Source organism: Crassostrea angulata, chromosome 2 (genome assembly GCF_025612915.1).
Source record: "Crassostrea angulata isolate pt1a10 chromosome 2, ASM2561291v2, whole genome shotgun sequence".
NCBI lineage: Eukaryota > Metazoa > Mollusca > Bivalvia > Ostreida > Ostreidae > Magallana > Magallana angulata.
In genome coordinates, this window is record NC_069112.1 from 36305192 (window position 1) to 36361000 (window position 55809).

Below are 55809 nucleotides of genomic sequence, written 5' to 3' on the forward strand. Positions count from 1 at the left end.
GTCTGGCCAGCGCTGTCGATTTCAAAATAAGTTGGGAAGTCAGTGTGTTTTTGCAAGCTGATAAGAGAATTTCGCGTGAAAAAAGTGTAAAAACAATTGACAGAATGTACATATTTTCTTTTAAAAGCTCTGCCGCGGTATATTATTTTAAATTTAGCTTTAAAGAGATATAACAGCAAATTCTCTTCATCTTGGATATTTCACCTTTTAAACATTGTTAAGATAAAAGAATAGAAGTCGTGCATATACTGAACGATTGAATCTTTTTACAGCAAAAAAGCTCGCAATTGCGTGTTAAATATTTTTCCGAAATTCTAAATTTATATCTCTAAAATTTTGTTTACACCACAAGTATTAACTGTATAAATTCGTAATATTTTCATCACTTGCAGAAAGTCACGATGAAATGTTTACAGTTGATGCGCTAAGCTGTTGATCAAAAGGCTGAGCTAGTAATACTTACTTTTTGGACCGCCTGAAATGATTAATTTTGAGCAAAATGAGTTTTAGCGTCTCTTATATATAAATATTTCATCTCCATAACTTTTTGAAACGCTTTTTTTTCACTCTCTACAATCGAATCGTACATTCTGCAAAAGAAAAAGAACAACAACTTTGCGAGATTGAGATCATGCATGTATTACCTACATGTAACATTAGGGGTTCTAAGCAAAAACGATTTTTTTAAAATGAAAAAAGTTCACTATTGAAAAGTTTTTATTGATTATATATCATAAATTTTAGTATACAGTAAAACTCGGTTATAGCGAAGTTCTAGGGACCAGTGGATTTACTTCGTTATATCCGTAATTCGTTATATCCGTATAACGAATTTGCAAAAATAACTATAACGAATTCACTATATACATGTATTCTTTTAAAAGATTACATTTTTTTGCTAATTGAGGCTTAAAAAATATGCATTACTTTGATACTTTTAACAATCGGATTGTGAATTGAAAAATTTATACGAAATTAAATTCATTCAAAATATTATCTAAAATGGTAGTGAAAACTTTTTAAACTGTAAAAAATTCGTTATTAAAATTTTAAATTTCGTTATTATTCACCTCTACGGGACTCAAAACCATTTCCGTAAATTCGTTTTATCCGAATTCGTTATAACCGTAAAATTTTGCAAAAATTTGTTAAGAATTTTACCGGGGACTCAAAAAACTTCGCTATATCTGAAATTTCGCTATATCCGTGTTCGTACCAAACGAGTTTTACTGTTTACTGTATATTGTGAATCATAAGGTATAGTACTAACTAACAAAATAATTTTTTTGTTTGTAATTTGTTTTGCATATTCCATAAAAGAGCATGAATATGTTAGCAAAGTAGTTTCTGCCCTGTAGTATTTAGTATTGCAAACTCTTAATTGATACTCTAAACCTTCTATACCTTAAAATTTGAAGAAGAAAAAACTATTATTATTTTGGGGAGTTGATTTTTATTAACTCTCCTGTGCAGTTATTTTGGCAAACCGGAAGTGAAACTGTGTTTGGACCTAACCACAGATCATCGCCGCTGACAAGACCTTGTTCTCGAAAATAATCGATAAATTCGATGAAATGCATTCTGAAGCATTAAATATTATTATAGTTAAATATTGCTTGGATCCATATAATTTTCTAGAAATATTTACATTACTGATACATAAATTGATGGAATTTATTCTATCTTAAAATATTACACAACATGATTCATGTGATGTTTTCCTAGAATTCTTAAAATTGTCGGAAAAGCCCGAAAATATGCGTTATTCAATTACGGATAAGAAACTACTTGGCATGCGAAATTACATATCGTTGATTTTAAGATAAATATCAATCGATAAAAATCAACTCCCGTCGGTACTTCAATACTTGGAAGTATTATATTAATCTCCTCCGCAATGATGCCTCCGTCTCTCAGTACTTTCAGTACTTTGATTTTAGTACAGGGTCTACTTATATTATACCACACTGTCCAGATATTTTGTATTATTACTCCAGGATGCTAATTTTATCTTGCATTTTTTTGTTCAGATGAGCGGTGTGGCCCATGGGCCTATTGTTAAATACACTGATTTTCATATCTTTAGTGCATTAAAGTTTACTGTGTTAAACTCACCATACACTTCCACCTCACAAAGTTCAACGTAGGCAAACTTAGAATAGTAACTAGGATATTCAACATCCGGTCTGCGTTCATTGTAGTAAATGACGTAGCGTCCGTGAACAGGGCATGTTATGTTCTGATCTTCGTATGGTGTTCCTGTTTTATTTTGTTTCTCATGAAAACACAGATAACCGTCCTCTTTAGAAGTTGTGTTCGAAATATACAGGAAAAAGCCTGCCATCCGCGATGAGTAAATCGTTGGACCTGATTAAATATAGATTAAATATTTATAGTGAAGATAGATAGATAGATGTTGCTATAATTCCTAATACAAGCAGAATGCTATATGTTTTCAAGGAAATGAAGGTATTTCCATCTGATTGTTTTTTATAAAAAGAATTTCTTAAAGGGATAAAAATATTTTTTTACATTTATTTTTAGAAATAAATATATAAAGATATAGTTGAAAACTTTTTATTTGACACATAACTTTGACCTGTAGGTCATTTCGATCGGCTTTTGCAGACACTTTGATCCCAAGTGGTATGAATCCCTATTATATATGGTTCAAAAGATGTGTTTCAAAATTTAGAGATCTAAACGGAAGGCCCTGATAATTAATAGAAAAAAGAATAACCAAAACAAATTCCATTGGAAACGGAGGACTTTCACAAATTTTATTTGTTTTCCGCAGGAAAATATAAATGCGTAATTTACCTAAACAATTGGGAAGTCAAAAAGTCTTTTATAAGGGGTTGACAGACCAAACACGGTCATTAATAGTCAGTCTTACTTTGTTTATTATCCGTCCTGTAGTAGATATCAACATGGCTTATGCTTAGCACACTCCCGAGGTCAACATACCAAAATGCTGTCTGTGCGTTGTCAGCTGAGACTGCACATTGACCTCCTGTTCCACGGTTGTTGTACAAACCATCCACTGCATTCTCCTTTCCAACGTCTTTATTTTTGTCATCCAATGAAGGCTCTAACTCAGTTCGTTTATTTAATGCTAAATTACCTTTAAAGAAATGTATAAGTATTAACAATAGATCTCAAAATAAACTTAATATTTTGCAATGTGCCTTACACGAGTATGTGTGCTTAAAAAAAATAGCAAACCATCAATTTCACTGGGATATATATTGTATTTAATCAATCTATCGAAATAATAAAATTACGTAAAAAGTGTAATATTACTTATTTAACTGTACAATTACATGTAGTGATTTGACGTTTACACAACAAATTGCAAAACAATCACGATAATATATTAATCACAAATCATCTATAAATTTGTAACGGTTCAAATTAAAAAAAAAATGAAACCTAGAAATAAACAAAATTCTTTAAACAATAAGCAGCCATATGTCTTTATAATAACAATATCGAAAGACATTGTGTTTTATTAATAGTGATACTAGGTTGTTTTAATATATCACCTCAACTTAAAGGATTAGCTAATAGTTTATTCTTAAAAGCATCTAAAAAATTAATTTATGAAACCAATTCAGTCTTGTTGGAAGTTAGAAGATCAATCACAATATCTTCTGAATTAAAATAAAACAATTGTTTTAATAAATAAGCAAAAATTAGCATAATTGACATTCTTATAAATTTTGTATGTACCGATTTGAAATTTACTTTTTTTAGGTTCTGTCATCCACAAAAACACTATACACAATCTTTTAAAATAGGATGATTTGGTGAATGAAACATTGTTTGTTAGAAGATTTGAAACTTATTTTGTACCCTTTTTGTGAAAGGTAATTAAATCTAATACAAATACGTATAAAAATCGTTCCTCTACATTGCACCATACGAAATTTAACTTCATATGTGTTCTTTTCATAACGACTGTATTTCTTGCATCACCAATGAACCTAAATTTCCGCCATGATTCGTGTAATAAAACAAAGCTCATGATAAGTGCAGGTGTCAATGCATGCGTAGAGCTATTGTTTGCATGATTCATTTACAAAGACCAAAAGTAATTTTTTTCAGTTCTCTTACAGCGTAAAATTAAAATCACTGCTACCGATTGGTAATTTGTGAGAACGTGTGAAATTTCAAAACGTGGACTTAAAACAAATTACAATATACAAGGTTTATGTAGCATATCTTCATCACCTTCATATGACAATTTTTTAATGGCGGGAAGCTAATAAAAACAAGGTCATAAACAGTTTCGATTGAAGTCATCATTTTGTAAGTTCTAAAGTGGATACAGCGATCTTGTCAGCAAAATCAATTTTTCACTAGGTAGAATGCTGACATACCTTTTTTTTTACACTTATTGTTAGGCCATTAATTATCACCGAATTGTCTACGGATTTTTTCGTTTCAAAATTATGACAAAGAGCACACGGTGGGTGTGACCGGTATGCAGAGGATGGTCTCGTTTTTGTAGTGGTCTGTGTTTAAATTTGTTCGGATCTTGTTATGTAGTTTTCCTTTAGATTTTGATGTTGAACGCTGTTTTTTTAATCACCAAATTTCATATAATACACCAATTTGGCAGGAAAAAAACTTAACTTGACGTAAAATAGACGATTAAGCATTAAAATAGTACGGAATAATAAAGTAATCAAAGTATTTTAAAACTTGTTTATTTAAGTTTGAATCAAACATACTTATGTTTATTATCAAACTGTCGCCTCGATATGGTTGTTATATCTGGTCTAGTGTATCGTAGAGAAGCGGGGTTTTTTTTGCGAAAATGATATATGTTTGTTGTTTATGTGTAAATAAGTATTATCGGTGAAATAACAGACGATAGGTTTTAAACGTTTTTGTTAAATTACTATATGGGTACATCAATTCACTATTTTTTTTTTTACAATCGGTGGAACAACAATAAAAGGCGTATGAGCAAAGTAGTTCCTTTACCTTAAATAGAAAATTAAAAATGTTAACTTGAAATAAATAAATGCCATTGATTGATACACACCCTTTTGAGTATTAGAGAACGTACAAAGTCTTTTACTTTCATTTTTTTTTTCACAGACAACTGAGGTTGGAAAACAAGAACCTGACATCTTATCAAAAATGTTTTACATGAGAGAGGCAATTTGATGATCTCTTATTTAAGGGGTACCTCACAGCTGAACGACAATAAAAGCCGAAATTATGAACCTATATGTTAACATAACCGCCTACGAAAAATGTATTAGTATACTACATCCATTTTAAATGATATCTAAATGTTTTACCTTAACAATTTTATTCAACAACACTTACCAAAATGATTGCCATGAACATACCAGATCCAAAAGTACAAAAGTTGAATTATGGCAGTCCATTTTTCTTTTGTAAACAATCTCATCTTTTTATATAAAATACAACAGGTGTAAGTCGTTGTATATTACGATGCCAGAAATTCGCGATCTGTTATAAAATAACAAAGATATACAAAAATGTGTTTTTCATTTTGCCAAAAAATGACTAAGCTCAAAAGCTAGTATTTTTTTCATAATTATAGGAAATCACAATCCTAGCAATATGCACACCTCTGATATATGTACAATTGATCTGCAAAAGAACAACTTCCTATCTTGAGAACTGTAGAAGTTATCCGTACAATGAGGGTACCCTATATGCAATATTTTGCCAAAAAATGACTAAGTTCAAAAGCTGGTATTTTTTCGATAAATTATCGGAAATCAAAATCCTAACAATATGCACACCTCTGATATATGTACAATTGATCTGCAAAAGAACAATTTCCTAATGAGGGTACCCTTTTGGCAGCCAACCGCCCGCCCGCCATTTTCACCATTTTAATAACCGGATTTTTCCGTTGGAAAACCCGGTTAAAAACTCATATCTATCCTATCCGGTTCCCCGGGAAAGGGCATTGTTTTGGCAAAAATTGTATCTTCTTTTTAAAATTATGTTCTTTGAACTCTATCAACATGTGTATGTGAACAGTTTAAATCAAATTGATTGAAAAAAAAAAAACATGACGGATAATCAAGCGATCTAAAAATGAAGATTAAAAGAAATGTAATTTAACGTTGGTTCTTTCCATACGAAAGATTAAATCCAACATTTGTTGTATGAAAATATTTTTACATCAGAATGTGCTTTATGAGACAGTTTAAGTTTTGTTTTTTCTATACAGTTCATTGATTACTCAACAGTATAATCTCAGTACCATATATAACAAGAGGCCCATGGGCCACATCGCTCACCTGAGGAACAATAGGTATGATAAAATCAGCTTAATGGAGTCATAATACAAACTATCTGGACAATGTACAATAATACATGTAGATCCTGTATAAATAAAATCCATTTCCCCCTGGATATTCTGAGGTCTATAATCATTAGTCCCTTTTCTAACAGGATGATTTTATAGTCATATCATATGTTGAGTATTGCAGTTCTCAAAAAGATCCTTAACAATAGCTTATATATGGGATATAAACGTACATCCAACTCTGAACCTTCTCGTGAAGCCAACGAATTGTCCTGGGGCCAAAGTCTTAACAATTATAAAGAATCATCTGGCTGATTAGTTTCTGAAAGGAAGATTTTTAAAGATTTACTCTATATAATCATATGTTAAACTTCGACCCCCCATTGTGGCCCCATCCTACCCCCGGGGGTCATGATTTTCACAACTTTGAATTTACTCTACCTGAGGATGCATCCACACAAGTGTCAGCTTTCCTGGCCGATTAGTTTCTGAGAAGAAGATTTTTAAAGATTTACTTTATATATTCATATGTTAAACTTCGACCCCCCCATTGGGGCCCCACCCTATCCCCGGGGGTCATGATTTTCACAACTTTGAATCTACACTACCTGAGGATGCTTCCACACAAGTGTCAGCTTTCCTGGCTGATTATTTTCTGAGAAGAAGATTTTTAAAGATTTACTCTATATATTCATTTGTTAAACTGCGACCCCCTATTGAGGCCCCACCCTCAGGTGAGCTAAAAAGATTTAAGTTTACAATACAATACGTTGTTAAAGTTGGTTTCTGGAAGAACAGACTTTGAAAATTTTCTTAATAAATATTGACAATTTTTTTACTTTTTTAATCTTTAGTTTTTAAGATCTGTGTACAAACATAGAATTGTGAGCAAATTTCTGTATCTTGCTTACAATTCGAAGTTTAACACTTAAATATATATGGTTAGTTAATAGAAATTGTAAACAATTAAACACAAGAAACATGCACTACATGTATAACAAATAAAGAACACAATTTATTTTTTCGAAACGAATCATATATATACATGTTTCCGTCAGCGATATCAAACTCTGTTTAAACTGAATAAACTCGAGAAAATGTCGAGCATCTCAACAAAACCTATTGCATTAATCTACCATTACGCAAAAGATAATGCCGAACCGATAGAATGAATTGTATTTCAGTACCCCATACATCAGATTTTGCTTAATTTGCGCAGGTAAACAGTTAACTGTTTGATTTACCGAAGTATCTGTTTGATTTGATACGTAAAAATCACGAAATACAGACGACAGTTTCCAGGTTACAAAGCGTAAATAATGAAAACGAAACGAAAATCCGAACAAGCTAACACCAACACCCTTGTTTGATCCTTGTTGGCACAATTAGAAAATTAATTAATAAACAATAAAAACAGAGGGAAATGCACTTTAGTACGTTGTTAATGCATCAGATTTTATCATATTCGCAGGTAAACATTTACCGAAGTCTATGTTCCAAATACAAGGCGATTGTTTCCCAAGTTAAAAAGCAAAATGAAACGAAAAAATCAAAACAAGCTAAAACCACCCTCACAAGTGAAAATTACAACGCGTTGAAATATTTAACCTCAATTTACTTCACAATTATCGGCACCAATGTTATTTCCATGTTTCATAGATTATATTTGCACGTGAACTGTTGCACAACAGACTGCCAGCTTCAAACAAAGAACCTCGTTTTCGAGATGCGGTAGACTGGCGATGCCTGTCATAAGACCAGTCTATTGCAATGAATTGCCTGTCTACGATATATGGAATAACGAGCCATTCTTTATTAGTATTTTCGCAATTATCTCAAATTTGGAACAGAAATCGCCTATAATTTTTGCAATTTATATTTTCCTTTCCCTAAGGATGATTTATGCTAAATTACGTTAAGATTAACTCGGTAGTTCTTGAGAAGAAGATTTTTTAAAATGCACCCCCCTTTTTCTACAGTTTCAAGGTTTTCTCCGCTTTGAATACAGATCGGACTTTTATTTCTGCAATTTATATTCGCCCTCCCATAAGGATGCCTTGTGCCAAATTTGGTTGAAATTGGATCAGCGGTTTTAGAGAAGAAGTTCAAAATGTAAAAAGTTTACAGACGGACAGACGGACAGACGGACGGACGACGGACAAAATGTGATCAGAATAGCTCACTTGAGCTTTCAGCTCAGGTGAGCTAAAAACTCGAAAGTTTTAACATGTTGAACAGTTGAATACAAATATCAATCTCTTTAAATTATTGTTCTTGGTCATGCATGCTAAGTAATAAATCAGTTCAAAACAAATAATTTGGGGGGTTTAACCGTGCCTCTCTATATATCTAGATGCATTCTGAGACCTAGGTAACCACTTGATAGCAGAGTCGCTGGGTATTTGGGGCTCTGGTGATAACTAATGATATACATCTTGAAATACGGGACAGGAGACGATGTATATTTAAGATGTTTATTGGCTTATGTCCGTCGCGAAAGTGATATTAAATATAATCATAATAAAAAAAAATATAAAACAACGGTACACTGCAAAATCAAATGAATGTGCATAATAATGCAACAGATTCATGTTAATGTGTTGAATAAACATCATTATATAAACACGCAATTCATTACTCGGGTACAATAACATGTCTACTATACATCTATACTACTATATTAAAATAATGGACTAAAATTATTTTAGCTTTAATACCGATAAATCGGAAGAGTACTGTCTTTTGTTTGATATATTTTAAACATCATTGGTATTTGAAGAATACCAATTTGTTGACAGTGCATGAACTATGAAAAATCCCGAGAATTTCAAATGTCAACATGATGTTGAAATATGTTGAATTATGCAATTATAGAATTAAACCTTTCGAAGAAAGGTATTTACAGTTTCAAAATGGTTTGTTTTGAACAATTTGACTATTATTTTCCATGCAACTTAATTAATTTTCTCCAAAATCGTTTTGGAGTGATACTGCAATTGTCTGCTACATTACGGTTATATGTGAGGCATTTTGACTGTGATGAAGGCACTTCCCGAGATACATTGTATTACAACTCAGCAGAGTGTAGTGAAATTAATAGTATTTTTGTAGGCTTGAAGTTTGGTTATGCAAATGTCAACAATATAGCAATATTTGTAAATGCCCGACATCATATGCAATGTCAACCCGTGCACGCACGGGTCAAAGTCTAGTCTTTATTATAAAGATAAATAATCACATTCAAAGTGTGTAATTACATTCTAATGAGGAAAATTAGCCTTTAATATATTTGTTTGGCTAGAGAAGGACTTGAAAGAAACAGGCCAAGAATAGATAACTCACATTTGATTGTTTACAACTGAAGAATGACAGTGATTTCCGGTTTCACACAGAAAGGGGGGGGGGGGTTGGCTTACAGAGAGCAACAATACAAATCTCTCACTTCCGGTTATATCCAAAAAGAGGGAGCTTACAAAGATGACAAACATCATTGTAAAATCTAACCTTTCATATACAAACACAGACTATGTTTAACGAGGCCGGGTCTAATTAGTTCTGCCCTAGATTTTTTAATGAAATTTTTTACCTGAATTTCTACTGATGTAATTATTATTTTAAGATTAAAAAATAAGACATTTACCACACCGTTTGTTTAGGGGGTCATCTCAAAGTTTGTTAATCTTTAACATAGGACCATGGGATTTCGCTTGAAATGTATCAATTTTGCACATTTTTTTAAACTTCTGCCCTAGGGATTTCTTTTTCTGTTCTACATAATAAAGTAATTGCTAAAAGGCATCACATGGTCAAATAAAAAAAACCTTTTACCTCCTGGTTTGTTCCAGGGGTCTTATCAAAGTTGATTTTTGTATGCCCAATTTCCGAGTTTTGTCAGATAATGGCTATTTTTTATTTGATAAAGGCGGAAAAGGTGATCTTTATAGTATTATTAAAGCATTCAGACATATCTAAGTAATAAAAAAATATATAACATCACATATTAAGGGTCATTAATATAAAATACATGGTTACTGTCTTGAAATATATGAATTAAGCGATATTTAGGCGTGTTAAGAAAACGTGACAGAGGGTTAGGCCTGCTGAACCCTCTTCACTTTTTCGACCCGAGCCCAAATATAGCTTCTACTTCGAGACAGTTATGTTTATTCCACAATATAACATTAATTTTACGCATTAAACGAGCCTTTTGAACACATTTCGCTGAATGTCTGCAGTTGAAACTATCACGCCATGGCGTCAACCAAGCAAAAAGATGACGTCACAATACAAATGAAACGCTGCGCGAAAGCGTGCGTACTCGTTCTGTACTCCGCCTCGTTAAGGTAGCTCGCGGGTTTACCTCCTTCGCGGGCATGTTAAGGCTTCCCGATTGATTTTACAGCGATGTGTAGAAAGTCACTTGTCTGTACTTCATACGATATGACGTCATAATTAACTTTGACGTCACGATCTGCATTCCTGTAGATAGTTCTCAGGGAATGTATCTTAACCCTTTCAACGCCAAAGCGACAAAAATGTCGTCACTTCTCGTTATGCCAAAGCGACGTAAATGTCGGTTTTTATACTTATCTAGAATTTATCCGAAAAAGTTCCAAATAAACAAATGGTAAATAAAAGGTTTGTGGTATATTATAAATTGTATGTATGATATAACTAAAATTGACGTCATTTTACCCTAAATTGACGTCAAAATATGACGTCATTTTAATGCGCTAACAATTTTCAATGGCGAGCAATTCTGATTCTGGGTCTGACGTTAACGCATCCGACGAAGACGTTTCCGACTTAGAAAGTGAAGAAGAAGCTGCCTTTTTCAGAGGCCCATGGTTTAGTGTAGTTGACCCCCAGACATTCCAGCTGCCGGAGCCAGATTTTACAGAAAACGCTGGGCCCGTCAACTTTGGTCCTGGTATGGCAATTCTGGATTTTTGTGTGAAATTCTTGCATGCCGATGATGATAATGATATAATAGATATTCTAGTAAGAGAAACAAATCGTTATGCGGACCAGAAAATCGCCCCTAAAAGCAGACCTCCAAGAATATTGGGGCCACATTCACGATTTCGCAACTGGGTTCCTGTGACATCTGACGAAATGCTTGCATTTATTGGAATAGTGTTGAGCATGGGGATTGTTAAAAAGCCGACATTTGAGTCGTACTGGGAATCGAACCCCCGTGCGTGGTCTTTTGAAACGCCACACTTTGGGAAAGTTATGTCAAGAAATCGTTTCCAGGCCATCCTGCAGTTTCTGCATTGCAGTGACAATTTATATGTTCCAGAGCCCGGCGAAGAGGGATATGATCCCCTACACAAGATATCACCTGTCATAAACATACTAAATGAGACATTTGGTAAAAACAACAGGTAAATTGTACACTTATAAATGAAACTCAGATCACACAATCAATAAATTGATAACTTATTAGAATATTGAATGTACCGGTAATGCTAAATTCAGCGTGAAAGCGATAATATTTATGAAAGTTTTCGGTAAGGGTAATTTTACGCGTATATATTACACGCACTTTTATAGTAAAAATATCAGTTTGTTACTACATGTATCATTCACTTTAATATGTTTATATGTAAATATATTTGCAATTGCACATATCTGTTTATATAAATCACAATAATTGCAGTCAGATATTCTTTATGAATTTCAAAGTAAATTTGAAACAAAGTTCATAGTTATTTTCAAATTCTTGAACAGCTTAAACAAGATTTAACCCCCTCCCCCCCCCCCCCTGCATTGGTATTTCAAACCTCCCGAGTAGTTGTTTACGTGTAAAACTGTGTAAGCTTATGAGAAAAGAATCAAGAAACTGTTTTCAAGTTAGCTTAGAATGAATTTGGTTCCTTTTTAAATATATCCCATTGATATATTTGAATATACCCCATTGAGCTATTTAAGTTTATCCTATTGAGCTAAACACGGTTAAAACAATTATTCATTGTTATAAAAAAAATTCAATCAATTCGACCAAACCCTGAACAATTTTAGCAAATGCACAAAAGACATTGGAATTACAGAAAAAACTCAAATTTAAACTTATTAGAAAGTTAAAGTTAGAACAAATACAATGCAGCAAGATTGTCACAGGATTATCTATTTTTGCGTCTAGAGAATCTCTTTATTTCGAAACAGGGTGGGAAACGATAGTAAAAAGAAAATTTTTAGGCTGAAAACCATGTATAAAATTGATAGAAACCTTTTATCCAATTGTGTAATGGACATTTTCCTAAATAAACGTGTTAATGCATCCAATTATACTACAAGAAATTCACAAAACTATAGTTTACTAAAATGTCGATTACAATTATATTAATTCAAAGTGCGAAATTTTTAAAAGAGCGTTGTAACATGGCATTGTTCTTGTCAGATGTAAATTTTTATCAGGCGCTTACAAAAGCAAGTGCACGCAGCAAACTGACCAATGAGGATTTCGGCACATATTTTTTTAATGCTCTCGCTAATAACTAAATTAAAAAAAAAACCTCATAAGCCGTTAAAAATTGATACATGTATATAAAGTATTTAGTTAGATTCATAAAATTATACCCGAGTTTCTCATATGTATTTCGCGTATCATGCAGGCATGGGTTTTGTCAAATACAACACACATACTTTAAACTTCAATAAAGACAAGACCTTTGGAAATTAAAACTATGTGTAAACGAGAAAAAAGTATTCCCATTTCTATTTTATCAAATGCTTAAACCCAGCGATATGTTGTTTATTCCAACTCATTAAAAACCAAGAGCACCCCCCCCCCCCCCAAGAAAACCCTCAGAGCGCTCGCTTAAAAATACTTCCCCGAGCAAAATGTTGCTGCTTTTATAATTATTTTATCATCATTTTAAATTCTTGAATACTGCACTGCAAACACATGCACTTCGTACTCGTGCAATGAATTACAAAGTCCTTAAAAAAACAAAACAATGTATCATGCTTTGGATAATTGTCAGAAATTAATATGTATAGTCAATACTAGTTAAGCCTTGGTCACTTTTTTGTTAATATTACCTGATTTAATTATTATGTTCTTTCAAGTCTAAATAAAGATGTCTGTGTCGACGCACGCATGGTTGGCTTTAAAGGCAGGCATCAGTTAAAGCAGTATATTTCCAACAAGAAAGCCCACCGATGGGGCATAAAGCTCTGGGTGTTGTCAGACTCTATCACCGGGTACACGCACCACATCAATGTTTACAAAGGAAGAAGGAATGAACGCCGTAGTCCGAATGGACAAGTATGTTGTCCTTTAATGCGCACTTTTGTTAAAACATTTTGGTTATATCTTAATTATTTCAATATAATGCACAAGTATTTGTAGCTAATGTTAATTCCAGAAATGATATGAAACGCACCCTGCTAATGGTAATAAGGAATTTTCCCTAGGGTTATCAGGCAGTGATGGATCTGATGGAACCTCACTTTTACAAGGATCACCACGTCACTTATGACAGCTTTTTCACAAGCCCTGCTCTCGTCTACGACCTTCTGGATAAGGGGACTCACAGTACCGGCACTGTCATAAAAACTCGAAAGGGGATGCCTTCCAGTTTCAAAACCACACCAATTCAGAAGGGAGAGATTCGCATGAAAACACGGGGTGGAGTCATAGCAATTCTTTGGGCAGACAGAAGAGTAGTTTCATTTCTGACTACAACCGGTTCCCTACGGTACGTACATGTTGTATTTAGATTTGATTCACCACGCCGTCGTTTGACGATTAAATACGCCCCCTCCCCTTTCTCTGCAATATCTATAATTCTAATGAAAAATATTATCTGCAACGGATTTGTACAGACAACAAATGGCAAAGGACGAGACATCTCTATACCAGCAGTTGTTGAAAAATACAACCACACAATGGGAGGAGTCGATCTGGGGGACCAATTATTTCTACAGTTTGAACCCCAGTTCAAAAGTCTAAAAATGTCGAGAAAGCTCCTCTTTCACAGTCTTGTCACAGCAGCGGGTATTGTATGATTTCATGTTTTCATTAAAAATTAAACTGTTTTAGTGTTGATGGTACACGAAGAATCGCAAACATATAGGTTAACTTATTTAAGATTCAGAAATGAAGGTAATTGTAAAAAACCCATCATGATTCGAACTCATGACTTCTACAGAATCATAGTTCGAGCTCTGGGGCCCGTTTCACAGGTGCGACTTTTTACGTTGCAGCTCGACGTCGCGTTTTACTGCATTACTTAACGTTGACGTCACTGTATGGCAAGATGACGTTACATACGTTACCATCGGCGTTGAACGGGTTAACGTTAAAAGTGAATATTGTCAAGCCAGTAGAAAACCGCTTCCTTTACATAGATGCTGCCGTTAATGCTACACGTACAGAATCCATTCATATTAAAAACCAGTATCAAATCATCGGCAGTTTTAAAGCTTCTTTTTAAGTGAAAAAAACTATTTATAAACTAATGGTTTTGAGATTCTCCATTCTACGTGTTAACAACTGAAGAAATTTTAATGCATGTAAAAGCCAGCTTGGCGCAGGTGAAAGATCAACACAATTTTAGAATAACTTACGTAAAATTGGTAGAGAATATAAGTACCAATGTGAATTGTGCTTGGGAAACTTACGGATTTACTCCAATTTTTTGTAAATTGCATTTGATTAGTAAATATATGCATCATTTTTATGATTTTGTGGAATGTTTCGCCAATATCTTCCATAAACGAAACATCTAGTTCAAGCCCAAGCAAGAACTTCAAATTATATGACAAAACAAAGTATTTTTCTTATAAATATTTATGATTTAATGACATTAATCACCTGTGCCGATGCGATTTAAATAGATCATTTGCAATATTAGGACTCGTCCGTCACGTGATTACAAAATACATATGGCGTCACAAAAATGCATCAAAAATACACTCGACAATCCATCATTTACGGGGGTATCGCGTCATTTTTCATCAACGAATAAGACAAATCCGGAGAATAAAACAAAGCAGCAGCATGTTTCAGTTACCTCAAAACCTTCTAGATCACTGTGTAAAATATCAAAAGTATCCATGCAGGTTATGCCCTTGCGAAAATGCGTTGAAGATGATGTACATGTATTTTCCTTAACTTAACCCCCTTTTCAAACGCAATGCAGATCTAGATTTTGGCTAAGGGAAATAACTCTGCAGATATAGTCTTGTGGGAAATTTGATACATTACGAGCATTTTGCGATATTTTCCCTTGGTTGTATTGCTGGAGGCAAAATTGTAACTCAAGTAGAAATAAATATCATGCATTTATAAATTTCAAGTGACAGCGTGGGTCAGTAATTCATCAAAAGAAAAAAAATATGAGAGATAACTACGACATGCATTTACCTCTTTATATTCCATGCGCGGATCCAGAAAGTTTTTCCGGGGGGAGGGGGGGGGGTGGGTACGACAGTTATTTGAGTTTGGCAGGAAAGGGGTTGTCCAAGTAATAATTTTGTAATGTAATTTAAAAAAAATTGAATTTTGCAGGGGGGATCTGGATCCCCCTAGCTGACCCCCCCCCCCCCCCAAAAAAAAAAAAGATCCGTGCATGTATTCAGCGATAATCAAAGCCGTGCATTTTTTCATTTTATTTTTTACCTAAATCAATAATTGGTGTATGAAATATATTTTAAAACACATTCTTTCTCAAAATTACTGTTTATTTTTTTGAAAGTATTCCTCAACATTGCTGTTAATTTTTAAGAAAGGACAAGCACAAAACTCTTACCCCCACCCCCTTCTTATTGAACAAATACTCAAAGAACAATACATGAACAATGTAAATTCCTAGATTTTGAGTGCTGATCACAACAACAAATACATAGATTTTCAAACATTTATTATTCATTTTTCAAGGGAATATTGAAAAAATAAGTCATAGTCAGGAAACTGTAAACAAATAAATAATGGTTTAAATAAATAATATTTGCATATTAAGATTAATTTTGACTGTAAGTTTTAAATATCGTTGCTAATAATTAAAAAAAAACAAACCAATAGTTGCAAAATCCTTAGCTCAGATTCAACATATAAATACATGTACTAAGATTAGGTTTGTATATTTATAATTAACATATATAATCATGTTGATATTTCTGTTTGGAGGTTATGAATGCACATAATTGTTTTCCTCATACAAAATCATGCCGATAGTCTCCACATAGGAAAAGCTGGGTAACAGGCAGGAACATAGGGAGGTAGAACCAGCCAATTCACCAATTGATGCAGATAGTCTCACGCATAAGCCTACAAAGTTTAACATATAACATTATATATTTTAGCACTTGCACTTTACAACAGTATAAACTAAACAATGTCAAATGACGAAAAATGATCTTTCACCCTGGGAAATCTTTTTTGATAAAGTACAACCCTATGAGCAAAGAATTAGTCTCTGATGTTTATTCAAAGTTCTTGTAAACAATAGTGAACACAAAATATGCCAAGATGGACACACCATTACATAGAAGAATAATTGGAAATGCCACTTGGGCATTTACATGTACATGTATTTTATGTTCTTTTTTCCTAAATTTTGATTTCTTTATATATTAAATATAAATATATATTATTATTAACATTACAGATTTTCTTGTGGCACTTAACAAATGTTCCCAATATACTGAAGAAAATCAAGAGAACTTAATACTCCAAGATGACTTAGATGTAAATGAAAGAACCCTCCCCCTCACCCCCCCCCCCCCCCCCCCCCCATTAAAACAATCTTTATCGTCAATGGATAATGCTAAGCAATCAATGTTTGCGATATAGTGTATACTCTCAGAGCAAGTTTAATTACATTTCCAGCAGAATGAAAACACACAAATACATGCAGGGTAGTCTCCACCCACAGAATATATATGTAAGGCACTGTATTTTTAAATCTTACCAAAAACATGTTAAATGCAATTGGATAAATTCAACTTAGGGGCTGAAGCAGTTGATTGTAATGAGTCACTTGAGCACACAGCATATGGAATCAAACACCATGACACGGGTACCCCGCATCTTTCACCTCTTCTACACAACAAGTAGTACAGGAGTCTACAAATGAAATACATGTATAAGCTACAGTGTAAATGAAATCATCAAATTACCCGTTATTTAGACTTGAACTCAAATTTTATGCAGCGATACAAGTAATAGTTGATCAGTATGCAGTCTTTGAGGCTGGCAATCAGCTAATAAAGGTGTGAAAGAGAAATAATAGCACCTCGTATTTTGAAACCTCAAAGCTATCACTCTTTTTCTTTCTAGATTATATATTCCGTTCAATTAAAACAAATAAAGTCAAAATTATACAGTGCACTACATAACAGCTTTTAATCGACATAGCCGCCTTAACTCCAGATAAGTCTCAGCGAAATGTTTTGACTGACCACTGTCATTGAAAGCCAGGTGTACAGTAATTGCATGATGCGAGTTGAATGAATGTGATGACAATCTAGTTGTAGCTATTAACAATGTAATGCTACCTAACAAGGATAACTGTATTGCTTTGAAAAATGTTTTAATTGTCTGCAAGGACAGTCAATGCGCCTGACAAATAATTTCATTTAAAAATTGTTCTGATAATTCAAACATGTTAAAAAACCTGATCATGTTGATAATTAAGATGACACGGGAACCCCGCACCTTTTATTTAAAAATTGTTCTGATAAATTAAACATGTTAAACAACCTGCATGATCATGTTGATATTTAGGACTGGTCAGCAAAACAATACAATATTAGAGACTCAGAGATGATTATTCTCACAGCAATTAACCTATGTTGTATCATCTTTTTTTATTCTAGACCATAATTTTACATATACTGGTAATATAATTATGACACATTATGTTATATTGAAATTAATTCTAAATAAATATTAAGACTCTTTAATTTCTATGTAAACAAGCTGAGCAGTGACATTTTTATTTGAAGCCACATCGATCAGCAGTCAGAAGTGATACTTTAAGGCAATTTGTCAAAGTAAAAATGATTTCTTTTAATTAATTGGTACACATGCAAAAAACAAAATATTGATTTTATACCAGTCCATGTAAATAAACCAACACAGTCTAAAACAGTGGCACTACTTATCATCTACATTGATACATGTAAGGCGTCGCTGATAAATAATCAATGTGGAACTGGAAGGTTGTGCATTCAGGTAAAATCTTATGTCTGATGGGGAAAAGCTAATAAATCGCCATCGACATTTATTTGTCCAAGACGTTTTCAACAAGTTGGATTTAAATACTCTTTAAATATTCTTTAAAATAATAAGTTGTATGCAATTAAAGTATTGATATACATAATCATTTGTGTAACAAAATGACATGCTAGTGCTTTGAAAAGTAATAAAACTTCATAATTATTTACAACATGTGCCATGATGTGGTCGTAGGAAAACACATCTCGATCCTTACATCACATTGTTGTTTCAGCACACAATAAGTACTGCGTTTACATTCTTTATCATACTGTTTACGTTAGTTTATGGAATGATATGTCCAATACTTACCATATTCCCTGCATAGTTCGACATCCACACGCAAAGTATCAATCCACAACATCTCGGCGCACATGTTTACATCCATGCCTGCCATTTTGCTACCAGCTAAAAATAGTCGACGCGTCACGGATCGATACAAGCGTCGGAAGGGAGCGGATCGGAACCAAACGACAATTAATGTTTTCATTGAAAATAAGTAAATAATGATCATTATTGCACAATGAGGGGTTTAATATTTGATTTAACTCTTTCTCAACAAGAAATTAAATCCAAAAACTAATCAACTACCATAAATAGATTTTATTTACGTTAAATTACATATCTAATGAATATTCATGAGTTCAAAGTTGATCCAAATAAGCCCCGCCTCCAAATTCCAGCCTTAACTGTGCTGCGTTCAGACGAAATTAATTATACTTAACACAATAACATAGGTGATAATTATTAATCAATTCACAAAAAATAATCAGTATGTGTTCTCGGCCAATTTTTTGCAAATTTGTTTTTGATGATTTAAAAGATTTCTCAAAACCATAAATTTTAATCACGACGTTAGCCCGACGTCATCATATCCTTACATTTGAGAACTCAATAATTAAAATGCATTTATTGACAAGAACTAGCTGATTAACACATTTAAGAACATTTAAATACTAATTAGATATCATTGTAAATGTTATGTAATGCACAAATGCAATTAAAGCTGACATGAATTCATAAAAGCATTTGGTCGCCATATTAGATTCGATCGCTCCTCTACTGCCACTGGGGTATATATACCGGTTGAGAAAGTTACGGTAGGTTGCTTTCCGATGGAGGCATTTGCGTTGCACGGACTTCTAAATGCATGAACTACACATTGTAGTAAAATGTAGTAATATAGTAACGTGTGTCGTTCAGAGTGCATAACGTCTGCATCTTCTTGAAAACCCCGGCGACACTACATTCAACGCAGTAGCTAAATGATAGTAAATCCAAGAAAGTAGCGTTTCCTTCCGTTCCTACAAAAACACGTCATTTCTAATATTGACATTACTCGATCTGCCACAGTGTGTGGTTTGCGCATGTGCGATGTTATAACATACACCGAAAAACGGTCTACAATTATCGAGGAAATTTCGAAGTATCTGCGCTTGGATTTCAGTCTGTCTTGTTTCGTCGTTTTTTGGATATATCTTGCCAGTGAAGTGGTTGTCATTATACTCCCGCTCCGAAGGAGAGGGGTATACTGTTTTACCTTTGTGTGTCTGTCCGTCTGTCTGTCCGTCCGTAACAAAACTTTCTGTCGCATTTATCTCAGCAACTATTTACCACAGATGCTTGAAATGTCTATGCATTGTTTGTTAAGGCATGCCATATCGTGGGATATATTTTTGTATCAATTAGACGTCAACTTCCTGTTAAATAACGACTTTGTTTATTTTTAGCAAACATTTTCAAACAAATTTTTGTCAAACAAGTCTCAGCAACTGTTTAACGCAGATGCTTGAAATTTTTACACAGTATTTGTAAAGGCAAGCTTTATTGTGGGATGTATTTTGTACCAATCGGATGTCTTTTTCCTGTTTAATGATTACTTTGTTTATTTTTAGCCAAAATTTTCAAACAAATTTCCGTCAAAGATTTCTCAGCAACTTTTTATTGCAGATGCTTGAAATTTTAACACACTATTTGTTTTGGCATGCCATATTGTGGGATATATTTTTGTATCAATCGGACGTCAACTTCCTGTTAAATAATGACTTTGTTTATTTTTAGCCAAACTTTTCAAACAAATTTTTGTCAAAGATTTCTCAGCAGCTATTAATCGCCATCTTCGCTAGCAAACGGTTTTCGGTCCGCTTTGCTCCCCATAAACCCTTGGCGGATTTCATTACGAAAACTTGGTGATACGGTCACGCCACCTAGCGAACAACAAGAGTTGCGCCTCTTGCACCTTCCTATTATTTATCCAATGAAATAACAGGTTACATATACGTTACGGCAAGAGCAAAACAAAAAGTGAAAACATGTTGACCGACGAATTTCGAAAAAGAAATCACGACGTCTTTAAAGTCGAATTACGAGAAAATCAAGAGAAAGCAATTAATGCTGTATTATGTGATCGAGATGTGTTTGTTGGTACCAGTACTTGTAGCGGAAAGTCAATGATTTACGAATGCATTCCAATACTTAAACCAGGTATCGTCGTCATCGTGGCACCTCTCCTGTCTATAATGAAAGAACAAGTTGAGAAATTAAATAAATTTGGACTTTCAGCCACTTACATTGGGAAGAATAGTGAGGAGATCGAACGAATAGTGACTGGGCAGTATGAATTTGTATTTGGAAGCCCCGAGAGACTGGTTGGCGAGAGTCGGTGGAGGAAGTTGTTGAAATCGTCGGAGTATAGGAGGCAGCTTCAATTGCTAGTCGTAGATGAGGCTCATACAGTCACGCTTTGGTAACTAATTAATTCATATTTCTATATTATAACTTATATTATTCATTTTACCATAACATTTAACATTCATATATATCCATGTTTTATACAAATGGAAGTCCTACCCTATCGAAACTTCTATTGTCTTTATAACAGTCTATTCAGCTATATAGGTATCTTAAAATTCGCATCCCACTGGACAATGGTATTTTACTTTCACAGGACCACAATAGTACATAAAAGCCAAAATATTATCAAACATCAAACACAAAATGAAATAGAATCTTACATGTAATGGAAATTGTTTATGTATTTTGTATTTAATTTTTCAGAGGAGAGGGAAGAATGATTGAAGATCCTTTCAGGGAATGGTTTTCAAAAATTCAGGAATTACGATCTTTGTGCCCAAATGTCCCTGTCCTTGCCCTTACTGCAACTGCTGGACCAACCCATAGGGGGAAAATTTTGAAATACCTCTGCTTTCGACCAGGTTATGAACTTGTTCTTGATTCGCCTGATAGAAGGAACATTAAGATTACTGTGAAATCTATAAAAAAACAATGACAATGTTGAAAAAGTGTTTGGTTGGCTAATTAAAGATTTGAGACACCACAGAGAACAATTACCAAGGCATGTGGTTTTTTGTGATAGTATCAATGATGTAACTAAGATTTATTTTGCCTTTATCAAAACATGCAAACAATACAGACAAAACTTTGATATGTTTCATAGCAAAACTGATGGTGAAATCAAAGATAAAATCAGAGAAGATATGTCTGATGAAGGAAAAATTAGAATACTTATATGTACAAATGCAGCAGGAATGGGTGTAAACTTTCACCAAGTACATAATGTGGTGCACTATGGGGTACCAAGGGAATTGGAGACGTTTGTACAACAAATGGGTAGTGGAGGGAGGGATGGAAAACCTTCACATGAACTAGTTTTATTTAAGATGCACAAAGGTTACTTAAAACATGTAGAACCAGAACTTGTACGCATTGTGAAAGATAGTGTATGTCGGAGAAGTATGTTGTGTGCTGCTTTTCAGACAAAGCATTGTGAACTTGCACCTTTACATGCATATTGTGACATTTGTGAGAAGAAGTGTACATGCGACTGCGATGTCTGCCCACAATCACATGCTGCAGTGACAGACAGTGATGATGCTGAATCTTCTGAAGATGAGATAATACGAGATGTATCATCTGAAGAAAGACTATTGCTAAACCAAAAGTTGGAAACAATACAATTTTCATTATCGGACAGAGCAAGTGGTGGACTTATTAATCATGAAGTGGTTCATGGATTTACAAAAGAAATAGTAAAATATATTGTTGCTAAATGTCAGGTTTTATTTACTGCAGAAGACATTATGGAAAAATTTCCGATTTGGTCTTTTGGTATAGCTCAAGAGATTTGTAAAATAATCCTTGATGTATTTGGAGATGACACTATGTACAATTTAGTTGAGAGTGATAGCTCATGCCAATCAGAAGATTAACTGCTGAATTTTATGAATCAGTGCCAGCAAATTGTGATATGTGCAATTACTTTCATGTACACATTGATGTTTTTTGGTTAACATATTAATAAATTGCATCTTAAGTTTTGGTTTTTTCTTTTAAAAAAAATCAGTCTGTATTCTAGAAAAAATTGATATGAAAAATGTATAGGTGTAACGATAAAGGGATATATCGGTTGTATTGATCGTGAGGGCCCATGATGTGCATATTGTATACTAACATGTGCATTGTGATACACTGTATGAGCTATATTGACTTTCTAGAATAGTTACATAGTATACATTACATTAAGACATTATGAAATTTCAATCAAAAGTTACAATTGAACTTTATGTCTCTACAGTAAGAGTTGGTTAATTGATTTTCTAAATAATTGACATGTTGTCTCCATGCAAATATATTCCTTATTGAAATTGGCAACATAGAAACCAGTTCATTTATAGTTGATAACTATATCGTGATAGGCTTCATATCGAGAGGTCGCTGGCCACACTCAAGACTTGAAAAATGTATAGAAAAATGTATTATAACTATTTGTGCCTAATCTGAAATGTTTACACTTTATTATTGGGTGTAACTGCATTTTTTTGGAATAGATAGCAAACAAACTGTATGAACAACTTTTTCAATAAAAAAAAAGAATCAAATTATATATACAACATTTTTGATAAATGTTTGGGTTTCAGATACACAACTAATAGCTGTCAAACAAGAATATACAAATACACATTCTACATACATGTAATGCAGGTAGAAGCGAATTACATATGGAATACATATATTCAAGTAGATTGATTGATTGTTCAATATACATGTATTTGCAATAAAATAACAATTTTTGGTTGTATACCCAAGCTAACAATCTGATTTTCTAGCTTAGAACTTCGTACGAGAGTCTCTCTCTGTTTTCTGTGATCCAGGCATGCAAATCAACAATTTTAATACGTGAGAAAAAGTCGATAAAACCTTGAAAACTATTAAATTCTCTACAAGGAATGTAGTCAAATATTTTGGCATTGTTGAGATCAGTGACCATTTTCAAAATGTCAGATGTTTTATTTGCATCGGGTCTTCTTGATCCTGATTGTTTCTTGTTGCACTGGGTTTGCAGATTCTGCTTAATTTCTTCTTGAATTTGAGTCGTGAGTGCAGCTCTCTGAACACTGGTGTAAGTTGCATTGGCTCCTTGGGAGTAAATTTTTTTCTTTACAGTTTGTACCATAATTTCTAGTAAATTGTCATTTGGAATATATTTTCCCATACCACCTTGCAAATTTGCACTGCAGTTCCACATGTACTCGTACGCCATTTTTGGTGATAGGATGCATTTGATGTAGGCCAAATACCTAAACAGCCATAACAGATACTTGTTGTGTTTTCCAACACGAGAGAGAATCATCTGAAATTTTGCGTTTGTTGTATCTCTGTTCCAATCTCCCATTTTATATGCATCATTTGTGTCTCGAAGTAGCAATGCACATTTCATAAACGATGCTCTGTATATCGCAACGTGGTCCTTTCCAGAAGTAGGCAGTTGGTCTTCAGTATCAAAAGAGAACTCGTGTACCTTTTTCAAATGTCTCTTTATACCACCACTTGTCTTGTACTGCTTGTTACAATTTGGGCACATATACTTCATTTCATTACTGTCAAAGAGGTCCTTCATTTGATATGCTTCTGCATCAAGAGCGCATGTCTTCTCTCTGATTTCATCAACATCTAGAAATAGACAAATATATTTTTGTATCAAAATACAAGTTTTCTTCTCTTTTAAAAATACCCAAATACATTTTAAAGAAAAATACTATCCTGGCATAAACCAACAAATAATTAAAAAAGAAATCAGTTTATTATATATGTACCATCTGCAATCTTTACATATTTGTCGAGAATATCTTTTGCTACTCCATGGATGTAAGTGTACTTGTCCTAATCAGATAGAAGTTGGAACAGAGGTTGATGGTTGACTGGTTCATCTTGTAGATCCTTGATGCCCATCAGATCCATGTAAGCACCCAAGATGAAAGAATCCAGACAGTCATCCATCCACGCATAATGAGATCTGCAATATATGTATATTAAAATAAAAATACAGTAAAACACGGTTATAGCGAACACGCTTACGTAATGCATTGACGCCTTTAGCGAAGTGATTCTCATTCCCCATGATTTTATTTCGTGTTGTAAACTTGACAGATACAATGAATTACGCTTGTAGAGAGGTAAAATAGTTCATCCCTTGTACTTCGTTATAGGCATGTTATACTGTGAAAATAAAACAATTGATAATCCAAATCATTTTACTACCTGTACTTTTGGATAACTTCTTCAGGGCCATGGACATCAATTCTCCATACTGTATTTCTCAGGTGACTGAGTGTACCCGGCTCTCCTGCTGATGACACTTTGTAAAACTGCTCATAGATGAACTGTAAATAACCAACAACAAAAAATTATTTCTTAAAATTCAGTAATATTACATTGTTATTTAACAATTAATGCAACAAATTTTATGCAACATTGGAAAACTAAAACTCAGTCTTGGAAAAAGTTTAAAGTATAAAACAATGCTATATCATAAAATATTTCTCAAAATTATTAATAATTTGGAAAAAAAAAGCTCTTGTTCAAAAAAATGATTAAAAACATGCACTCAAGTTTCAAAATTATTTGTTAAACACACATTTTAGTTCATTTTATCTTAAGTTTGTCGAAAAAGTTCATCATAGGAATACATAAATCCCGGTACATATTCTTAGATAAAATCATTGGTTATGTGTTAAAGTAACCTTGTTACAGTGACAAGAACTAAATACACAAAAATTATGCTTACTGAATAATGTTGAAACTTCAGTAGATATTAGTAACAAATTTCAATCAACATTAGGCTAATAGTGATTAGATAAGTAAATAAACAAAAACAAAGCTGAAACTGTAATAAATGCTAAAAAATAAATTTACTAAAATAAATGAATTGAAATGAAAATTAACTCATGTACCCTTTAATTCAATTGAACAGTAACAGGAAAAGAGCTGTATCTGCAGCTGGATGATTGAAGGAGTCATGCTCTACCATTTGGTAACTGGAACTTAACCAAACACATTGATACCAGTAGAAGATTCATCATCCTATGTAACCCTTCTGGTCGATGAATGACACACTGAAGTTCACTGAATTCCGTCATACCATTGTGAAGTGCTAGCTGGGCTGAATACGCTCTCTCATTGGTCAATACGTCACCTCCAAATACCCTTTTCAGACTTGAAGGGGTGTCATGATCATTATCTGAATCTGACCTTGCAATACATTTTTCATGAATATACTGGAGTATATCAATCATTTCCTCTGACTTATTTTCACTTTTGTCCAAGAGGTCAATTATTGCATAGTCAGATGACAGCTCATGTTAAGGTGGGGATAAGATACGTATTCTGGAATACATAATTTGTAGTTTTTAAGACTGTCCACATATTTGACAAGAACCTGCATAATATGGTGAATGAAATTGCCTTCAAGAAAAGCAGACTCTTCCAAGTTTGGAATAAATAAACTGTTTTCCACTTGACTGATGTCAGCAATAGGATGTGTATCATCCAGTGTAGGATCTTGAACTCTTTTCTCTAATGCCACAAGCAAAAACAGTGCCAGCTTTGTCGCCTTCTGTCAACACTCATTGAGATGGACTACGGGTTATATCAATATTGTCACCTATAATGTCGCTCGACTTACTAAATTGATGTGTACCGGTAATTTGCTCATCCTCCATCACTGGCTCTGTAAGCTGTCTCTTGATATGCTGCTGTTGTCTGCTCAGTAGGTGGTGTTTTCTTTTTGCTGATGAAGATGCTGTCACACACATGCCCATCTTTGACAAAGTATCTCTAGTCTTTTAAAAAGAAAAAAAAAGTTTTCAGTCCATATATGTTGAACAGTGTACCAAATATTCAGTTAGCAAAGATGATCAGACTAAAGCGTATCACTATTTAATCCTACCCAAATCATTTATCTATCAATTTTATTTAGGTTGTCAAATTTAAAAAAATTCACATAATCATCTCATAAAATAAATTATATATTGAATATGATTATCAAATTTAAGTTGTACATATTTTACATAAAACATGCAATTGAGTCCAGCAAAGTTTATATTCAAAAAAGTATTTGAAAAGGTAAATTAGAGTTAAGCACTAGATTGTTCTTACATCATCAGTAGCTCCACCATGGTCTAGAATCTGGCCTATGATGTGTTGTAAAGCAGACATGTGTTTGTTGTTATATATAAGCATTACACATGCAGCTACTGTAGCCCCCATTGGGTTATTGTTGCTAAGCGTCAACATGCACTGGTGGAACAAAGGTGCCCATATCTGTATTTCTTCATTTACTCTGTCGATACTGAATGTAGCCAAACTTTTGCTGTCAATTTGCCTTAGCAAAGAACAATTCACACTTGAAGCTAATTTTCCAATTTCTTGCTTTAGTTCTGTCATAATATGGTTGTTGATAACATCTTTTAGCGGCTCGAATTTTACATGGCTCGAATTGTCCTCTTTGGAGCATTGTGAATTGCTATACTTCTGACAAGTTCACCTAATTGACAATCTTTTACCAGTTTGGTTCTTATTTCTTTTGTTTTCTTCGTTTTGTACACAACCTGCAAATGATAGAATTATATATACATGTATTCAATACTTAGCATAACTCGCACATATAACTCTAAAATGAAGTTACAAATTAAAAAAAATGATATGAAGCCCTATTATTCCTCCACTGACCAATAGTACATTTATTTAAAATGATGTTTTTTTTGTTTATAAATATGTGTTAAAATCTATCAAACCACAATCTATTTGCCTCTAAATGTGGTACCCCCCCCCCCCCCCTTTTATAGACCCCTCAATTCTAAACTACATCTTTATGACACAAATAAAGACGAAAATAAAAAACAATGCAGAAAATCTGCTCATACAACATAATTTTCTAATTGCTTATATGTCCAACAACCTAAGGATAGTTTTACTATTTATCATGTTAATAATTACTATCTACACCATTTACACAGATATGATGTCAGAATATCAAAGTTGTATAATGAAAAGTCAACAATTACCTTAATTTTACTCGTTGTAAAGGACTTAATGGTAATTGGTTTCATGTTTTCCATTGGTGTAGCTAGGACGATTCTCTGGTTATCTTCTTGCATAGCCTGACCCTCTGGCTCTATGTGTTCCTTCCGTGGGGTTGTAAACAGTGTTTTCTTTGTCTTCCTTGGTGTTGGTTAGTGTATTATACTTCTCTTGTCTTTTGACTTTGGGGTTCTCGCTGTATTTAATAGCAAAGCTTTTGCGTGTTTATCGCGTAAGCTTCCCAAAACCTCACCCTTTTCTCTTCGTAGAGCGTCCATTTTATGTAACAACTCCATGTCAATTTTATGGAGCTTATTAAGTTTTGTGAAACAATAACCACACACGTATTTTGACATACCATCGTTGGGGGAGGCATTGTAATCAATAACTTGTGTCAGCTGATTGAAAACACAGAACGATTCACTAAAAATAAAACGCCTGTGTTTCTTCGGAAGATCGCAATTACATATGCGACATACCTCTATGGGCGCCGCCATATTTGTTTAAAAGGTCATGTCACAAATGTTGCAATTGGATCAGCTACTCATAGCTGCAACCTATCAGAGAACAGAGTGTATCACTCCGCCAAGGGTTTATGGGGAGCAAAGCGGACCGAAACCCCTTGGCTAGCAAAGATGTTTATCGCAGATGCTTGAAATTTGTGCAGTGTTTTTTAAGGCGTGTCATATCGTGGGATATATTTTTGTACCAATCGGACGTCAGCTTCATGTTAAATGAGTACTTTGTTGTTTTTAGCCAACATTTTCAAACAAATTTTCGTCTCAGATTTCTCAGCAGCTATTTATCGCAGATGCTTGAAATTTTAACACACTATTTGTTTAGGCATGCCATATATGGGATATATTTCTGTACCGATCGAACGCCAGCTTTCTGTTAAATAACGACTTTGCTTATTTTGCATATTCACGTCAGAGCGGGGGTATCACTAGTGAGCATTGGCTCACAGATATCTTGTTATTTTTGTTCAAAACGCGTTTCTGCAAGTATTTCGTCCAAGGTAACGTGTTCGGGTGTATGAAATACCTGAATGCGGTGAAGCATGAATATTGCTTTCGGCCTTATATAGGGATGTGTCGCGATAGCAGAACAATAGAAATCGACAACTAATATGGCGGTAGTCGGAGATAAACGGGAAATAATGCGTATTTATGAATTCATGTCATAATGTAAGGCTGTAAAGATACAGTTAAAAGACGTTAGCCCGACGTCATCATTTCCTTACGTCTGAGAACTCAATAATTGAAATGCATTTATTGACTAGCTGATTAACACATTTTAGAACATTTAAATACTAATTGGACATTATTGTTAATGTTATCAAATGCAATTAAGAGAGAGGTTGAGATTTAAAACGTGTACGGGTACGTGTACATGTACGTGTGTTATAACTGCACGTACACTTACACGTTTTTGTAATTTATCATTTGAGATTTCATAACTTGTAGGATATGTACGTAAACTTCGAGCACTTTGTTATTGTGACTTCAGAAATGACGTCATTTAAGTTCATTGTGTTCACGTAAAACATGGCAGATGCTTTAGATTTTTCATCTTTATGTTAAGACGACGATTTGTTGCTTTTATCTACTCTTTTAAACGAAGACGACGTAAAAGGTCCATGTTTGAATCTTGATGATTTATCTGAGGAGCAGTTTTACTCATTTTTCCGCTTTAAAAGGAATGACAGTTCTCGTCTTTGCAATGCGTGTTCTCCGCCATTGACGTTCCTGTGTCCAAATGGGACTCGGGTGACTTCACATGAGAGTATGTTGGTTTTGCTCAGACATTTGTCATATCCGAACAGGTTAGAAGACATGAAACCATTATTTAACCGTTCAAAATCATTGCCAACACTGTTCTGGATTACTTACATCAGACACTCTGGAAAGTTAAGTTATCTGAATCAGAGTTGACTGGGTGAAGAACACCTGTACCAGTACGCAGATGCGATATCGGATGTTGGCGGGCCGCTTAAACATTGCTAGGGCTTTATAGACGGGACTGTAAGGCCAATATGTAGACCCTCTGACAACCAAAAACTCGTCTACAGTGGACAGAAACGGGTGCATGGCCTTTAATTTAAATCTGTAGAAATACCAAACGGGTTGATTGCCAATATGTTTGGCCCTATAGAGGCAAAACGTCATGATTCTGCAATGTTAAGAATATACCCCTGCGAGATGATCATGTATAATTCATGATTTTCCCATGAACAATTCATGAATTATATTCATGAAATGTTCATGAATTATTCATGAAGATCCCATGAACTTATTATTTGACATTTTAGAATCATGAATATTTGTTCATTAAAAAAAAGTTGATGAATATTCATGAACATATCTAATCATGCATAATTCATGAACAGTGATGTTCATGAATATTCATCATTTAAAGAATGTCCAATAATAAGTTCATCGGATCTTCATGAACTATTCATGAAGATTATTCTTGAAGTATTAATGAACATTCATGATTGAATGACCTTCATGAACCATTTATGAATATCCATGATTAAATACACCTTTATGAATATTAAAATAAACCTCATGAACCATTCATGAACATTCTTACCCATACACAAATAAATGCACTAAATTGGTATCCACTTTTATTCCTTTCTTTTCAATTTAACGACATAGTTAACGCTTTCTCTCAACTTTTTGCAAGTTCTGAATTTTTTCACGTATGTCTTTCCTTGTGAAATCTGGAAAGGTTTCAAAAATAAATCTCCAGAACCCTGAATCTAGCCTGGTCAAGAGGAGGGCGGGGTCCCTCCTGCCTGCATTTAATAGTTCTTTTGCAAGAAATGGAAGAATTTTTCATCTCATTTTTAGAAAAAAGAGAATTAAGTAAGAATGCGACAGCATCTGGCGCTTTTGTGAATTTTTTGCAGGAGCTGGTCAACTCTGATAAATTAATTGGGCCTGCGTGTGGAATGTCCAAGACTTCATCATCAGGTGAATTCTTTGATGGATCACCGGTTTCTTTTTTCTTTTCAAGTGAACGGACTCTCCTTCTCAATTTCTTCACCTCCGGTTTTAATTCGTCAACTTCTTTTGATAACCGGACAAATTTTTCCCTATCCCTACAACAAAAAAGATTTAAGAACATGTCAATTAAAATTTCTTTAATAACATTTTGATCACAAAAAATCCTTATCACCATTTTAAAAATGCAATCTCATGTATGAAGGTTGCCTAAAACATTCACATTATAAAAAAAAAAAATATTAAGTATACTCTTTATTTAGCAGTTGAAAAGTGTTATAATACAACAACTTTTGGTGTAAAAATGCTACAGAATGCAGATTGATGTCAAGTACCAAACTAAAACTGAACAAGAGGCCCAATGATGAAAAACTCAACCAGGTTATTTAAGTTAATACAAGGATTCTTGAGAATTTATCAGGGCTTTAATACTAATATAGGTAAATATGAACCATACTAACCTTGATTTGCTTGAAGACTTTCTGGACAGAAATTCATTACCAGTACTTTCAATGTCACTCTCTGAAGAAATTGTGTCTGTTAAAATAGAGGGAAAATCTTTAAAGCAAATTTAACATAAATGAGATTTTTTCCCTCAAAGAAATCATGAAAGGAAGTTGGTGCAGAGAGACAATGCAAACAGTTCCAAAACCTGCTTGATTTACCTGTGGAATCCAATGGTGAAGCTAGCTGCAACCGTCCCGTCACTGAATCTGAATCTGAAGAAAATGTTTTCTTTTTTGGAGTTTGTCGTGTATTCATGTGCCTGGGAACAATGGGTCCGTGCGAACAGGATGCTGTTTAAGAAAAATGTTTATATCTACATGAAGTCTGGGTCAAAGCACATAAGCTTGTGTGTATCATTATATAGTATGCGTCGTTCAACTCTGATCTCCAAGTATGACGTCAAATAGTACGTCATCGCAACTTGGTATACAAACAGCTGGCGCAAAAATTCCAGGGAAGTTTATCAGAGATGAAATATATAGATACAGAGCGATATCATCCCAGTAAACAATAATCATTCATCACATGATGTTATTTATTGTTTCTTTGATATTTTCTATAAGTATAAAAATATGATAAAAAATCATTTAACATGCCAATTGTTAATAATTCACATCCTATATTAGCCCTCGGTCGCTGATATACAGCTACCCTGGCTAATATAGGATGCGATATAAAAATTGCCATGTAATAATCTATATATAAACAACAGTAAATCACTATGTTACATGTGCTATATTCAGAGGGTCATAACCCCACCCACAGCAAAGAAATGATGCAACAAATTATCCGAAATTTACAACATTGCTAATCAATATGCCATTTATCATAATCATAAAATTACATACATCCCAGGTAATATTAATGATTTTATATCAAACCCTGTTTTCCCTTTGTATATATATAGTATAAACAATAAAATATGTTTCTACGAATTAAACTTAGAAAAAGTGAAAAGAGTGGGCTCCAAGATTACGATACATGAATCTGCTTGATTTATCTGTAGAATTAAGTGGTATGGTTGGTGGCAACTGTGTCGACGAGTCCGAATCTGATGAAACTGTTTTCTTCTTGGGAGTTTGTCGTACATTTGAGGGTCTGGCAAGGGGTCTGCTTGGACATGATGCTTCTTAGAAATAAATGTGTATAATTTATATCTACATGCAGTCTTGGGTCAAAACACTTAAGGACTACAGACTCAATTCACTTTTACAATAGTGATTTTCACGAAAATTTTATACAAGTTAAAGTTACTAAAGATACATAAAAATGAATCCAAACATACGTAAAAATCAAATTATATATCAAGTTAGGACCATTTCAAAAAATGTTTGTGTTACATCTCTTTTTCAACTGAACATAAAAAGGTAAAAAGCATTTTTAAGAAAGAAAAAATAATTCTAAAAATTCCTGCAATAGATTTTTTATCCGAATTAAGTACTGTGCAAACTCTAAAAAAAAGATCATAAACACATTCTTTAGAGGTTGATTTATGAAACAAACAACTATCAGAGAATGCTTAACATTTGTCTATGATAAAATACTTTTTAAACAATTCAGGGTGGATTTACTCTATTTTATATATGAGCATTGAAGCAGATAAATATGTAAATGATTTGTTCACTGGCTCAAATTCTTTAAACTAACCTATGTAGATGGTTATAATTAACTTTAACTAATATAAAACTCACCGCAGCACTTGACATCCCATAAAGATATCTGTGCATGTTGAATAATATTGAAAAAATGATTTTAGCATGGTAAATTATAGCAAGGTCAGCCACTACTTGCACTACATTAAATGTGTATTAATGACGTTGAACAGCTATATATTGCGTCATAAGCGATTTTTCATTAACTATCAGTGATTGTGACGTAGTATTGAGATTTTAATGTTCGTAACAATCACTCCTTTAGCTGAGCGATATATCTGCTCAAATGGAATTGGGTCTGTCGTCCTTAATTACATGTTTCGTTATAAATTACCATAAAGCATTACATTACAAGTGCTTAAGTATTCATAATGCCCCCCTTACTTTCCACAAAATTCAATTTATGAGTTTAAATCCACAGCAAAGAAATGATGCAACATATCTAAAATTTACACCATTGCTAAACAATATGCCTTTTTATCATAATCATAAATTAATAAAAAAAACTATCATTGTTTTAATATCAACTTCAACCCGTTTTCTTATTTTGTGCATTGTTGTGTGTGCATGTACACATACACATATATGAAGGGTACTAGATATATGAACTTGCTTGAATTACCTGTAGAATTCACTGGTGTGGCTGGGGACAACTGTAAAACTGAATCTCGAACAGGACGCTATTATATGATATATTTTCTTTATCGTGTTTGTAATCATTAAAGAAAGTCAGTGCAGAGAGATGATGCAGATGGTCACTAGATATATGAACCTGCTTGAATTACCTGTAGAATTTACTGGTGTGGCTGGGACAACTGTCTCGCTGACTGCCGTGAAAGGGGTTTGCTCGAACAGGGTGCTACTAAGACATAAATATTATTTATGTTTTATGCAATTATTCAGAGACAAAGTACATCTATTCAATAGTTTAACTTAATAAGAGACCTGACTTTAAAAGAAATTAATATTTAATATTCATACCAACTGATGCATCCTTAAATGTAAAATTATGCTCCCCAGCTTTCTTTTTGTCCTCAAGATGTTTTTTATCATCTGAAAATTTACAATAAATCAATAAGACAAACAAAGTTTCCCTTTGCTTTTTCAGTTAATATTAAATTATATAACCTTAATTGTTTGACCTGTCCCTTGATCAAAAACAAAAAAAATACATGCAAGAAAAAATAGGGACGAGAGGCAAGTAAATATGATATGTAGAGGATCTGTTTAATTCACAAGATAATGCAGAAAACAGATTTATAACAATTTTATGATTTATTGCAGAATGACTAACTTAGAACAGGTTATTAACTCACTGTTATATTAGGCTTTAATAAAATTATAAACATCGTTTTTGGAATTTCCAATGAACAGTAGGCTGTTGCATCACCCGTATTAGTTTACCTCTAAAGATAAGATAGTGTAAGTTATTTACCTCATTACAGGGTCAATTTAATTGATGTAGCTTCGTTTACTATCATTCTTATCTTAATAAACCTTATCATTGCGAATAAGGTTAATTTACACGATTGTGAACTCCAAAGACTTAAAGAAAGTGAACATGAAAAAAATAATTGTTGCTTAATAAATTTTAAAAGCCTTTTGAAACTTAAAAATGGGGTCTGTTACCTTTTTATTTATTTCTATCAAGAGATTTTATCAATTTATCACTCTCAGTGAAAGGTTTATGGAGGTAATCCATTATTCCCCAGCATGCATCTGTTCTCTGACGTAGATAAGCCACATTGCTGCTGGTGACTAGGTCAATGTTGGAACTAGGCCAGTGTTCATGTACAGAGTTGATAAAAGTTATGAAGAAAAAATATGCCTTGATGTGAAGAAAAATGTTGTGTACTGTCATGAAAAGACAAGGATTTAGTACATTTCTATAAATGAACCTCAGATAACTATTTATGATTTGTACAAAAAATGAATAAAGATAAATTAAGGCACCAATTGGGGGAGAAGAAATTAATTTGTGAAATATAAGACCATCACATTCCAGATGTTTGTACGGAGATGCATGTGGCAGTCAGTGTTTACATGAATAAAATGCTGTTTTTAGATTTCAATTTAAATTAATATGAAATTGTAATTTCATTTTCTTTGTGGGGTTTCTTACCGTACGTTACATTTTATTTAAATGCCCTGGAAATTTTTCTTATTTGTGTTTTTTTATACATAAGATCTTGATGATATGTACGCTGGTTCTGTTTATGCTGTCAGAAGAATAACAGGACTAAGACACTTTTTAAAAGTCAGGATGCTGTGCAATGCACCTTGTGTGCCAATTTATGTAGCACACATAATGTTCAAACTCATAAACAAGAAATTCCTGAGTGCAAGAAAAAATAGGTCACAATAACACTGATCCACGGACATTCCATTCTAGTTACATGTCACATTAACTGCTGGTGGGAATGCATCATTCTGAGATCCAAAATCTTCCTCCATAAACACTGTTTAAAATGACAGCTCTTTACATTCTTTTCAAGTTTCCATTCACATTTTGATGATGGCATTTTATCTCTGTTACTAAACGTGTGTAAAAATGCAATGTGTCTCACTGACGGCAGCATCAGTGCTGCCCTCTCTTAGATGCTTAGAGATAACCCAGCAGGGAGGTAATGATTTTAACAATATGGCAGCGCTCATGGATTGCAAGAATTATTTATTCTAAGTGGTATATCTTTTCACTGAGGAAAGCTATGTCTAAACGGTTTTGAGATATCATTATACACATCAAACAGACAAAATTGAGCCCTTGATAATTTTTTCATGTTCACTTCCTTTAAAAACTTAACATCTCTGTCTGAGGAAATTCTGGCAAAGTTACCGATCGCCATCATGATCACAAAAAAACTACCGATCGCCATCATGATCACACAAAAAACTTTTAAGGGTCGGAGGGTTAAAAATAGTGTATGTCGGGTGACAGGAAACAGGTGTGTATATATATATATATATATATATATATATATATATATATATATATATATATATATTATTATTATTATTATTATTATTTGGAAAGGGGGGCTAATAGAAAATAACGATGTTGCCGGCGGCCGTTTCGGACAGACTGTACTTACGACTTATCTCAGCGATGATTGCCCTGTATATGGACCCTTTAAATTTGGCCTTTATGTACTCCCCCGCTTTGTATTCCGTAATCTCCTTTCTTGGCTGGCATATAGTGTCCACACAGATGATGCTTAGGTATTGATCCTCCCACTCAATCAATGCATAAATCTTGCTCGACATCTTCAAGGACTCGCGCGGTTCAAGTTCGCGCCTTGTTTGTCTTGTCCATTGAAAATGTACGTCCGCGTTAAAAAAAAGTTCCGAATTTTCAAGAACTTTATATAGAAAAGGAGTAACGAAGAAAAATCTAAACCCCTTTTTTACAGGTAAAAGTATCCTTTTATTTTACTGATATGAAAGTTATAAAAAAAACTTTTTATCTTCAAGATTTTTTAACATCATGAATCAATGCGCGTCCCCGAGCGTCAGAGCCTCGTTTTGTATGTTTGAAAGGCAATATGGCGGCCGCGAAAAACGGACCGTGAAGTTGAACAGAGGAGCAAGAAGCCAACTTTGACTACCAAGAAGTATGGGAAAATGGACGAAAACAATACGAATGTGGATCATGTCACAGATACTTCACAACCATGCGATCCACGTTGTATCATTTACATACGATGCATGGAAAAAGGACGACTTTTTATGGATGTTGTTTACTTGGGTTTGAGCTTTTAAAAAGTTCAATCATGAGTAAAATTTATAGAATCAACGAAATGAATTATCATTGACATAACATTTGATATTTCTGCTATAGATTACATTTATGGAATTATGCTGCAATTAAATTGGACTTCATAATGAAGTGATTCTAGATTTTGTTCTTTTCCCAAAACTATAGCTAATTAAATGTGACACAAATTCCTTTTCTTTTTAGATAACTTGGCTTAATGTGAAAGCACAGTAGCCCCCTGTGTAAAATTGATGTATGTGCTATATAATAAATATTCAACATTCATTTTTTTTTATTTTACAGGTCCATTGAAAAAAAGAAGAAAACAGTATCTTTACGACCCTGAAATTGAAGTACCCCGGAGTACACTGCATTACAAAACGAAAAAAAATATACTGACTGATGAAAATATCTACGAATTTACTAAAGAAGAGACTCAAGATGATGATAATGAGGTCAAGGAAGAATTCGAAGGTAATTTCATTATTAGAACAGAATTAGCTCTTTTTAATGTTTTGATATAAATGTCCTGAAACAAGACCAAAATAAAATTATTGTTTGTTTGATATTGCAACCCCCCTCCCCCCCCCCCCCACTACATTGTAATAATAATTAAAAACTGCAATTTACGGCGCAAAAAAAACTGCTAGTTAAATTGGACTGATAATTCTGATATTCTGTGCAAATATTTGATTCGAAAAAATTCCTTGGACATTTTACTACTATTACTTATTAGGTTTGTTACTGACTGCTTACAGAAATTTGGGGGGTTGGTAAAGTCCATATAGAAGGCGAGGCGGAGCCTAATAAGTGTTTTGTTTTCTCGAGGACTCACAGTTTGATATGTAAACAAACAAAAGATAATATATAAGAATCAAATTCATAGCTTAATTTTATAATTATTTACCTTCCTCGTCAGTGGTTTGTGCAAACATGGATGCTGTTGTAGGATCATACTATTACTTCACGGGCAAAGGGCGGTCACTCTAAATATTTTGGAGCGTAAAAATGAAAAGTATGGTTGAACGTTTGTGTAAAAATCAGGTCAGATAATGTTACGTTCGCCATGTTGCCGTATAAACTTTGATGCTTGCCGTGTAAAGAAATTTATAAGGCAACCACGTGACGCGCTTCATCCTTAGGTTGTTACTATTATAATTAAACTGTTGAACTGATGTTACATTTCAGACATACAGACAAGAAAACTGTTACATTGTGATAATCCAAAATTACCACACCAAAATCTCCAGGGTGCAAATACATCTTGTGATCAGAGTGACGCAGACATATCAACAGAAACGCCCAACAGCTCTGAGTTAGATAGTGATTTTTCCGACAGTGATTTCTCCCACAGTGATTTCTCCGACAGTGATTTCTCCAATTCACTATCTTCTAGCAGCGAAGAGGACAATGATCAGCTCAGCGATAATGAGGACTTGAATGTTGAAATTTGTTTATTGTCATGTTTTTTAAAGAAATAATTTCTCTGCTTCTTCTTCAAAGGATGTTCTTTGTACAATGCAAAAGGCGTTCCCGGAGTGCAAGTCTTTAGGAAACTTAAATTATGAAAAACTTTGGGGATTTCTCGATGCATCAGAAGTACATTACTGCGAAAAGTGCTTAAGAGTTTTCCCTAACAATCCAGATGTTGACACATGCAGGGAATGTGGGGGTCCACGATACAAGGCAGGCAATACAATTAACAGAGCAAAACAAGCATGTGCGAGCTTTGTATATGCAAATGTTGAAAGACAGTTGAAGAACTTGTTGCAATCTCCAGGTAAATATAATTTTGATTAATTGGTTTGTTTGAGGAGAGAGAGTAAGAGTATAGGATCCCTTTTTATTCCCTTTTCATACCCCAACTATGAAATGGCCGGGGCATATAGTGATTTACCCTGTTCCATCACTCCTTCCTTTTGTCATTCCATCATCATTCACTTTACCATCATTATCACAACCATTGCACACATTCAACTCAAATTTAATATTATTAAGGATGTATCGTATGAATACACAGGTTGAATGCGAATTTAGTTCCAGTCCGATGATTTTTGATAGAGTTGTGCGGCACAACTCTTGAACTTTGAAAAAAAAAGAAAATCCTTAGTTTTTGCTCCCTAAAGGGATGCATATATAAAGCTGATAGTTCTGATGTAGGTTATTTACAAGAAAATACAGATCAGGTTCAAATTCAGTTCCGTTTGGATGATATATGACAAAGTTATACCTCTTGAACTTAGGAAAAAATAGGAAATTCGTAGTTTCCGCTCTCTAACTTTTGAAGTGATGTATATGTAAAGTTTATGTTTCCAATAATGCTAATTGATAGAAAACACAGGTCAAGTTTGAACTTGGTTCAAGTCCAAAGAGTTATATCTGGTGAACTTAAAAGAAAATGAGTATTTTTCTTATTTTTAGGGATTTTTAACTTATTCTGAATTCAAACATTTGGCATTTAAATTTTGGTCACCTGTGGGGGCATTTGTGGTGTTGACACATCTAGTTGATCTAAGCATGTTGAACAAATGGATAACCCTCTATGTGATGCTTTTTATGAGCATTAAAATTTATTTCTGGTTGTAACGCGCTTTCTGATTGGCTAAAAAAATATTTTATAACGTATAAAGAATGTTGCCTACGTCATAGTAAGACTAACGTCAGAAACGTATCAATACGCCTGACGTTACGTTTGAATTTTGTACAATTTCACGTCATTTTAAAGGTCAAATGACCGTTTTTATCTACAATGAAGAGTAAACAAATAAGTTGATAAGCAATGAATTCAATATTTATTAGTTTTATACGATATAAAATGGTTTGAAACAGTTTACGCTTTTTTATAAACCGCTTTGCGGTTTATAATGCGTAAACTTCACCAAACAATTCTATATCGTATAAAACAAATAAATATTGAATTCATTCCTTAATTGTCCAATAAAATGAAGATGTTAAAACTAGCTGATTTTGAATTTATGTCAAAGTATATTTTTAAACACTTAACCATGTAAATGGTAAAATCAAAGTTACTGAATTTATAAAGCATGTTTTTACCAAATTCAAAGAGATAAGATGTGGTATAACTTGCAGGTTTTTTATTCAGCTTGCATAATGTTTTATTTGCAGGAATATGGAATGATATTAAACGAAACAAAAGCCAAATATTGGAAAGACATGTAGACACCCCTCACCTTATCACTGATATAACAGATGGAAGGATATACAGAGAGTTATTATCTGAAGGAAGATTCCTCTATCACAACTGCAATATTACTGTTTTAATGAATACTGATGGATTGAGTCTGTATTCGTCTTCTAAAGTACAACTTTGGCCTGTTTTCTTTGCTATAAATGAACTATCACCTTCTTTGCGTTTTGCAAGGGAAAATATTATACTTGCAAGCATATGGCAAGGAAAGGGGAAACCACCAATGCAACAATATTTGGGATCGCTGTGCTCTGTTTTTAACAATTTGTATGATGCAGGGATTGTTGTAGAATTAGATAATAAAGAAACCAGTGTCAAAGTGAAAGTTATTTGTGGTACCTACGATTTACCTGCTAAAGCTGCTGTCCTAAATATGACCCAATATAATGGAAGTGAATCCTGCATAGCCTGTGAAGATCCAGGTAAAGTTGTAAAGCAAGGAAAGGGACACTGCAGAAATTTCCCATTCCGAGAAAATAGTGACAAATACCCAGAACGAAATCAAGACAATGTATCTCTTTGCATGTTGAACAGCACACCAAACAGTCGAATAAAAGGTTTCAGAGGAGAGTCTGCTCTACTGAAGCTGAAGGATTTCACAATTGTAAGTGGAAGCCCCCCTGACTACATGCATGAAACATTACTTGGTGTTGTTAAATGCCTCATGAACAAATGGTTCTCGGCAACGGAAAGCAAAAGTAACTACTTTGTTGGGAACCATTTAAAGATTATTTCAAAACGAATGAATAGCATACAGCCTCCACAATGTATGGAAAGATTACCTCGAGATCTGGAACAAAATTACACTCATTTCAAAGCTACAGAATTGCAAGCATGGCTTCTTTACTATGCCCTTCCATGTCTATGTGAAATTTTGCCAGATATTTATTTGCATCATTTTGCTTCGCTTTCCGAAGGAATTTATATGCTGTTAAGTGATCATATAACGAATGAAAACCTTAGAAGAGCAGAAGGAATTCTTAGCAAGTTTTTTCAAGATTTTTGTAATTTGTACCCTCAAGGAAACTGTGGACTTAACGTGCATAACATTGGGTTCCATTATGTAGACTATGTTCAACTTCTTGGTCCATTGTGGGCATGGAGCTGTTTCCCATTTGAAGACTGCAATTCTATGATTACAAAATCAGTGCATGGAACTGGGAATATAACGCATCAGATAATGAGGCTGAAGGAGGCACAAACTGTTTTGAGAAACACTCTTCAATTGACTTTAAAAGAAAGATTATGGAAATGTACCAAATGTATGTTGAATTGTGAAGTTGCAGGGGCCTTGCGTAAAATTCCCAATGATGCATATGAATCTTTCATTATGAGATCGTTTTGTGCTGAGGATACCTCAGAGATAAAAAAAAGTAGAAAGAATTCTTCTCCATGGCAAAAAGTTTTATTCTCAAAGTTATTCTCGAATGAAGAGGAGAACATGCAGTGTCTTTATAACGAAAAGCAGAAAACTTGTTGTTGTGCTTTATTTTGTTTTACATTTAAAAACTGAACTTGTGTATGCTCTTGTACTACCAATGCAACTGAAAGAGTATGGTATTTTGAATGTTAGGAATATTTTGCAAGTGTGAATATTTACCAAATTTGTGAATTGATTCTAGTTGAAGAACTTGAAGAAAATGTATGGTATGTTGATGTCAAAGATGACACTATCACAGATAAGTTCATTGTTAGGATGCCAAATTCTCATGGACATGCCATTTTCAAATAAAAGTTCTGGATCCCATTTATGATTATTATAAATGTTTATTTCAAGAGGGAAGATTTTTTTTCTATGTGTACACATATTTTACTGTTATTAGCTGTTTCATTGACCCTTTTTTGTACAGGGTTATGTGTCCTTTCAGTTGGGAGTTTTTTGTCGACAATTTAATGTTTTGGATTTTTTTGGAAAAATGAATTATTAATAACAAATGTGACTCAACACAGGTTAGCAAAACAAAAAGATTCTATATAGTTTTCTTGGTTTTCTTTGGCATATTACTTTTTAAATCATAAAAGTATTGTTTTGTGATTGTTTATGTTGTATTACATATATAAGGATGTCTCACTAAGCATAGTTACAATTATCAGCATCCTTAGAATCTTTCATGTTTTATAACACAATACAACACACTTTTTCAGTTAGGTAGATTTTAGGAAAAGACAGTCAATTTTCATTGGGATATTATGCCCTGTCAGATTCATGGTGTTGCCAATATTTCTTGATTTATAGAGATAGTTGGTTTTCCACAGTTTGTAAAGTAAAATGACAATTACATTTAACAATAGAGTTGTTTGAGTTCAGATCACTGAATTTAAATGAAAAACTTACAGAATCATTAGGCAAATATGTACTGACACTGTAATTCAACATTTGTTTTACCTGGCAATGTACTATTTTACAGATTTCAATAGGATTTTTAATGAATTACAAATGTATAAATTTTCAGTGACTAAATTAAACCATTATTCAAAAAGTTATATAAATTTACTGTTGCTGAACTGTATTTTTCACGGTTGATGAATTAACAAAATGCACTACAAATGTTCATGTAAAAGTTCATTCTGGCAAGTTTGTTGAAATACATTAAATGAAGGATTGTGATTTGAATTTCTGTAGAAGTTGCTTTTTTTATATGGAAATAAGTAAAGAATCTGTGTGATGTTTCATTGGGGAAGTCATTGCTATAATTGCTCCAATAATATACCTGTGTTAGCTCCTACAGCATGGAAAACATATTAGCAACATAACATACCAGTATGTTTAAGTTCAATTTATTTGTTTACATATTTGAATTAACAGATTTAAACAACAATAAATTGTATTAAACCATAAAAACATCAAGCAGGAGAAATCTTAAATGTATTATAAATCTGTACAGGTACTGTTAAATTTTCAAGAAAAAAGATTTATATTGGTGTGTACTTTCGAAAACTCATGTATGTTCTTAGAAACTGTTTTTTTCTGAATTTCAAATGGTGTCAATTAAGTGTTCATGAAAGTTCATGAATGTTCATTCCAGTTGATTCGTCCTATAAATTTTCAAACAAGTACAAATTTAACCATTATTCATATGTATTCATCATTTGTTAATGAATTACACTTTATGAATATATTCATGAATAAAATTCATGAACCATCTTTATGAACCAGTCATGAGCCATTCATGAATATGTCATGAAACTTCATGAACGGTTCATAATAGTTCCTGAAAGTATGAATTTCATCTCGCAGGGGTAAGCGAATTTCTGCCTAAACTTGAGCAGTACATGACAATGCCAGACGGCACGAGGTTCTCTCTATATGGCGACCTTGCCTATCCTTTGCGTGTTTATCTTATTACGCCATTCAAAGGAGCCATACTCAACGACCAGGAGAGGATTTGTAACGGTAGAATGTCTAAACGTCGCTAAAGTGTTGAGTTGACTTTTGGAAAAATTATCTCACTGTTTGCTTTTGTTGATTATAAGAAAAACCAAAAGCTGTTTTTACAACCTGTGGCGAAATATTATCTAGTGGCCTCTTCGCTCACAAACTGCCATACTTGTTTGTACGGCAGTTTGACCAGTGAATATTTCTATCTTTCACCCCCTGCACTCGAGGAATACATGTCATGATCTGTATATTTTGCCAATCTGAGGTGTAAGGAGATTTGATGATAGCTTGAATACAAATTGTTGCAACATTTTTCATGGTGACTGTAAATGCGTAATAGATACTTGCATTAAAATAAATGTAATATAAGTAAAAGCAATAAACATTGTGAAACTTAGTGTTCCTGAACTAGTGTTGAGACACAAAAAAGTAGATTGTTTAAAGCTATACACAGGCAAAAGTGGCTCGTATGTATCTCATATGAAATTAGCATGAAGTTCATGCGAATTCTTCGCATGAGAAAGAGACGAAAAGTAACACGCATGAATTTCATGCGAAAACTTCATGCGATTTTGACATAATTTTCATGCGAAAATGTATATCTTATGTTTCACTGTTGTTTCATGCGAATATCATGCAAATATCATGCAATTTTCATACAAAATACTATGCAGCTTAATTCAATAATCTTGAAATCTTGATCTCTTTTTATCTAAATTTGAGAATATAATCTGTTATATTTTGAAAAGAAAACTGAAATCCTAATTAATTTGGTTTATACAGAATTAACATTAACAGAAAACAATGACAATAATCTTCTTAGGAAAATCTTCTTTATTTAGATAAGAACATAATTCAAATTTCTTCTTCTTCCACTTCTCGAAAAGGCTTGTTTCTTCATCAATCTACAAGAAAATATACATAATGCAGTGTTCTTGAAATTTTCCTATTACTGAATGGCATACCGGTATCTATTTTGAATGTGAATTATTAATATTGGCAGATAAAAACTAAATTCATTGATATATGACATGCAGTTGATAACATGATAAATGCTCGTTAAAGCAGATTTGATCAGATACAATAAATTTCTGATTGTCATATCCGAATACTACCATTCTCACTTTAGAATATCACTCGGATCCATGTCCTTGTTGTTATTTTATGCTTTCAGTTTGTGAGTTTATTTCATAAACCAAATCTCTCACCTGAGCATCAATAGCCATAACTTATCAAATCTACTTTATGCTGCCAAATACAAAACATTTGGACAACTTTAAAGAGTACTGTTCATTTTGTTTAAGAGGATTTTCAAATTTTTCCTCACCTAATCATCAAGCCCCTTTTGTTGTTTCAATTTTTTAGGAAAATATTTCTAAATGTCAAAAACAATTTCTATTGTGGCCCAACCCTAGGAACCATTACATGTACATATGAACAAATTTGAATCTACAATACCTCAAAATGCTTGCATACAAGCCTCAGCTATTTGGACCAAAGGCTTTTAAGACTTTTTTTAAAAATAACACATTTTTTATCATTCTAATTTCACAAAAAGAAGGTGTGACTTTTCATTGTTTAATTAACAAACTGGAATTCCCTTCCAACTAATATTGTTTTGTGTCAAGTTTGATTAAAATTGGCTCAACTGTTCTGGAGAAGAAGAAAATGTCAAAAGTTTACAGAGGGATTGAGACTGTCCTTGGACAGAATTAAGACAGACAATAGTGATCAACAAATGAACTTTTCGCTCAAGCCGGTTGTTTGAATCACTTAAATGAGCTTCAATGTTAAACATTGATCCAAATTGTTATACAATTCTTAAATAGAAGAAGTATTACTTACCGCTGTATCCATGAATTCTTCCGGAATTTTGTTGGTTGTCATGCTGTTAAAATCTTTTCCAAAAAGTCTTTGCAAATCTGCATGTGCAAACTTAAGGTTCTCTGCAAATATTATCGTTGTATAATTATTAAATGATTTCATTCCTGTTTGATCTTATAAATATCTAGATATGATTAAGTAATACAGCTATTGTAATCTTGATATTCATTAATGGATTTCTTATTTAATATTTTTCACATCTCCTACACAAATTCTTAACAAAACTACATGTAAGTTGTTGTGCTTACTCAATTACGAACCTGCTATTAATGGCGGAAACACACTCTTGAAAAAAATGGAAGGATCTTTTCTTCTCTTCTTTTGACTTTTGGAAGAAAACAAGCATATGTAATGAACAGTTTTCAGGATTGGCTCGAGTATAGAATCTCAGTATATTTAGTACTTTGATTTATCCTCACCTTTTATACAGCCAACAGGCATGTCATCATGTTCACACCTCCATCCAAATAGTACCAACTCCATATCCGTGTAGGGATGTTTTTGTCATGCTTCAATGGAAAAGATATAAGATATTTTATTGCATAAGCTCATAACATTACGCTAAGGATATAAGCAAAGTTTGCTCCGTTCATCATCACAATACACTGCAGTTATAAATAATTGTAACGAATTCTTTATAATAATTTGCAAAAATTTCGAATGATGGTTTTTATTTATCAAAACGGGAAGCAGAGATCTTCCGATAATACATAAAAATGTCATTTAGGCCTATGTTTCCTACCTCTGTCATTCACTTTTTACTCGAGTCTCGTTTCCGCTGACGTCACATATTGCGTAAATTTTTGGTACTGAGAACCGTCAGGATGGTGTTTGATTTTACATAGAGCAATATACCAAAAATCAATAGATCAGATCAGATTTTGTAATTTAGATATGATTAGAATAATTATCATTAATAATTTAAAGCGCTACAGGTTGATGTGCATCTCTTTTGTAAGCCCTTGCAAACATTTTATTCGTTTCCGAAATCCCGTTCGAGTTATCTCCCGCGTTAACTCATATGCAGACAGACTGAATTTTCTCTAGTTGCAAAGTTTTATACATCGGCACTGGCTGATCAGTGATGCAAGCCAGCAGAAACTTTACATCAACGTCATCAAGATGTGCCCGATCTATCGTTCGATTATATACTCAGGGATTGAAAAGTTCGTGATCCTGGATAGGAGAGCAGCGGATCGTCAACATGCAGGTACCCTAGAACTACGATGTTTCAAGTGTGTGCATATTGTATGTTTACATGTTATATGTTAACTAACGTTTCCAGATACGTGTTTAAACACTAAAAAATCTACTGTTATTATTTAACTTAGATGCAGGTCTTTACATGTAACCATACAATATACGGGGAAATTCGGGTTGACAGAGGGTCTGTCAATTTTCTCCGAAGAGCTTCGGATAAATTTCTATCTATTGTGTATTTCTTATACAAGAATGAATGAACACAGTGTAACCATAATGATTACAAAATAAATCTGCAGATATATATTTTAAACATACCGTTGTAAGCATGCAATCTGATTTCAAGCGCGGATCCAGAAAAAAAAAATTCGGACCGGGGGGGGGTGATTGATTGAGTAACAAGGTTTGGAGGGGGAGTAAGCCATATTTTTATGAATTTTATACTTTGAATTTAAAGAGTTTTTTAGGGGGTCTGGATCCCCTTGACCCCTCCTAGATCCGGTCTTCATGTATAATTTTTGTGCATACTGTCACGGTGAATCCATTTATAGAAGTATATATGCAGTTTGAAAATGTTCATAACATTTTATTTTTTTTCCTACAGGGTTGTTTTAAGATCCAAAGCAATGTTACACAGACAGAAGAATAGGTGAATGCTGCTCCAGTATATGTTGTATATATGATGGCTATAGCAATAACATACATGTATATCGCTTGGGAAATCATGCACAACAAACTGTCCATATGTCAGATGATACCATGTAAGTATTTATTTGGTGAAATATGCCTTACGTTTTGAATATTTTTAAAGTTTGTAATTACATGTATATAAAATCAGACGTGGATTAACATATATTTGATAAAAGAGGTCGGACATACCTCTTGATCTCATTTGCTTTTGATCAATAAAACATACTGTAAGTTATTTCAATACAGAGATACATTATGATGGGTTTTTTTTGTTAATTTTATCTGAGTGTATAAATCTTGTGCTTTTACGCTGTTATACATGTACTCAATACATGTACATTTGTTTGCATGTTTCATTATGAATTATATTTTGTCTTGCATATACACAATTAAGGTTGACAAAGATATTTAAATATGGAGAGGGATAAAGAGACATGCTACAGAAGAAGGAAGATAAAGGCACATGATACAGACACCAGAGTGATTACACCAACATCAGTCCAATAACATTGGTACACACTGAAACTTGAGACCACAAAGGCCTGGATTCTTTTAAAATATACTGTCATCTGTGCAATATCACTTGGAATCATGTATCACAGTGTTAACAATTTTCAGTGAATTTTCAATGTCTAGCATAGAAATAATTAATTTTATGTTTGAATATATAGCTGAAAATTTCCCTATATGTAATTCACTTACTGCGTTCAACAAGTTTGGTACACGCAAACTCATAAATTGTATCTCAAAAACATAAGACTTAAAGTATGTATCCTAAATAATGACCAATGCAATCAGCACAGTATTACACATGTAATAAAATCTTAATGTTTACTGAGCTTCTAAGAAGAGAGATATAACTCTCAGTTGGTGTGAATGACTATTGTAAAGGCAAAGTTTTACATGTTTACATAAACAAAGACTTTAAAAGTTTTGAAAACATTTATATTTTGATAAAATGTAAACTCTATCCTAATTTTTATTTATACATGTATTAATTCCAACACATGTAGAAATTGTTTAGTTGTCTTAATGTCAAATTTGTTAACAAAAAAGACACTAGTATGTCAATATATGAATGAAAGAATGTTTTTAAAGTGTTATAAATTGATTTGTCATAATTAAATTTTATATGAAAAACATGCAATTTTCATGTGAATTTTGCATGAATTTTATATGACACAAATATCTAATCGCATGAAAAACATACGAAAAATTATTCGCATGAAAATTGTACATTTTTCATGCGAATATCATGCGAACATATTCGCATGTTATTTGCATGAGAAACTTTTCATCGGATTTTCGCATGATTAGCGCATGATTTTCATGCGAAAAGGAAATCGCATGAAAATTATGCGAGCCACTTTTCCCTGTGTACACGCTGCCATTTTACTATATCAAGACAAATTAAAATGTTTAGAAAAATAACACTTAAAGTTAACACTTTTGGAAAATAAATACATTTTTGTTCAATTCCGTTGAAAAGTTATCAACTTTATATTACAATAAAATATGTATCTTTAGACTCCACCAATAAATACCAATTTTTAAAAAAAAAACACCCTTCATTCTGTCAATGGGCATCGGGGAAATCGCAAACGATTGGCCCCACGTCGAGATGTTTGCAGCTTTCTTTTTAATTGACTAATAAAATATGGGGAAAAATTACAGAGTGCTAAAAAATGAATATGCTATACGCTTACAATTCACAGAATCTTCGATTATGTAAACTTTAGAAAGCAAAATTAAGCAACACAAACTATACATTGTAATTAAACACAAGGTTTCTCCTTACGACAATCGATACAAACACGTTTTTCAATGTATTGAGTGTATTTAGTAGTTTCATTTTCATTCTACTTCACTTTTCAAAAATTATGTATTTTGGCCGCGTGTATAGCTTTAAAAGTAATTGACTTGCAATTATTTTATTAAGCTCAAACCGCTCTTTTTCTAAATTTAACTGTTCGCGACGAAGCGCAAGCTCATCTTCCTTTGACTGTCTTTCAAGTTCCGCCTTTTCTTTCTAACAAGACATAACTGATGCTGATTTCTTTGGCATTTTCTTCAGGTTTTCGTCTAAAATAACAGTTTTATTTGTAATTAATTGACTAAAAGTGAAGACAATCAATACAATGTACAACACCTAGATCTAGCAGAGATATACCAATATACTGAACTTATATATGTATTACGTTGAATGGTTAATCATGATTAAGTAATCTCTCTCTCCCTCTCTCTCTCTCTCATCCCACTTACCACTTTTTTTTAGGGTCTCAAATTGTCAAGAGCACGTTTTCTGATATCTTTGCACAGAACCTCTTCTTTAGTAGCTTATAAATAAACAAGAGGCCCATGGGCCACATCGCTCACCTGAACAGCAGTTCCTTGTAACATTACATTTTTTGGGGGGACCCAGTATTGGTTGAGGTTTATGGTTTGCTTGAACAACATAAATAGTAACATAGGAATGACAATGTGTAGCACTGCGATGGGACCGCTCATACACAGCCTGAAAAACTGAACGTAGAAGAGTTCCACTTCAAGAGGAATACTCTCAGACTGTACAGAACATCAAGAAAGATAACTCTTGGTTCCACTACATTAGAGTTTACACAATTTGACGATCCTTGCATAGTAATCTCACAATCTGTGGCATTATAGTTCTGGAGAAAAACTTCTTAAAAACATTTTCAATATATCTTTCTATGTTAAACTTTGAACCCCTCTTGGGGCCACAGTATTAGTCCAGTGGTAAAGTTTTAATTATTTGGAATTGTACATTATTTAAGGATGATTGTATAGTAATCTCACAAGCTGAAGCATTATAGTTCCCTAGAAAAAGATTTTTCAACTTTTCCCTCTATATTTCTATGCTAAACTTTGAACACCTCTTGGGCCCCAGTATTAGATTGAGGTCAAGGCTTTTATAATTTCGAATCTACACTATTTGAGGATGCTTACGTAGTTATCTGACAAACTGATGCATTGTAGTTCTCAAAAAGAATATTTTTTACATTTTCCATATATACTTCTACATTTAACTTTAAACCCATCTTGGGTCCCCAGTATTAGTCCAGGGGTCACTATTTTAAAACTGTCGAACCTTCATTATCCAAGGTTGTATGCATGATAGTAATCTCACAAATTAAAGTATTGTAGTTCTCGAGGAGAAGATTTTTTAACATGTTACCTTTATATTTCTATCATAAACTTTGACCCCCTCTTGGGGCCCAAGTATTGGTCCGGGGGTCACGATTTCACCAATTAGGAATCTACATAAGCAAAGGATGCATGCATAGAAATTCCACAAACTATAACATTGTAGTTCTTGAGAAGAAAATTTTAAAACTTTTCCTTTATTTTTTTAAAATGTTTATATTTTGAACCCCTCTTGGTGCCCATCAATTGTCCGGGAGTTACGATTTTTACAAATTAGAATCTACATTATTTAAGGATGCACATGTATGCATAGTAATATCCCAAACAGTTGCATTATAGTTCTTGAGAAGAAGATTTTAAAACATTTTCCTATATATGTTAAAATCTAAACCCTCCTGGGGCCCCACTTTTTGTTAGGGGTCACGATCTTTACAATTTAGAATCTTCACTATATATACAACCTTTTGTGTAAGAATTGGCATTTTTGGTGCAATAGTTCTTGAAAAGAAAATTTTTAAACATTTTGCATATGTAGTTTTATGTTAAACTTTGAACCCCGCCTTGGGCTGCAGTTTTGGTCTGAGGGTCACGATTTCTACAATTTAGAATCTTCATTATACATATCAAAGGCCGGCACACGCCCACAAAGGCCTCGAGCTGACATTTTCTTTAAAATAGGTATCATTAATTTAAATTCCTGTACAAATAGTCGTATATCAAATAATATCTGACAAAAAATAGTTTGTGTAACTATATTAGTACATATTATAGTATTTATTGCCAAGCAGACAACATACAAATACACATAAAGCATGGGTTATTCAACAAGATTTCACAATAGCCCTCGCCATGCACAGTCCTCGACCAGGCCCAGCCGTCACCAACTTTCCTCAAGTCAATACTCAGCCTCAAGTTTGAGTTTTGACCTCAAATTTATGCACTTTTCTTTACAGGATTTGAGTTGAGGAATGAGTTGAGGGATTTAAAAATGTTGGTGACGGTGGAACCAGGGATCCTGCGAGATAGAGATTCGTGCACGAGCTGTCTGAGTTAGGTCGTACGTACAATAAGTCCATAATGCTCAACCAAGCTAGCTGCAATACATATTGCAACAAAATCACAACATAAATTTATCGGTTACATTTATTTTGGAGACCGTGCCCGATAACAAATCAATGTACATATTAATTTTTATTTTTATCGGACACGATATCCAAATTAAATGTAAGCGATAAACTAAAATAATATTTAGTGAATTTTAACACCTTATCCCATTCATCCGTCATTTCTTGATTAAACAAACTTATATATTTGTCAATAATCAGGGAGACACAGTTGGGTTTTTTGGTGCACAATTTAGTTGAATAAATGGAACAAAAGTCATGAAAACATTTTTCCTATGTATTTCTATGTTAAACTTTGAACCCCGCCTGGGGCCCCAGTTTTGGTCCGAGGGTCACGATTTTTACAATTTAGAATCTTCACTATATAAACAAGCTTTTGTGTGAATACTGGCATTTCTGGTGCAATGGTTCCTGAGAAGAAGATTTTTAAAACATTTTCCTATGTATTTCTATGTTAAACTTTGAATCCCGCCTGGGGCCCCAGTTTTGGTCCGTGGGTCACGATTTTTACAATTTAAAATGTTTACTACATGTATATAAACAAGCTTTAGTGTAAAAATTGGCTTTTCTGGTGCAGTGGTTCTTGAGAAGAAGATTTTTAAAGACATGCACCCTATACTCACTGTTTCGCAATTATCTCCCTTTAAAAAAGGGCTGTGCCCTTTATTTTAACAATTTATAATCCCCTTTCCATAAGGATGCTTTGTACCAAATTTGGTTAAATTTGGCCCAGTGGTTTTTGAGAAGAAATTGAAAATGTGAAGAGTTTACAGACGGACGGTCAGACAGACGGACGGACGGACAACGGGTGATCAGAAAAGCTCAAAGCGAAGATAATGCATACGGTTCATTTTATTTAATTGTGAAATTGTCAAGAAAACTTTTTTTGATATCTTTGCACAGAACCTCTTGTTTAGTAGCTTGTAAAATAAAAAAGTGAAGATAATGCATACGGTTCATTTAGTTTACTTGTCTTTTTTAAAACATGAATTTAAATGGAAGTGATCCAACGCACAATTATACCTTATAGAACAAAATGTGACAATGATAATGATTCTGACATCTTTAGATTTTCATCACTTGATATTATAAATGTTTGAATAAGCAGTAATAAACTGCATTTAAGCTTTTTGAAATATTTCCTGTTATGCTTCTACGTATCTCATTTTTCATTTTTAAAAAAAAATATGAGTTTACTATAAGTATGACGGTCAACTCTTTACGTCGATTCCTATTGTGACGTCAGCAAACACGCGAGCTACGTTACGCTTAACACACATACATCCTAACCCGTATTTTCTCGACATTGAGCATGAGTGCACACAAGTACTAAATTATACCTTAACTTACAATTAACATAATACAAGGAAAGCATGATCGGATGTTCAGTATCAAAAGACAGGTCAACCAAAAGTTCTTTCATTCGGGGTGGACAATTGGAATCTGTAATTACACTGTCCATTTTTTTGGAAAGGTCACCATGATAGTCAGCGCTTAGATTTACAATCTCATCATCTTGGCCGTTTTCTACTTTGAAATTCTTACTATTTAATGGTACATGTATAACACTTTTGTTACAAAAGCTATCCTCTGTGGCAAAAGATGTATCATTCATCTCATTTTCTTATCATTTTCTGTTTGTCTTCACTTTGAGACATTGTTAACTGACCTGCATGCTGTACAAAGATTGTCTGAAAGAAACTTATGGATAGTGACTGCGGTTATGTTTTTTCAGTATCACATCATGTGAAGATTTCTTTTAAAACACCTAGAGATTTCTTTCTGGTGTTGGTAATTATTTTAATCCCCTACAAAGTCACAGACATTTTACTGCATCATATACATAAACCTCATATTTCTTGGTTAGAACAAAGGTGTTGTTGGGAATGCCTAAGTATTCTGAGTTGATTTCGTTGCAAAAAATACAAAGGTTCCAAATTAAGTTTGATGCAAACATGATTTCCACCAACATATGATTTTTGTTTATTGATACGTTCATTATATAACCCATGGTAATTATATCATTTGTTTTTTCATGAGGAAAATTCTGAATTCCATCTGTTTTCAAAAAAAAAATTCCTGGTATATACTTTCTTTTATTGTCGAATTAGATGTTGATCTTGTTCGCTTCACTGTTGTTTATTTTTAAATATCCTTGATTGTTCTTCCAAAATGATCACAGTTTTGACTTTTCATTCCCATTTTTTAAATGACTTTAAATGAAGTATTCTTTAACAATTTCAAGTAACCTATTGTGAGTTTAAAAATGTTGATACATATTTGATATAATTTTAAATATAAAGAGCCTTTTTAACAAAAGCAAAATCATTTTCATCATTGCTATTTATACTAGTAGTTACTGATACATGTACAAGGAAATCTTTGAATTCCACTGGCAATGAAAATTTAGCTGTATATTTTTTGTATATTTAATTGTTAGTATCATAAGGGATGTCTAAAAAGTAAACATATAACTATACACATATATGAACATATATAGTAAACATAAAGCATAACAATTGTGCAATATTAATCGGTTAGATTTGACAAAACAACTGCGATATCGTTTTTTCAAAGTCTTAATTCAATTGTATCATTAAAATGCTTTTCGGTGTGACATCTACCCTTTGGAGCAGCCCATTAACTAATAATATCGATAAAGATGTTTCGGAAAGGAATTAAGACATTTTAGATTACATGCATGTTTTTCTCTGTATTGATTAGAATTTATTGATGAAATATTCAGTATAATATCGTGAATTATCACACTTTATTCAAACTTTAATACTCACTTGTCCAGTAAAATGTTCGCAACTCTTCACGATTTTTGAGCTTCAGAGTGTCTTTCAACTCCTTCCAACGTTCAAACTGGACGCCGATTTTTACTCGCACCTTATTATAAGACGCCTGAATGTTTTGCTGATTTCGTTTTCTGGCTGTATCCGTGAGAACACGTTTTTGTCCGCGAGTTGACATACCCGTCTTGGCCATATCGTCTGCTAAAGCAATCTATGCATGCGTTATTGAGGCTTTTTTAAGTCATTTACCTATACTGACAATATTCGTCAAAACTATCGATTATAATATAGCGAATTGTATTTTACTACAAAATTTATCATTCTAAAGTATTATTTCGCCAAATAATTTTTTTTCCAAAAAATCCAAAATCATAGCTACTACCTTTTAGACCTATGGATAAAAACTACAATATAATGTCACTTGCATTACACAACCCTAGGATAAAATTTACAGGTCAACTGTTTTTCGCATTTAGCAACTGCTGAACAATCATATTTTTACAAGAAATTAAAACGATATTGTGAAATTCCTTAATAAAAATGAAAAATTTGAATTTCTAATTTCAAACTTATCCCAATTGGAATTAAACTTATGCCTTAAAAAATCATATTAAGTTGGAATATATCACAATCCTGCACAAATTTCATGTTTTTGAGCTTTAAAATGAATTGTTTGTTTTTTGATCCAATAACAAGTATCAAGTTTTCAAAATAAACAGCAGTAATTGTGTAAAATTTAAATTTTGAATAAATTCTGTTTGGGATCATGTTTTTTCCAATCATAACCGTTTTTAATTTCCAAAAATGCAAAAAAAAACGTGCTTAGTTGAATTTATATTGTATTAAAAAATCTTACGGTTTATTCATTAATATATTATTTAATCAATAACTTTTTTACGTGAATGCTATTGGATTGGATGTTATTGGATTTTAAAGATTAAAAAAAATATATTGGATATCTTATGGATGTAACAGAAAGCCAAAATACGTATGCGAAAAAACTCACCGTATGTAGATTATAAGGATACATTGTAACAAAAAACCAAGATAATAATAATGATAACTGCAATTAATTATTGAATTCACCAAGCTAACCCAGCACTATACATTATATTCGCTTGAAAGATACAGAGCCTGGCAGCATTCGGGAATAATGAAATAGAACTTAACAATAAATAGTATGAGAAATATTTATTACTCCGCTATTACAAGCAATTGGTGGATGTTGGCCGCATAATGATTTTTTGTGGGGTAACTGGGGAGCCGACCAGTGTGTCAGTTTAACTACCCATGTAGGGACACACTGTGGGCCCGAGTATGAAACACCAGTGCCCGAACCTGAACGATCCCCAGCGTTCTAAGGAGGGTAGTGAGACCTGCCCTTCTCACCCTGTCTCCTGCAGTGCTACCTGGTTTAGAACTTTGCATGACAAAGGCTACTTTATCAACCAATTATTACATGCACCAGCCTGTAGCATCCCCTCACTGGAGTGAGGTGGATGTGGCCCCACCTATACCCAGTGTAG

General features: G+C 33.4%; 2 protein-coding genes, 1 long non-coding RNA gene and 2 pseudogenes across 3 annotated transcripts; 1 reads left to right on the top strand and 4 right to left on the bottom strand.

Annotated features, from left to right (window-relative positions):
• Nucleotides 1-20845: 20845 nt before the first annotated feature.
• Nucleotides 20846-22800, top strand: LOC128174266 (ATP-dependent DNA helicase RecQ-like). Its single transcript, XM_052839858.1, is given in 2 exon segments — nucleotides 20846-21279; nucleotides 21591-22800. Coding segments are annotated over 2 exon segments (666 nt in total). The 3' UTR covers nucleotides 21823-22800.
• An 855-nt stretch (nucleotides 22801-23655) lies between these two features.
• On the bottom strand, nucleotides 23656-25263 carry LOC128173064 (uncharacterized; annotated as a pseudogene).
• Nucleotides 25264-25531: 268 nt separating this feature from the next.
• LOC128173065 (uncharacterized) lies at nucleotides 25532-28424 on the bottom strand (annotated as a pseudogene).
• A 2226-nt stretch (nucleotides 28425-30650) lies between these two features.
• Nucleotides 30651-31702, bottom strand: LOC128174267 (uncharacterized). The gene is made up of 3 exons (XM_052839859.1): nucleotides 31588-31702; nucleotides 31384-31444; nucleotides 30651-31020 (listed from the first exon to the last, which is right to left on the bottom strand). Exons 1-3 carry the CDS (start codon nucleotides 31682-31684, stop codon nucleotides 30651-30653), a joined length of 528 nt encoding a protein of 175 aa, XP_052695819.1. The 5' UTR covers nucleotides 31685-31702.
• A 13875-nt stretch (nucleotides 31703-45577) lies between these two features.
• LOC128170769 (uncharacterized) lies at nucleotides 45578-46295 on the bottom strand. The gene is made up of 3 exons (XR_008241897.1): nucleotides 46049-46295; nucleotides 45726-45815; nucleotides 45578-45631 (listed from the first exon to the last, which is right to left on the bottom strand). It is a non-coding gene; the product is annotated as an uncharacterized LOC128170769 (long non-coding RNA).
• Nucleotides 46296-55809: the final 9514 nt, after the last annotated feature.

Bases quoted from the DNA above. Each gene is read 5' to 3' on its own strand.
- LOC128174267 (XM_052839859.1), bottom strand. From the start codon at position 31,684: ATGAATACACGACAAACTCCAAAAAAGAAAACATTTTCTTCAGATTCA. The intron at 31,445-31,587 runs GTAAATCAAGCA...CAATTTCTTCAG, and splicing joins TTCACCATTGGATTCCACAG to AGAGTGACATTGAAAGTACT. The intron at 31,021-31,383 runs GTTAGTATGGTT...TTTTTGTTGTAG, and splicing joins AAGTCTTCAAGCAAATCAAG to GGATAGGGAAAAATTTGTCC.